The sequence below is a fragment of the Arachis stenosperma genome, chromosome 9 (genome assembly GCF_014773155.1).
Source record: "Arachis stenosperma cultivar V10309 chromosome 9, arast.V10309.gnm1.PFL2, whole genome shotgun sequence".
NCBI classification, from domain to species: domain Eukaryota; kingdom Viridiplantae; phylum Streptophyta; class Magnoliopsida; order Fabales; family Fabaceae; genus Arachis; species Arachis stenosperma.
Window position 1 is genome coordinate 14723111 of NC_080385.1, and position 71923 is coordinate 14795033.

The 71923-nt window shown below is 34.4% G+C and overlaps 5 protein-coding genes across 6 annotated transcripts; 3 read left to right on the plus strand and 2 right to left on the minus strand.

The window, feature by feature from the left end:
* The first annotated feature begins 1488 nt into the window (after positions 1-1488).
* On the plus strand, positions 1489-6708 carry LOC130951046 (mediator of RNA polymerase II transcription subunit 17). 2 transcript variants are annotated; one of them, XM_057879660.1, is made up of 9 exons: positions 1489-1759; positions 3150-3356; positions 3536-3740; positions 4149-4262; positions 4450-4535; positions 4831-5215; positions 5329-5787; positions 5863-6162; positions 6249-6708. In XM_057879660.1, exons 2-9 carry the CDS (start codon positions 3262-3264, stop codon positions 6582-6584), a joined length of 1980 nt encoding a protein of 659 aa, XP_057735643.1. In that variant the 5' UTR covers positions 1489-1759; positions 3150-3261; the 3' UTR covers positions 6585-6708. The 2 variants fall into 2 exon arrangements, with proteins under 2 accessions (XP_057735643.1, XP_057735644.1); XM_057879661.1 differs by having other exon boundaries at positions 3219-3356.
* Positions 6709-9223: 2515 nt separating this feature from the next.
* On the plus strand, positions 9224-16535 carry LOC130950650 (copper-transporting ATPase HMA4-like). Its single transcript, XM_057879206.1, has 9 exons — positions 9224-9458; positions 9966-10189; positions 10470-11215; positions 11389-11860; positions 12168-12335; positions 12790-13044; positions 13656-13778; positions 14644-15129; positions 15895-16535. Exons 2-9 carry the CDS (start codon positions 9974-9976, stop codon positions 16285-16287), a joined length of 2859 nt encoding a protein of 952 aa, XP_057735189.1. The 5' UTR covers positions 9224-9458; positions 9966-9973; the 3' UTR covers positions 16288-16535.
* Positions 16536-17276: 741 nt separating this feature from the next.
* On the plus strand, positions 17277-19536 carry LOC130947756 (probable glucan endo-1,3-beta-glucosidase A6). The gene is made up of 3 exons (XM_057876460.1): positions 17277-17621; positions 17714-19003; positions 19256-19536. Exons 1-3 carry the CDS (start codon positions 17561-17563, stop codon positions 19291-19293), a joined length of 1389 nt encoding a protein of 462 aa, XP_057732443.1. The 5' UTR covers positions 17277-17560; the 3' UTR covers positions 19294-19536.
* A 10001-nt stretch (positions 19537-29537) lies between these two features.
* On the minus strand, positions 29538-41644 carry LOC130948452 (subtilisin-like protease SBT5.4). Its single transcript, XM_057877192.1, has 12 exons — positions 41554-41644; positions 34737-34846; positions 34541-34638; positions 33792-33953; positions 33378-33492; positions 32863-32978; positions 31423-31844; positions 31235-31332; positions 30876-31121; positions 30685-30799; positions 30290-30503; positions 29538-30198 (listed from the first exon to the last, which is right to left on the minus strand). The coding sequence occupies exons 2-12, from the start codon at positions 34829-34831 to the stop codon at positions 29645-29647; spliced, it is 2235 nt and encodes a 744-aa protein (XP_057733175.1). The 5' UTR covers positions 34832-34846; positions 41554-41644; the 3' UTR covers positions 29538-29644.
* On the minus strand, positions 38657-42221 carry LOC130948453 (UV-B-induced protein At3g17800, chloroplastic-like). The gene is made up of 2 exons (XM_057877193.1): positions 41554-42221; positions 38657-39746 (listed from the first exon to the last, which is right to left on the minus strand). The coding sequence occupies exons 1-2, from the start codon at positions 41964-41966 to the stop codon at positions 38951-38953; spliced, it is 1209 nt and encodes a 402-aa protein (XP_057733176.1). The 5' UTR covers positions 41967-42221; the 3' UTR covers positions 38657-38950.
* Between the last annotated feature and the right edge of the window lie 29702 nt (positions 42222-71923).

A 71923-nucleotide genomic window follows, 5' to 3' on the forward strand; every position in this document is an offset into this window, starting at 1 on the left:
ATGAAAAACATTAACACCCACAAACTAAAAAGAGTTTCTTTGCTTAGAAATAATTATATTAGATGAAAAGGTACAAAACATATTAACAGGTAATTTCACTTTATACTATTTCAATTATTCTTATTAAAAATAACTTATTTAATAAAAAAATTCTACACATTTTTGTTCTTTTTATTGTAGATGCCATTGGAAACTGCATGCACATCAAGTAGATTAAGAAGAAATAAAACCATACAAATTCAATACACATCTTCAGAAGAAGAACATACATGCAAAGATGGAACAAACAACACAACAAAAAGTGCATACAACTCAATAATTCATAAAGAACATACCTTTACAAGAATCTACGACAGAAAAAGGACGACTAACGCCATATCATAAGACTAATTTCATCGACCAAAACAAATGCAAAAATTAAACCATCAAATAAAAATATCAATTTGTACAACTCTAATATTCAAATCTTTTGTACTACAAAATACAAATTATTTTAAACAAAATACCTTTTAAATTTAACTTTAGTTTATACATATTTAATTTAATTCTACAAAATATTGCCATTTTTAATATTTATTATATACTATCATTAATTTACCGTCCGTGCCATAGTTGTCAGAACCGAACTGGTGGTCGAACCGGTCAAGCTACTGGGTTACTGAATCATTAGTTGAACCGGTGGGTCACTGGTTGAACCGATTAACCCGGTCCTATGTAAATAAAAAATAAAAAATAGTCAAAAATTTAAAACTAAAATTCAAAATACATATTTTTACTAACATTTTAAAAATATCTAACTATTCTAAAATAATATAAAACAGAAATAATAAGTATTTTGTTAATTTCATTCTATCATAAATATTTTATTTTGATTTTTATATTAAAATAATAATTATTTTCAAATTTTAATAATTTATTAATAAATTTATATCTATTATACTATTATATACTACAAGTATTTATTAAAAAATAATATTAATAGATATTATATAATTATGAAAAGAAAAAATAAGTGAATTTATAATTGTTATTAAATAAAATATAATTAATTTAAAAATAAGTGAGTTTATAACTAAAATTAAAATAAATTAAATGGAAGTAAATATATTTGATAAAAATATCTATATATATAATAATTTGTAAATATATTAATTTGAATTGTGATAGTTTGGTGGTTGTAACTTACACTTTTTTCATTAAGGACATGGTTCGAACCCCACCCCATTCATTTTAAAAAATTTTAATTTTCACCGATTTAGTTGGACCAATTTTTATCGGTTTACTCTGGATTTGACCGATTTACACTAGTTTTTTTTCTTGTTAAGTTTAATTAATGGATCGGTTTAAGATTCGATTCATCGATTTTTCGATCGAACCGACCAGTCCGGTCTGGGTTTGACAACACTGGTCCGCGCGATGCGCAGGTATCATTTTAGTTAAAAATTAACCCGTTTAAACACTAGTAACTTATAATAAGTGCCACGCACAAAACCGGTTTAAACCCATCAGTATCTTTTCGTTTCTCCCGAATTCAAACAAAACAAATCTGAAATCCCTAAACTCCTCTTCTGCCGCCGCTGCCGCCTGCTGCCACCACCTCTGCGTCGCCAGCCCACCATTGGTGACCTCGCAGGTTCACTCTCTTCTCCACCTTCCCCAGCTCACGAAGAAGGGATTAGAGGAAGATGTTGTCGCCGCCTTAGGTGTTCTCTCCGCCGCTCAAGTCCACCGAACCCAACCACCATTCAAAACTTTCTGGGTACGATTCATTTTTACCTTACATTTCTTGTTTTCATTTTTCTGCTTCTAGGCACGATGCAAGTCACCTGCATGTTTCATATTTGTTCTCTACCCTTAAATTCCTTTTCTATAATGCATATAAGGCGTCTTTTCTCCCTGGGATGATATTTTACACGGAAGACGGTTGGAGTTCTAGCACTGTTAATATTTCAAATTAGTAGTTAGTACATGATTACTTGAACTGTTGAACATGTACATTTTGTTCGTTTTAGTACTAATCTTTGATTAGGTTTCATAATTTGACTAGGTGAGCTGGTTATATAGCCTTATATTAAGTTGAAAGTGAAAAAGTTTGTCTAGTTGGTGTAAACAGAACACAGCAAGGTGCATTGTTTTACACTCGTTGAGGCTTTGCTCTGGGTATACAAATCAATTTGTGTTAACTTTTTATGACCAAGTCGTGAGTGGCGGTTGATGATAGTTTAGAAGAAAAAAAATTCTAGATTAGTTTCTTATTCATGTAATATTACTTGCCAAATTGTATTATATATGTTGTTCTATGCATGAAAATTGGTGATCTACTGCCATGGCTTCTTATGAACAGAAAGTTCAATAAAATAAGTAATTGTTGTAATTTAAATTCCATTGAACTTGTGCGATGAACTGAAATGTTTAATTGGTACTAATGCACCCTTATGGTGTGTCTTTTGATTCTTTGTGTCCTTATTTATGGTACAATGATGATAAAGACTAGCATCTTTTTGGTCTAAAACGCATGATCTTTATAGGTGGCTTTTCTTCTCAAGACATGTTGAGAGATTGGAAAACTATGCTTTATAGATATATCTTTTTTGTTTTGTTTTGGTTTTGTATAGGGGTTTTTGTCTATCCAAAAAAGAAAAAATTGTAGAGCTCAGTTTGGATCTTGGATTTGTCCAAAATTGGTCTGATCCAATTTTGTTTTCACCTGTATTTATGTTAGTAGATGTCAAAGTAAAATATGGAAGAAAAAGAACTTTTTAATTAATAGATATACAAAGTTTCTCCTTTTTAGATTTAATGCAAATGTATATCTAGAACTGAATCCAAAATTTTTTGTTAAGCTAGCATAACCCTCTTCCAACTGAAAAAGAAAATTTTAGGTCAATATAACATTTTTTTAACTTTTGGCTACTACTATTTAAAAGATTTAGTTTTTTGAAAATTAATGTGTGGTGATGTATTTTTGTGAATAATAATTCTTTTTGAGTCTTGAAAAGATATTATTCATTTTCCTTTTCTTTTTTTCTGGTTGTTGGGTTATGATTGATATTCTCTTTTTGCATTGGTTGTTTATTTTAGTCAGACAAGGGCACAAGGCTTTGTTATTAGTATGGTGGTTTATTTATTTCCCTTTTTTGGTGATACAGTTTATGTTGAAGGTATTTTCCTTTGGGATTTCACTTGAGACATACTTTCATGCCCCTTCTTGGAGACAGGGTTTTGTAGAATTTTCTGGGAAATTTTTATTTTCCAAGAAAAATGGAGGAGGGAACACAATTGCAAGTCTCCATCGACAAGCTTCCGATCAAGCGCTTGGAATCCATCGAAGAAAATGGAATTGAACGTTTCCCCTCGTATGCATCTTCTTCTTTCTCCTTTTCATACCTTTTCTCCCCCTATTTTGCTTCTGTGTATTAGCTTATTTTGTACTGGCAGCATTTTCGAAAGTAGAGCTAGTAGCAATCTAAACCCTAGTTTGCGCTTGCAATTGTTAACGTGACACCCCTCTTCAATTTTGTGTGGTCTCTTATAGAGATGTGGATTATGATGAGAAGCGGCTCTCGCTCATTAGGCGAATCGATTTTGCTTGGGCAGTTGAGAAGGATGACGAGGAGAAGAACAAGAAGCAGAAGAAGGCCTCAAAGGAGGCCTCAACTCCATGGCAATGGCAGAGCATGGTGGAGAATTTGCAGTTAGCTCATCAGGAGCTCTCTGTCATCATAGATCTCATCAACACCGTGAGTAATGAACATCACTTCTAGGAACTCTTGTGATATGTTTATTTTTTCTCTCTCTAAATATTTGTTTCTAATAATGTAAGATTTACTTGAGGCTATTCGCAGCATGTTTTTGATGAACAAGTTTGTGAGTTGAAGAAGATATTGTGTTAGCATCTAAGAATGAAATGAAGTTTTGAAATAACATTTTCGATAGCAAGTTACAGTGTCAGAGGAACTAACAATCACAAGTTCATTACAAAAAATATTGTTTCATGGAGTGAAATCCTTCATGTATAATATCTACTCTAGATGGTGGCTGCTATTTAAATATTCTCTGTGATATTGTTTTTAGATTGCGGTTGTATATGTTGCAACTTGTGTGTAGGCTAACAATATAGATATTTTTGTTCTAATTATTGTGTTTAGGTGGAAGCAAATGATGCGGTAACTGTGGCTAGCATGACAAGGCCGAAACTATTATCTAATGAAGCTTTGTCCGACCTGGCTGTATCTGCTGCCACCAAGCTGCAATGTTACCGTGTAAATTTTCTATCTTCTTGTTTTATGTTCACACTAGTATGTGATGTTCACTAGTTTTATGAAGTAAGTTGCGGCAACCAAGTCTTGTATAACTTCATTAACTTGTCAATAGCAGCCACAGCTTCTTTAGCTTTTACTTGGAATCTGGGACATGTAATCAAGTTTACAAACTTTCTTCTCTTTGCAGCATGTTGGAAAATATTTCAAGCAATCTGCCAAAGCTTTTGAACGGCAGGTTGCTAGAGAAGCAAGGTTTTATGGTGCTCTTATTAGGTAAATCTCTGGTACTGACGGTGTAATTGAATACACGTTTTTGAGTAAATGCTGACAAGAAATTTAACATGAAGTTTTGGATCTTTAATAACCATGTTAAAATTCTCTTCAAAAGCTGTTAAATAACATAGAAGATCCTTGTATCAATAATTCAGCATTAAATTAAAGAGGAGAATGATTTTTTACTAGCTTCTTTCATTTCTTCTCTTTCCGTGTTTTTTTTTTTTTTTGCAGTAAGATGATTGTTTCCTACCTTGCATGACTTGTTATTCCATATCCTGATATATGCACACAGGTTGCAGCAAAACTGGAAAGTAAAACGGCAACGCCAGGCAGCTATAGCTCCAGGAAGTGAAGGCTTTACCTTTGATCTCTTTGATACCTCGTATGACCAGGGTGCAATATATCGGTCATCTTCTACGTCCACTGTTCGTGTCAATCATAATCCAGCTGGAATGCTGGCAATAAATGTCTCTCCCAATTCATGCCACTCTCTCCAATTCGGTTTTGTTAGTGCACAATCAGAGGAAAGACTGGGGAAATCAGAAGAACACAAATCTGACTTTTCAGATGAGCATCATATGGAAGAAACTGACAAAAAGCCTTTGAATGATGAAGTGTGTGTTAAGAAGACACATTCACTTCTTCGTGAAGTACATAAAGCAATATTCAATGAGCAGGTGGAATTTTACTTTCACAAATTCTTGTTTTTGGATTTTTGTGTCTAGTTTGTCTAATTTACTACTTTGAACATCTCCCTGATGCTTTATTGTGTTGGTACTTTTGCATCAAGGTGTTTGATCTGGTCAACCGTGAAGCATTTAATGCATCTACAGGTGTCACCGTGACTGGAATACGCGAAAATTATTTACAGTTAAGCTTAGGTCAAGGAACATCTGTGTACTTGTCATTAGTACCCTCTGATCAAGATCGTTCTGCAGTTGAAAGTGAATCCAATAATGATGTTGAGAATGCAAATTTACCAGAATCATCTGATGAAATGGAATGTGATGCCAAACATAACACCTGGAAGAAGGAAGAGCAATTTCATCATTCTACCTGCTATGAGATTTACATTCAACAGATTTTTCATGATTATATATTTGGGAGAGGTAGTGAAAAACCAGTTTCTTCCGGAAGTCGTTTGTCCGGTGCACAGGCAAAGGATGGATCAGGTCTTCTTGGTCATTTTTTCATGTCTTTGGCTCATAGGATATTTTCAATCAAAGTTCTCAAGGAGCTGGAAAATGTGGTAATGCTCTTTTGAATTTGACTTTTGGTGCTTATTAATGGACATGATGTTTAGTTAAGTATTTGGTATTTACAGGCATGCAAGGTCCCATATCTCCAGTTAATTTCTAATCCCACATGGAATTCTCGGGCGTCATCTTGGACGCTAAACATGGAGGTTCCCCAGTCCATTATCAGAACATCAGATTTTAATGAAAAAAATGCTTCGAAGCGACAGTTTTGGACCAAGGTCTTGGTAAATGATGACTGCATCAATGTCAAAGCAGAAGGTTCTCCTAATGTATCGGGCCTTTTCAAGGGAAAGGCCGAGGAAACCCACACGATAAACAGATACGACTGCAACATAGCTGATCTCGCCGTGGTTATTTTGCAACAGGTAAAACTAATAGAAAAGGAATCGTTGTCATTGCAAATTCACAATTTTCTTTCTTTCCTTTATATTTATTACGAATGCGATTGCAGGTTGCAAGCCAAATCATTAATTGGCTCTACCATGAAGCTATGATGGTTGGGATAAAAGCGAACAGGGACTTCTTAAGCTTATGTTTTGAGCTGGAGCAGGGCGAAACACTTTGCCTGATTGCGAATGTGGACCCTGAAGACATTGAAGGGTGTATATCATGGTGGTTGGTGATGGCGGACAGTTTTGCAGAGGAACAAAAGCTTCATATGAACATGAACATGAATGATGGTGCATCTGAGTATAGGAAATTCCTAGGTCACTTGTCTCTTGAGTTGTTATATGCGACGCTAATGGACTTGGTTGGCTTGTGTTGCGGCGGCGGTGGTGGCCATTGAAGTTGTATGTAGACTGTGTATACGGTTTTCTTGGACTTTTCAAGTGAAACTCGGCAAACATCAGAATATGATTATGATTTATACCAAAGATTCATCATCTTAAATATCTTAGTAATTATCAATATGCACGTAAGTGTAATAGTCTTTTATTTTACAGTAGTTAGAATTAGAGTCGGTATATAGAAAAGAAATCTTGATTGAAGTACTTAGAATTAGAGTCAGTAGTTAGAGTTAGTAGAATAAATAGAAATATAAATAACTAAATATGGTAGTTGCTAAAAAAAAAAATTCTTGATTGAAGTATATAGATAAGAAATAATTAGGTCGAACTGGGTCTTTAATTATAGCTGAGCATTTTCTTGAAGGGAGCTAGGACTTGACATGTATTTGAAGCTTAAAATGCTCAATGTTCTTGAGTTGTCGAACAACAAATTGTTGTTACTTAACAAAAGAAAGTATGTGGTCGATGTTATAACTTATAACCCTTCCTCCAACTTAGTGGTTAGGATTGGCTTTTTCTAGTGTAACTGGAGAATTCTAACTTGGATGATGAATCTAACCATCATTTTAAATCACTTGAATTTTCAGACAAATAATCTCCAAGGTGAAATCCCAGATTCTATTTCACGTTAGAGAATCTTGCATGTCTTGAATTATTTGGTTTGACATGTTCTCAAGGCTCAAAAAGCTTCCTATACTTGGTTTAAGAGGAGCAATAAATTGTGTTTGATACGAAGCAAGGGATTAAAATTGAAACTGAAATAAAAATGATAGATTGAAATTGAATACCATTCTACTTTTTATTCAATTTCCTGTTGTAACAAAAAAAAAAAAAAGACTCATTCAATCTAACTTGCCAATCCTATAGTTTGGAAATTGAATTGAAGAGGACCTATTTAATCTTTTAGGCGCTATCCCGATGCAACAAGAGAGATCCACTTAATCTCACTTGTCTACATTATAATTTTATCACGAATTCGAAAAAGAGGGATTCTCATACTTCTAATCTCTTTTAGAAAATATTTATAACTTTTTATTGAGTTAAAATAAAGAAATTCTAAGTCTGCTATTGTAAAACTCAATCTAGTAATTAAATAAATAAAATTAAAATTTATGAAATTAAATTTAATATTCTAATGTTTAAAAATATAAACTAATAATTATTAAATAATACTTAAACTATTCATATTACGAAAATTTGGAGTACATATTAGTCTTATTGTAAAATTTTTATACATATAAAGTAGAAATTAGCATTGCTCAAAACATGTGGGACATTTTTTTTCAACTATACAAAATATCAGTCATTAATCACTAATTTATAATATATTAAAATATGAAATTTACATTAAAAAATATATAAAAAAATCTTGAAAATATATAAATACATAATAAATAAATTTGTGACTATTTTTTTATCTATAGAGTATTTTTTTAATCTATTTTACCTTTAACAATAAATGTGGAGGGTGAAAAATATTTTTAGCATAAGTAAATATAATGACTCTTCCAAATTAATTTGGGATGGTAGGGGAAGTGATAAAATTAATTTTTAGTTGAATAATAGTTCAAAATAATATTTCCAAATTTTTATTGTTCTTGACTCTGGCTTTTCTTTTCCTTGAAAATTTCACTTTGTTATACATGCATGATAGTGTAATAGTTTTTCAAAAAATGTTATATGCTATGAGATATTGCGAGTAGATCCTTTCCGGTGGAAAAAAAATTGGATGGTGTCTAGTGTAGGATTTCACTTTTTATTGCTCTCTCTTTTCTATTTAATTTTGGTCTCACTTATAGAATTAAAGGTGAGAGGTCACACTTTATTCTCTCAAGTGTTAAAAAAATGGAAAGGATTCATTTCCATGATATACTCACACGGATATGGGACACGTCAACACATAAATTTTAAAATTTTATAAGATACGAGAACATGCATATATATATAAAATATAAAATATTTTTTTCATAAATTGTAATGATATTTTTTATATTAAAATATAAATTAATTTTTTAATTATTTTTAATGTCTTATAATTATATAAAATATTTAAAATATTTTTTATTTTAATAAATAATAATATATACTATTTCTAAATTTATTTTAAGAATACATATTAAAAATAATGTTGGACAGATTGATACGTGATGATATTTAGTTGTATCCAAACGTATTCGAAAAAGAATTTTTAATTTTTTATTAAGACACATTAGATACGGCAAACACGTGGACAAGTATCAATGAGTGTCGTGTCTGAAATATGTCCGATACACACATACAACAACTCAACGAATTGTCCATACTTTATAAATTATATGCAAATTAAAATTTAAACAGAGTAAATATACGGCAAGTTCAGTGTTAAACAACGTAGGTAACAATAACATCTCCCCTCCTCATCTAAAAATCTTCGGCTCAAGCCTTACTCCTAATTTAAAAAAAAAAATAAAAAATAAAAAACAACAACATAGGTAACATCTACAGATAGAATAATTAAAAGAATTAAAAAATCAAGTGTTGGTGGGAAGCGAAGAGGTCGTTACTCGTTAACAAATTCAAAAATTTAAAAGAAACAGTCTCTCCTCGAAGTACCACACCACTAACATACAAAAAGCGGCAAACCCAAACCACGTCACTATGACACTAAACCGGACAATCTTCCAAAATCTTTCTTTGTTTACCATCTCAACTCAACTTCCTTCAACTCTTTTTGTAACCCTAGAATCTCTCACACCTTTTTTCTTTTCTTTTTTTTTTTATTCTTCTTTAGTCTTATTTCTTACGCGTTCTATATTCATTCATCACACGTTCTTAACGTTGATTCCAAAGACCTCTGCTGTTAGTGCTGTGCTTCTCCACTTACAGTTTTGCATGTACGTTTCTTCAATTGGTGCAATCTTAATTGTTAAAATTGCCAACATAGATTTCTGCTGTATGAATTTGCTTTTTTTTTTTTTCCCTCTTTCTTCTAAACTGTGATTGGTATTAGAATTAAGATTGAATGGTTCTATTCAATCCCTTGTAATACACCTCCTTCGTGCCCAGAAATGATTATCTGAAGCGTGAACATTTGCACGTGGATGGTCCAAAAACATTGGATTAGATAGATTTTGATACTATATTAGAATTGAGTTTGAGTGAGTCTATCGCACTTATAAATCATCTAGAGACCATATTCTTGAGATATGTAAGCCTTGTAATAATTGGAGTAACTGCTAATTTAAAAGAAAAAGAAATATATAGTGGGAAATTATATTTTGGTTCGAGTATTTTTTTTCTTTTGGGTTAATTCTCGGGGTTTAAGTTGTTAGTATTCATTTTGCTATGGCTTTGTTTGGTTTTCACATATTTATTTGAATTTTGAACTCTTTTTTTTGCAGGATTTGAAATGGAAGCTAATAGCGATCTTAAGATTCCTCTGTTGCAGACTTCACCAGAAGATGCCGCAGTAAGGACGGTTATGTTTCAAATAGGTGAAATCAAGTGTGCATCGTGTGTAAATTCTGTTGAATCTGCAATTAAGGACCTCCATGGAGTAAACAGCATCATGGTGTCGCCGCTTGACGGCCGAGCTATAATAAAATATTCTCCAAAATTTATCACTGTAAGTCACCCTTCTGAAATTATGTCACTGTAATCAGCTTTATAATATTTTTCTGATACCAAGAATTCTCATGCAAGGAAAAAAAAAAACACAAGTAACCTCTGTTTATGAAAGTTTTAGAAATAGGATCATTGTGCTGAGTTTTAAACTTTCGTTAAGAAAAACTCTCTGAACTAGTGGATGTAATTATAAATAAATAACAGAAGTAAGGTGGGAAAAAAATTTAGTAGTACCTATTGTCTTGGAATAAATAAACATTTGCGATCTAAATTCATTTTAGGCGAAAAACATAAAAGAAGCAATAGAAGACAGTGGCTTTGGAGTTGATGAGCTACAGGAGCAAGAAATATCGGTATGCCGAGTAAGGATTAAAGGGATGGCCTGCACAAGCTGCTCCGAGTCTGTTGAGAATGCACTTTGGATGATTGATGGAGTGAAAAAGGCAACTGTAGGTCTAGCTTTAGAGGAGGCCAAAGTGTACTTTGATCCTAACCTCGCCGATTCAAACAAGATAATTGAAGCTATAGAAGATGCTGGTTTCGGAGCAGAACTTATTAGCTCTGCTAATGATGTGAACAAAGTGCATTTAAAACTAGAAGGGGTTGATTCTCTTGAAGATGTAAATATTGTGATGTCTTCGCTTGAGTTCGCAGCAGGTGTGAATCATGTTGAATTCAATTTGACAGAACATATAGTAACAGTTAACTATGAACCGGACATTACGGGTCCAAGATCTCTCATTCACTTTATTCAGACAGCTAGCTCTGGCACCAAGATGTACCAGGCATCCTTGCACACTACTTCAGGAAAAAGAGAAAGGGATAAGGTGGATGAAATTCATAGGTATAGGGACCAATTTTTGTTCAGCTGCTTATTTTCGGTTCCTGTGTTTGTATTTGCCATGGTGCTTCCCATGCTTCCTCCCTATGGAAACTGGCTGAACTATAAGATCCACCATATGCTAACTCTTGGGCTGTTTCTGAGATGGATTCTTAGTACGCCTGTGCAGTTCATAGTTGGCAAAAGGTATTAGTAATATATGATTAGTTGTTTAATTCTGTTTCTTGCTTTTGATGCTATTTCTTAGTACGCCTGTGCAGTTCATAGTTCCCATAATAGTTTTTTTCAACTGTTTGGACTAAATGGAGGGTTTTTTTTTTCTTTTTTTACAATCATTTAACTATGGCAGCTCTTGTTAGGTTTTATGTAGGATCATATCATGCACTGAGGCGAAGATCTGCTAACATGGATGTGCTGGTTGCATTAGGAACTAATGCTGCTTATTTTTACTCCGTATACATTTTAATAAAAGCACTGACTTCAGATACTTTTCAAGGACAAGATTTCTTTGAGACCAGTTCCATGTTGATATCCTTTATTCTATTAGGGAAATATTTGGAGAATTTGGCTAAAGGGAAAACCTCAGATGCTTTAGGAAAGCTGACACAACTTGTTCCTGATAAAGCTTATCTGGTGGACATGGATGCTGATGAAAATGTCATCTCAGAGACAGAAATTGACACTCAACTAATACAAAAGAGAGACATACTTAAGATTGTTCCTGGGGCCAAAATTCCTATTGATGGTGTTGTTATAAAAGGGCAAAGCTATGTAAATGAAAGTATGATTACCGGGGAGGCAAAACCTGTTGATAAAAGTCCTGGTGACAAGGTATTATTCATATGGTATGACTCTTTTTCAGTATGATTGCAAAATCTGCCCAATAAATTTGGGGGGAACGACAAAAACATACATGGAGGTTGAATGTTGAAATTGTTTGATTAAAGTTTCAAGAAAGATACTAAACCTGAGTGTATGCACTCTGTGAAGTGTTTACTGATAAGCTTATTTAATACTCATTGGATTCTGGCGGTTAATATCATTCTGTAGAGAAACAAGCATCTTTGATTATTTTAATCAAAATTCCAGTACTTTAAATTAGTGAAACATTTTTAATTTCTTGAAATGTGCTGAGCAGGTTATTGGTGGAACAATCAATGAGAATGGCTGCTTACTGATTAAGGCTACACATGTTGGATCAGATACTGCACTTTCTCAAATTGTTCAGCTTGTAGAAACCGCTCAACTAGCTAAGGCACCAGTTCAAAAACTCGCAGACCACATTTCAAGGGTTTTTGTTCCATTAGTGAGTGTCTTTCCTTAACTAAATCCTTCTAATTTTTCATCATTATTAGAAAAGGTTTTATTCATATGTTGAGGCTTAATGTAATAAATATCCCTTCAGGTTTTGTTCAAAATTTCCCCTCCCATTTTACTTTATTTTACATTTTTTTTATTTAAAAAAAATCTGAAAAGGGGTTCCCTTTCTTTACTTTTTGTTTATCAAGTGTATGAAATAATCATCGCTATGAAATGTAACCTTTGTTTCAAGGATTCTGTCAAATACTGAAGCATAAAGCATTTTGAGACATGCTATCATCCTGTGATTATGTTTCTTACGTTATCTTTTTGTTTAATTGCTGATTCCACTGGACTGCAAAAAAGGGCTGATAAATTCTTATGTAATTGCTTAATTGATGTTAGCATTTAAATGATATTTTATCCATGGGATGCTGCTTGTACTTATGTTGCATCCTTAGGTGGTTGTTGCAGCATTTTTAACTTGGATGGGATGGTTTGTTCCTGGGGAAGTTGGTTTATACCCTAGGCATTGGATACCAAAAGCAATGAATGCATTTGAACTTGCTCTGCAATTTGCTATTTCTGTACTAGTTGTTGCTTGCCCTTGTGCTTTGGGTCTAGCAACACCAACTGCAGTCATGGTTGCTTCAGGCATGGGTGCTTCTCAAGGTGTTCTCATCAAGGGTGGAGATGCATTGGAAAAGGCACACAAGGTAATGAAACTCTTTATTCGTGTTACTCGATACCTGTTTAGTTGTGCTTTAGCAGGTAAACTTTCCTTCCATTTGCATCAAGGGTTCAAAATAAAACCTTGATTCACTGTACATAATTGTAAAACAGATGTGATATTTTGCGATTGCTTGTATCCTTTACAAAATAAAACTTTCCTTCCATCTGTTTTCCTTTGATTGAAATGATCATGATAAATACATTGGAATTGGGATATTTGATGAACTAAGGAAAAACATTTGGTCATTGCTTATATCCTTTACTAGCTGGTTGTTGCTAATGCTAAAGCTATAATATCTTCTTCTCTGGTAATTTATGCAAGGATTCCGCTTCTCTGTTGAGAAATTATAGCATTAAAAATCATCATGGAAGGTGTATTTTTACCTTTTTTTATTTTATTTTTGACCTGCTAATTTTGTAGGCACTATTCATATCAGATATCTTTCATTATATCTCTAGTATTGATGTTTGGCATAATCTAGTTTCTAGCATATCTTATCTCATGTTATTTGACACAAGTATACTACATATCCCGATATCCCTCATTCTTTTGCTGCCGATTCTGATAGGAGCTTGTTTTGTTTCCCTGATGCAGGTAAAAGTTGTTGTGTTTGATAAGACCGGGACACTAACCGTTGGAAAGCCGGTGGTAGTTAGTGCAGTACTGTTTTCTGATTTTACTATGGAAGAATTTTATGACATGACAATAGCAGTGGAGGTAATTATTTTCCTTTTTTTTCTTATATGCTGCATACTATACTAATTTGGAAATCTGAATAATTGATATAAATTTATTCTGTTGAACATTGTTGGATCCTGTAAGCTGAAAAGATGTTGAATACTAATTAATAAAGAAGAATTAACGTAAGGTCAAACTCACAAATTAATTTGCCTAGGATCTTCTAACACACAAGAAACTCTCATAATTTTCTCTCAATGCTAACATAACACAAAAAAAGAGGAAGTGAAACTTTTCCAGTCAACTAATATCTTCATTGTGCTTTACTTGAATTATTCAGCACACACGTGCCTTTATTTATAGGCAAACATGTAGAATAAAATACTACAATATAACATTGCTTAATGCCTAACACAACCTATGACAGTGCAACAAACTGAGCAGAGATTTATGATGACTATTGATTCTTCTAGTCAGTTACCTTGTCCAGTTGTTCCATTCTTATCAAGTTGGAGTTGTAATAAAATTTTATAACTTTCTTTGACTATTCTTATGTTCTTTTTATGCTTCTTGGAACCCCTAGCGTTTAATTTAACTTGAATTCTTCAAGTTGCTCATAGTTTATTGATAAGCTTAGTTTATTTACCAACAATTAAGAATATATTTTCCATCGAAGAAAATTTGGTTTCAATACCATTTATGTTTCATTTAATTGGTTTGAAAATATTGTAAGTTTGTAACTGTCCATGATTTTCAGACTTTGCTGCTGCATTTTTAGTTTTCACACATTTACTGTGACGAAAAAGGAGAACAATTTTTATTTATAGTGGAGTTTTTCTAAGTTAAAGAACTTCAATTTTATTTATCCATAATATCTCAACTAAATCTTTCTACAACTTTTCAGTCAAGTAGTGAGCACCCACTAGCAAAAGCTGTTGTTAAACATGCAAAGAAGCTGCGCAAGAAATTTGGTTCCAACGATGAGGAAGTGCCAGATGTGAAGGACTTTGAGGTGCAAGTGGGAGCTGGTGTGAGTGGAAAAGTTGGTGAAAGAACAGTTCTAGTTGGAAACAAGAGACTTATGCATGCTTGTAATGTTCCACTGAGTTCCGAGGTTGAGAGGTACATGTCTGAGAATGAAATTCTAGCGAGAACTTGTGTTCTGGTTTCGATCGACGGGAAGATTGCTGGAGCATACTCTGTAACTGATCCATTAAAGCCCGAAGCTAAGCGTGTCATATCTTTTCTCCACTCCATGGGCATTGCAAGCATCATAGCAACCGGTGATAACCTTGCTACTGCAACTGCTATTGCAAACGAAGTTGGTATTGATGAGGTCTTCGCCGAGACAGATCCACTAGGGAAAGCTGATAAGGTGAAAGAGTTACAGGTAAGCCTTGTTTTGTCATAACCTCTAATGCTTTAAAAAAAAAGCTTGCTAAAACAGTCTTTTAAAATGGATCCGAAAAACTTATGGTGTAAAAGGCAAATCTGAGTTACAAAATGATATATGGGGGTCTATATCAGAGATTGTAAAAAGAAAAAGTCTAAAGTGACCATTAGATCCTCGAAGATGTTGACGATGGATTAATTTGTCCTTGAAAAAAAAAAGTATCAATTAGGTCCTCCAAGATAGTAAACAGTAGACATGTATGTCCTTCTATCAATAAATAATGCGAAACGAAACTGAATTGTCCATGTATTTTGTTATTTACAGTAATACATGTCTCGTTACTATTACATGAGCAGGAAAACGATGTAGTTTTGGACAGTGAAACATTTATTATCTCTTGAATTTTCATATATCTTTTATCAACTGCTCTCTATCTATCATAAATTCTATTAAAATAAGTGAAACTTCACTCCAAAAATTGTTATCTACACGACTACCTGTCATAAATAGATATGTCAGAGTAATTAATAGTACATATAAGTATCACTGTTAGATTTTAGTTAATGAATCGATAGAAGAATATCATGTGTCTACTGAAATCGATAGAAGATTTTAGTTAATGCTATTCTGGAGGACCAAATTAGTACTTTTTTTTTCTTTAGGGATTAATTTGTCCGAAGCCAAAATCTTCATGATGTAATTGTTACTTTACTCAGAAAATATGTGATGATTGTCTGAGTTTTCATACTGAAATCGATGCAGATGAAAGGGATGACTGTGGCAATGGTGGGTGATGGAATAAATGACTCGCCGGCCTTGGTTGCTGCTGATGTTGGTATGGCAATAGGTGCTGGAACTGATGTAGCTATCGAAGCAGCTGATATAGTGCTTGTGAAAAACAGCTTGGAAGATGTGATCACAGCCATAGATCTTTCCAGAAAGACCATGTCGCGTATCCGCCTCAACTATATCTGGGCTCTCGGCTATAACATTCTAGGCATGCCGGTTGCTGCCGGTGTCTTATATCCCTTTACCGGAATCAGATTGCCCCCATGGCTGGCCGGTGCTTGCATGGCTGCTTCTTCTATTAGCGTGGTTTCTTCATCTCTTCTGCTGCAATTGTATAAAAAACCTTTAAATGTTCAATGCATCTGAATTGATGGCCTATTATGCACAATCCATTTTTTTTTCCAAGAATCATGTGTAAGTTTTTTATTGGAATGTTATTTTTCTTATTATTTCTTTCAAACTGAAAGGTAGAGATGATCGCTTGTTCCATGTAAGCAATGATCTTCCAATGTTGCCTTTCTTAATATTGAGTAGTTTATTAACAAGTACTATATGCAATTTCATTCTTATTTATGAAAAAAGTATAGGAAATTTAAAAAATTAACAGGAGTTCACAATAGTCAATACATATGAATATGAGGAAATGATTGGTATATGGTTGCATTTGGTGTTCTTTAAATTTATGAAACTATAATTTATGAGCTATCCGTTTCACATTCTTTATTGTTTTCAATCATCTAAAATTAATGAATTGTCTAGGTTAATTTTCATTGTTATTGTTGTTTGGAGCCGTTGTTCGTTAAACCAGTTCTTCAATTCATTGTCTCTTACTTTTTGACATTTATTAATAGAGTATGAAACAACATTTGCCTTAAAGTTTCTACTCTGTAAAGGGTTATATTCACGGTCATTTCTCTTTTCTACTGTTATTAATTAATTAAATAACATGGGATACTAAAAATTATTTCCTTTATGAAAAAAAAAAAAAAGGCAAGAATCTCTCGTAACTCGACTTGAACATAGAAAGACATTACTGTACAATGGGTGTTCGTGGTCATGGTCACTCATGGAGCATGTGAATATGCTCACAGTCACACCATGTGCATTGCTTATTTGGCTATTTGCTTAGAAGAAAGAGTCGATTTAAGGTGTTTATCTGAGTGGAAGCATAGTAAGTAAATACTAATTGTACTATGGAGTCAACGTCAATGCCGCATTCGTGCAGCATAGTGAGTCAACCACGTGCCTCTTCTTTCTCTGAGTCATCCATATCGACTCCTAACTCCTAAGATAATTTGATTTCTAGTAACACACCTTACCTTCATTTCATTCTTTTATAATTGGAATATGGAAGCCTGCTTATGCTGTTATGAACCAATTATCAATCTATCATCATCATCATCATTGACTCGATCACAATCAGTAATCAATAGTCAATACTCAATAGACCCTACACCACCTCCCAAAGGAATATTATATTCAAGAGAGCAATTAGCACAAGTCAGTAAACATTCTTCTCCTCTTCCCACAACTCCAGATTTCAATTTCGCCTTCTTCACACCTTCCATCTCAATGTTACACATACAAATACAAAAACAATAATCATACATAAAATATACACATCATCAAGCTGAAACCGATGGCTACTATCATTACAGTTTCTCTATTAATTATCTCCCTTCCATTCTTCTCCATATCCAGTAAGCTACTCTAGTACTCTACTCCCTCTAAGTCCTATTAAATTATTAATCTGAATTATTTTTCTTTTGGATCATTTTAATTTCTTTCACAGGTGCAAAAATCTCAGGTCAACCTGGAATCAACTACGGTCAATTGGGCAACAATCTTCCACCTCCAAAAACCTCAATAAACCTAATCAAATCCCTAAAAGCCAAACGCGTCAAAATCTATGATACGAATCCATTGATCCTAAAATCCCTAGAAAACACCAACCTCCAAGTCTCAATCATGGTGCCAAACGAACTCGTCTCAAAAATCTCAACAAACCAAACACTCTCAGACCAATGGGTCCAATCCAACGTCGCACCTTTCTACCACAAAACCCTAATCCGATACCTCCTCGTCGGAAACGAACTCATCAGCTCCACGTCACCTGACACGTGGCACCACATCGTTCCCACGATGCAGAGGATCAAAACCTCCCTAACAACGTTCCGTTTGCACAAGGTGAAGGTTGGAACGCCCTGTGCCATGGACGTGCTGGAATCGTCGTTTCCACCTTCAAATGGCACATTCAGAAACGACATTGCGTTTCGTGTCATGAAGCCGATGCTGAAATTTTTGTCCAAAACCAAATCGTTTTTCTTCTTGGATGTGTACCCGTTTTTCGCGTGGTCCTCGGACCCTAAAAACATTGACCTTAATTACGCGCTATTTGAGTCCAAGACCATAACGGTAACGGACTCGGGTACGGGTTTGGTTTACCATAATTTGTTTGATCAGATGGTGGACGCGGTTTATTTTGCAATGAACCGGATCGGGTACCCGGATATTCGGATATTTATTGCTGAAACGGGTTGGCCCAACGGAGGAAACTTGGACCAAATTGGAGCGAATATTCACAATGCTGCCACGTATAACCGGAATTTTGTGAAGAAAGTGACGAAAAAGCCGACGGTTGGGACTCCGGCTCGACCGGGTTGGAGTCTTCCATCGTTTATATTTGCGTTGTATAACGAGAATTTAAAACCAGGATTAGGCACAGAACGTCATTTTGGGTTATTGTATCCGAATGGATCTGGAATTTACGAAATTGACCTTTCTGGAAAGACGCCGGAGTCAGAATTTCCAGCGCTGCCGCCAGCGGAGGATTACAAAGGGAAGGCGTGGTGTGTGGTGGCGGAGGGAGCGAACGTGAGCTTAGTAGCGGCGGCGCTATCATACGCTTGCTCCCAAGGGAACGGAACCTGTGATCCGATCCAACGTGGACAATTATGTTTTGAACCGAACAGTGTAGTTGGGCATGCTAACTATGCGTTTAGTTCTTATTGGGCACAGTTCAGGTCTATTGGTGGAACTTGTAATTTCAATGGTTTAGCTGAAGCTACCTCAAAGGATCCAAGTAAGCTTTTCATTTCATTCATTGTTTATTTTCTCCAAATTTTATCTCTTCTTGAAAGGAAATTAATTTGCTAAGATGCACATAGTATTTTATATTACGGATTTACGATGAAGCTTATATTATTTTTGCAAAAACGTGGTACTCTCCCTCCACTTCTAAAAGTTGGAAGTGAGAAATTTGTTCATTAATGTGGCCATTTGGGTTGACTCTTACTTTGTGTGCATTTGTTTGTCTGTTTGGTCATGTTTGAAGGTTATGGATCTTGCAAGTTTCCAAGTGTGATTCTTTGAAGAAGTGACGAGTCAATTAATGCCAATCAAATGAAAAAATGAGAAAAACTCAAAACAGCATCTGACAATTATCTCAAAAGACAACGAGGTCGTTGATAAAAAAATATCTAATCCGACTCCTGAGTTTTATTTTTATGTAATTGATTAGCCATTTGTACCAAAAAAAGTTAATGTTATTTTTTTTCTCACAGAGTTAATCAATCCCAAAAGAAAATATGCAAGATCGAGTTGGGTATTTTTGTATTTTAAGGACCTAATTGTTTTTTCGAAATAATTATTAGGGCGGGAATATTCACTCGTGAAAAATTGGCCATGAGAAAAAGATAAATAAAATAAAATAAAGTAGCAAATGATAGTATATGGAATCATGACCTATTTTCTGCTCCACTTATTGTAGCCTTATCTTTTGATATATCATATATGGATGTTTTTCTAAGCAAATCATATATTTTTCTAATAAAATTATTGTATCAATGGGAGAGTAGTATCAATCTTATATGAGAATGAGATGCCTATCAAATTTACTCGAAACTCCATAAAATCCACACCATAATATCAATTACTTTCTGTTGTTACTATTCTCAAGCTAATTTCATGGAGGAAAAAAAAAGATAAACGAATCACTTCTAAGACATTTCAAAACTTCAATTTTTCTAGCATCATCACTTGAAATTTTAATTCGCAACCCTAACAACAATAAGAAATGGTTTCTTATAAAATATTCAAGGCAACAACAACCTTCATTTATTGGCACCTGAACCTTTTGTTATTCAAGCTTCAATTTTTTGCCACTACTGAGACAGAGGAAGATGACGAAGGCAAAAAGAAGGAAGAGAAAAAATAAAGAAAATTTAGAAGAAATATGGATGCAAAAAAGAATATATATATATATAGCAGCGAGAAGGGAAGGAGACCGTGGCCTCTGTTTTCTTTAAAGTTCAATAGACCTCTTACACATATATTGATCTATATAATCTTCTATGTTGAAATATTATTTTGGTTTCTCAAAAGTTCTTGTAGACTTGTAGTATTTTCGTTGGAAAAATAATCATTTGTACACATGAACTTTACGAAAGATGACAAAAATACTCATTAAAGAAGAAAACTAACGTTGTATTCATCAAAGATGAATTCCGTACGACAAAAATACCCAAATTCTAAATTTATGTTGACTTTTTAATAAAATTCTAGAATTACCCCATCCTTTATCTTCAACCCCTCCTCTCTTCTTTTCCAAATCTCAAACACCTCCATTACCATTACCTTAACCACCTTCTATTCTCTATTACTCTACTAACTACCATTGCCGCCATCTTTCCACGCTGACGATGACAAAGACGACAACAAGGCAATCAGGCAATCCATTCGTTCCCACGCAATGCTAGATGGAAAAGCTCCGGAAGTGAGACTAAACTGAGATCCAGCGCGCAAGGTCCTGTGGTGCGATTCAACTCCTCCTAAGTCTACTTCAACTTCATGGACTTCATGAAAAAAGATCCTATATTTACAACAGTACAAATTACAAATTTATTATATAATTAACGAAATTGAACTTTCTCATTCTCCCAAATCACCACCATCATGTGCAAGATTCCTGTGTTACTCACATGCGACTCCACCAAAGCGATCTTGCCAAAGTTTCAATTTTTAGCATCCAAAGGTGTTTCTCCTTCTGACATTGTATTAAAAGTGATGGAGGAAGGGTGGTGATGGTAATGGCAGTAATAGAGTGTTGATAGGATTTGAGATTGGAGAAGTAATGATGAGAAGTAAAATTAAAAGTTAGAGTGAAGTTGTTGTTTATGACTGTGACGGTGGAGAAGGAGGAAGATGAGGCTGACGGTTGGTGACGGTGGCGGTGATGATGGTGTTGGTGAAGGAGGTGGTAAAATTGATGAAAAGAATAAAGAGAGAGTTGAAATTTGCTGAAAGGGGTATTGAGATTAGAGTTAGGAAAATGGTAATTTGGGATTTTCAGGTATTGAGATTAGGGTTTTTAGGCAATGGAGGTGTTTAAGATTTGGGAAAGAAGAGAAGAGGGGTTGAAGATAATGGTGGGGATAATTCTGGAATTTTATTAAAAAGTCAACATAAATTTAGGATTTTGGTACTTTTGTCGTACAGAATCCATCTTTGATGGATACAACATTAGTTTTCTTTTTTAGTGGGTACTTTTGTCAGTGTTGGTAAAGTTCATGGGTACAAATGGTTGTTTTTCCATTTTCGTTAAATAACATTAGCGTGTGTTTAGACGGGATAATTAAAGGTGGAAAAGTAATTTTAGAGAGTATTTATATCGACAAAATAGTTTGTTTGGATATTTATTAGAAAGAAATTTGTAAAGGATTCCAGTAAAAAAGTTTAAATATTAAAGCTGAATTATTTTTATTTCTCTAAAAGGGAAGGAATTTTAATTTATTTTTTTAACCTCAATTTAAAATGCATTTGTATACATTAATAAATATTTATAATTGATTATGTCATAGTCTCCATCGAACCCATTTATCTGCAGTTTAAGGGTGTGCATAAGTTGGATCACGTAGATTTTTTTTAATCTAAATCAGATTATTCTCAAGATGAATTTGGGCCTATATATAAGGTCCAGACTCTTTTGGATGAAGGATCCGACTTGTTAGTTGGAATAGTGAATCGTCCAACGTCCTCGTCTGGACGATAGTAGAAAATACTTGCAAGAGATTCTGATATTTAAGTTAGCAAATGTTTAAAGTATGCTTAAGTAAATTAGGATTGAGAAATATCTGGATTTAATGGTGTATTTATAGAGGTACGTGATGATTTGGCCATCACTCCTAAGTCTCTCAACTTTCAGACTTCCAGTAGTGACAGTTTTTTTGCCATCATTTGAGAAGTTATCCGACATTGAGGTAGTGGTTCAGCTGTGAATAGTATTTGAAGTAGTGTTCAATAAGGTCTTCCTTGTGATGCAAGTTGGATAGGATATGAGTTATGATGTCCATGCCCTGAGCGGATCGAGCGGATTGACTCATATGACTGACTGGACTAATCTGGTTGGATTTATTGGGCTTCTATGGATCCTTTGCGAAATTGGATTAGTTTATTTGGGTTATGGTATGAATAGGTGTGATGATTTACTTCACTGCGAGGTCTCTAGTTCATGTCCAGATGGCCCAGCTGTGCCAAGGAAAGAAATAGAAAACTGACTCCTTCATGCATGCTCCACTTGACTCGGGAGAATATAGTTCAATTGGTAGAACTCCGCTCTTGTAATTGGGTCATTGTGATTACAGGTTGGATGCTTAATTGTCCAAACGGTAATGATAGTTTCTTGTACCTGAATTAGGCTGTTCCTATTTCGTTCGCCGTTATTATAGAAATCTTTTTTTTTTTCTTTAGCTACTAAGATGTTTCCGTTAACCAGATTATCTCTTGTCTATCTGTAGATTCAGCAACAATTCGAAAAGTTAATCTATTAAAAAAATTTTGGATTTATGTTTATTTTCAACTCTCCAAAATATTTCTTTGCTTACTATGCCATTTCTCATCTCTGGATGTCTAGGTATCCACCATCAACCTTTCCTAACCGATCATAATATTTTATCGTTTCTTTTTTAAAAACACAATTCTTACCTTGATTATTCTGGATTGAACTCGATGGACATTACATATAATTAGTATAAATAATTTTGTGAATTTTATATAACTATGTAAAAAACATACCCATGCTATTACATAGATGAATTGTGAATTTCTATGCGTGAACTGGTGCATAATCATGTCTATTTTTCTACTGTAAGTCTGTAACTGCTATTGCAAATGGAGTTGGTATGATGACACTAGGGAAAGTTGAATAATCCAAAAAAACTCATAGTGTATATGACAAATTTGAAGGTGAGTATCAGATATTGTTAAAAAGGAAAAACATTTGATGAATATAAAAATATGTACTATATGAAATCGGATGCAGAGGAAAGGGATGGCTGTGGCAATTATGTACTATATGAACATTTATAGTTAAAAAAGAGGGGAAAAAACAACAAAGAATTGAATATAAAAAATATATATATATATCAACTAAGTCAAATTATTGGAAAGAGATCTTCAGAGTTCAGACTAGTTAGGAGAGATTTCCTAATGTGCCATATAGAATGATAATAATAATAAAAAAAAAGTAAAAAAACTAGTACTAAACTCAACCATTATTCTCCAGTACTTGTGCCACAGAATCCACATAGTTGTTCCACAATTCTTGTACCACCTTTGCTACAAAATCTGCGAGTTCCTCAATTAGTTCTGGCAAATTCTGCAAACCTTCTTCAATTGAAGTCTTCAATTTCTCTGCAACTTCCCCAATTGCTGACCCAGTAGCACTCATTGAACCTTTGATGCTTTCTTTAATAGCATCAAAGAGTGAAGACAAAAGCAAGCTTATTCCTTCAATTATAAGCTGAAACATAACATCCAAACACGCCCTTAACGCCTCGGCTACTAGTTGAAATCCTCCATGAATGGCCTCACTGGGTACTTTGATGGCTTGAATCAACAACACAATTGCGGAAGTAATGAAGGAGAAGATTAAGTGAGTTAACAAACTGCATAATGTTAATAGAGAAAATATAATTAGCCTTAGAAGAAGAACCAACATTTGAATTATTAAGAAGACTTGGCAAACAAGCAAAAAGGCAAAACTTTATGGCAGCATGAAATTAGAATGTTATATCGAATTTGAATGTTTAAAAGTCAAATTTCTATGAATATTTTATTATGATAAGTAAACTATTAGACTGGATTTGGTTCTGAAAATATGATAAGATAAAATACTGAAAATAAAATACAAAAAAACAAAAGTACAAAAAAATATTTTTATATTTTATTTGGTAATAAAATAAATGATCAAAATCTAATTTATTTTATTTTTTATTTAAAAAATTAAAAAAATTATCATACTAAAAAATATAATTATAAAAATTAATAAAAAATAAAAAAAAATTATGATTTATGTTAACATTTCTTTATCTTTGTCTCATTACTTCGTATCTATAAACAAATATAAACAAATGCAGTCTTAGAAACAATTGTTTTGAGTTACCAGTTACTATACGCCACCTTAGAAAAACTTGTAAGGATTGTTTATTTTTTCATATATGCTTTGATTTGAAGCAACGTTACTCCATATGTCGTGCGGTGTTAACATTTAGTTGCTTCTCAATAATGCTTTTAAACACTCATAATCATAACTGAATTAAAGACCTTTTAATGATTAAAAAAATGGTAGCGTGTACTTTTTCATTTTCAATCTTAATTAATTAAGTTTTATTATTAAAATATCATAAAATAGATCATTTTAAGCATATTAACCTTTTTATTAGTATTGAGTGAAAAATTAATAATAAGCTTTGATATATTAGAAGGATAATTAAATGAATGATGATATATGGACCACTCTTAAAATTGTTTATTATTTATAAATAGTGAAGCGGCACAATGTTAAACTTAAATTAGAAAATCTCTTTTAATTGAGTAAAATTGGTTCCTTCTTTGGCATTATTAATTATAATGACAATATATATGTGTTGTGTAAAAAGGACATCAAATTTAAATATCATTTATTTTTTGTTTGTAAATTTACGTGATAGGTGTGGTGTATTTGGTTAACATATACTACTAGAGCATGAGCCATCCCAAAAATCGTTAAAGAATTCTTCGAAAATTGGATTGGAGTGCCAAGTAAAAGTCTAAGTAAAAGAAATGGTTGATAGGATTCTGTACGGTTATTTGAAATATTTGGTTAGAGCAGAATAGCATAGTATTTCAGAACGTAGAGACAAGTGTTGAAGGAGTAAAGATTAGGTCCTTCTTGAGTTACAGAAAATGGTGTGGAGTTGATCTGTTTAATTGTTGATGGCAATGTTAGAAATAACAACGGATTATATCTTTTTTATTTGTATTTATGACTTATTTTTTTGTCGTATTTTATTCCTTTTTACTCCACTTTATTGTGCTGAGCTACTTTTATCCAAAAAAAAATAGATGGGTGCTTTCTATTTTGTCATTGGAATTGCAGTTTGCGATGGTACCATAAAGGATCATGATGATAAATTTTTGTTTCAGTGCAAATATGGGTACTTATTTTATTACTCAAGCTGCTGAACTATAGGAAGATTTTTTTGGATTGAATTTTGTTATCAACTTTAGTATTTTGAACTTAAGTATTGAGGTAGATTTAAATGTTGTTGTAAATTTTGTCTAAAAAATAATACTGTTAATTTCTGTTTTGTTAAATTCTTGTTGCTGCGATTCATTTTAGATGTCACAAATTTACTGCTTAAAAAATTCATCATGGATTTAGAAAAACAAATGTTTGTGCAAATTGCCTGATGACACATGGTCATAATCTGTAATTAGAATGCCACTCTCTTTTTAGTTTACCTTCTGCTATTTTTTCTTATTTGATAAGAGACGTCATTGATATATACTTCTTTTTCTAGAATTGTGTTTGTATAATTTTTTTGGGTTTTTAGTCCCATTTTTTATAAAAAAAAATTGTTGAACTTAAATTTTTGTCTTTTATTTAATGTATTTTAAATTTAACTATAAAATTCAATTTTTAAAATTTTGAACATTTCGTGAATGGCATTAAAGTATAAATTAATTCAATGCTTTGTCTTAAACGGCATTTACATTTGTATATTTAATAAGAAATTTACATAATTAATAGATTTTAACTAAATAAAGAATTAAATATAAAGCACTAATGAAACAAAATACCAAAATTATATTTATGTTTTCTTATATAATCTATGTGCATTGACATTCAATAAAAGTGCAAACAGTAATTTATTTGGGTGTCAGTCAAAATATATATTTATTATTTTTATTAGAACCAACATAAAGCAAAAAATATTATTGAATGAGTGCACAACTTCGGGTATGTCTAAAACGAACTCAACCATTATGTGCTTATTGAATGAGCCACACTTATATAGGTCATTAGATTTTATTAGATGAAAATCAAAGGCTAATATAAAACAAGAGCATTGATGGACTCTAATAAATATAGAATATCTTAGTATATAAATAAATGCTTTAAATGACAATATTTTAATACACAATACTTTAAACGGCAACAAAATCTTTTATTCTAAAATAATTAAATATAAAATATATGAGTATTTTTTATTTATTAAAATTAATTATTGCAAAAAAATTTTATAATATTAAAAAATTATATTAAAATAATATTTTAAACTATAACTAACATAAAAATATAAAATAATTAAAATTTTATTTTATATTACTTGACAAATAATTAGATTATTATATCTAAAATTTATTAACTAACTAAGTTTATTAAAAATATTATTATATAATATAATTTTTTATAAAAATATAATTTATTTAAAATATTATATATAATACATGAAAATATTAACTTTTTTATTTTTTTCAATTTTTTTAAGAAAAACAGAATAAATAATATAATTTTAAATACATACCTAAATAAAAAGTTAATATTTTCATGTATTTTATATAATTTTTTAAATAAATTTTACTTTTACAAATATTTTGATAAAAAATTATATGATATAATAATATATTTAATAAAATAATTAGTTAATAAATTTTAAATATAATAATATAATTATTTGTTAAGTAATACAAAACAAATTTTAATTATTTTATATTTTTATATTAAAGCTTAAAATATTATTTTAATATTATAAAAAAAATTTGCATAATAATTAATCTTAATGAATAAAAAAATTTATATTTTTTGTATTTATTTAATTTATATTTTTTAGAACAAAAAATTTCTACTTTTATATAGTAAAATATGTGATAATCTTCTTAATATATATTAGGGGTGGCAAAACGGGTTGAGTCCGTCAGGCCGACCCGCCAAACTCGCTAAAAAAGGTGGGTCGGACTAGGATTTGAAACCGATCAAATTAAAAGAATTTGCCAAATTCGCAAAATTTTTATGCAAAATTTTTTTTTTATAATATTAAAAGATTATATTAAAATAATATTTTAAATAGTTATACTGTAATAGATTTAATATGTTTTCTGATTTCAATGTTATTATATGATTATAATTATTTAATATATAAAAAAATTACTAGATAGTATATATATAGGGGTGGCAAACGGGCCTAAATCCGCCGGGTTGGCCCGCGTAACCCATCAAAAAAGGCGGACTGGGCTGGAAAATTGGGACCGCCAAATAGCAAAAATCCGCCTAATCCGCACTGCTTAAACCACGGGATTTGGTGGGACGGGGCGGGTTTTTCCGTCGGGCTTAGTATTTTTTTAGTAAGGGGTATTTTTACAATTTTTTTGCCAAAATCCAACTTTCCCAACCTAACTTACAAGAGAATAAAGATGAAAATTGAGTGTTTTGCATTATATTTATTTTGTTTTAGAGACAATATTTATAATTATGTTTTGGATTATGTTTATTTTGCTTTGGGAACAATATTTATAATTATGTTTTGGATGAAAACTTGGTTTATATTTATATTTATTAGATATTTATAATTACAAAAACTTTAATGTTTGTGAATATAAAAATTATAATTTGTTTATACTTTTAGAAATTATAATAGTTAAAAGTAAAAAATAGGAGAGATTTTTTATGCATATATATATTATTTAATAGTTAAAAGTAAAAAAAAAAAAGAGGATATTTGGCGGGCTATGCCCGCCGCCCGCCAGCCCGCCGTTAGGCGGAGAGGGTTAGGATTTTGGGACCGCCTCACTAGGCGGGGCAGGGTGGGCTTCCCCGCTTGCCACCCCTAATATATATATATATATATATAGGGGTGGTAATGCGGGCCGACTCGCCCCAACCCGCATCACCTAGGCCCGCACCTTAAGCGGGACGGGCCAGCCCGCCCCACCAACTAAAGTGGGTACAAAATGCTAGTCGTTTGACTTTATTTTTTTTTAATAAAATTAATTAAAATTAACTAAAAAATAATAATTAAACAATTAATTACAAATAAAAAATAGTCAAATTATAATATAACTTTTTATTATTTTTTAAAAAATTTTTAATTTCAATAAAATTGTTTAAAATAATATTTGTCAATAGAACCATCTTTATTTTAAAAAATAAGTCACATAATTTGAACATATATACGAAATTGTAAAATAAAATAATAAAGTCACATAATTAGAACATATACATAATTTAGCGAATTTTTTAATTTGACAGATTTCAAATTCTAACCCAACCCACATTTTTTAGCGAGTTCGGCGGTCGGCCCGACGAATTCGACCCGTTTTACCATCCCTAATATATATATATATATATATATATATATATATATATATATATATATATATATATATATATATATATATATATAAAAGAAGATTATCACGTATTTTATTATATAAAGATAAAAAAATTTTGTTTTAAAAAATTTAAAATATAAATACAAAAAATATAAGTTTTTTTATTCATTAAGATTAATTATTATATACAAAATTTTTTTATAATATTAAAATAATATTTTAAACTACAACATAAAAATATAAAATAAATAAAGTTTATTTTATATTACTTAACAAATAATTAGTTTATTATATTTAAAATTTATTAACTAATTATTTTGTTAAATATATTATTATATAATATAATTTTTTATCAAAATATTTGTAAAAGTAAAATTTATTTTAAACGTTATATATAATACATAAAAATATTAATTTTTTTATTTAGGTATGTATTTAAAATTATATTATTTATTCTGTTTTTCTAAAAAAATTAAAAAATAAAAAAAAATATTTTTATGTATTATATATAATATTTTAAATAAATTATTTTTTAAAAATATTTTTATAAAAAATTATATTATATAATAATATTTTTAATAAAAATAGTTAGTTAATAAATTTTGAATATAATAATCTAATTATTTATCCAGTAATGTAAAATAAATTTTAATGATTTTATAGTTTTATGTTACTGGTTAAAATATTATTTTAATATAATTTTTTAATATTATAAAAAAGTTTTTCATAATAATTAATTTTATTAAATAAAAAATACTCATATATTTAATTATTTAAGAATAAAAGATTTTGTTGCCATTTAAAGTATTGTATATTAAAGTATTTCCATTTAAAACATTTATTTATATATTAGGATTTTCTATATTTATTAGAGTCTATCAATGCTTTTATTTTTTATTAGCCTTTGATTTTCATCTAATAAAATCTAACTGCCTTTATAAATGTGGCTCATTCAATAAGCACATAATAGTTGAGTTCATTTTAAACATACCCCTTATAGCAGGAGAATGAAATAATCTAGATTTATTAGTTAACCTTCAATAGCTAATGCAAACATGAATTAAACAAAGGTTCACTTAAGTGGATGCTTAATTACAATGGGACTCCTAACGTGGTTCTTGCTATCGGTCCATTCCAAACTCCCAAAGGTATACTCAGGAATTTTCTCTCTTAGAGGCCTTAAAGTGAATGTAACTGTGAACGTTTTCTTTTCACCTTTCCTCTTGAACCTTAGAATCTTGGGATCAACTGAAATATCAACTTGAGGAGGTGCTTTGACTCTCACTTTGTATGTGCTTGGGGACCCAACATTGGTAACCGTGCGAGTCACATGCCGAGAAGAACTTGCATTTGCAAAGTTAGAAACTGTGATAGATGGGTAGTTGAAATCTGCTGGGTCAAACTCCTTTGGACAAATGTATTTTTTGCCAATAAATTGTCTTATTTGCAAACTGGTGTAACCGTGACCACACAAGAAGTTTACATAATCAATGAAACTTAGGTCGTATATTAGTCCTGGATAAGCTGCACGATTGGGAACAATGTGGCCTGCACCGTAAGCAAAAGGTGTTGCCTTTTTGGTTGCTGAGTCTAGCATTGGCCTTGCGGTGTTATCGGTTATTCTTGCTGTGTATAAAAGATATCAAATGTATCTTTAATAATTAAAATGGTAAACGTTCAAATGTATGATGATTAGTTAAAAAGAGTGGTTTGTTACCGGTGGTCATGATTGCCGACTTAACAGCCGCTGGACTCCAATGAGGATGAAGTGATTTGAGAAGCCCAACAACACCGGCAACGTGAGGACATGACATTGAAGTGCCTGACATGGTAACAAAAGGAGTTCTACGTTTATCAAATTCTTCTTCTGATGGAGGTACACCTTCACTGTAGGCGGCAATGATATCCACTCCCGGAGCAGTAACGTCCGGCTGAGACAAAACAGAACAGAAAGTATTAGATTAAGGTAAAAATTCAGGTGCAGTTAACTTCATGTAAAATTAATAGCTAAAGAGTAGTTAAATAATTTGATAGATTTGAGTAAATTGTCATTTAATAGCTCTCGGTTATTAACTTCAGACGAAGTTGTAACCAATTCTTCTTATAATAGACCTTAAGGATTGAAGGCTCTATGGGACTTGGCCCTCTTGATGAAAATGTAGCCACAAATGGAGCTGGTTTTACGCCCAATTGTGTTCCCACTCTAGAAATGGAAGCCACAGGGTACCTGCATAGTATATACATGATTAACTCTTGCCTTGACAAGTTGGTTAGAGTAAAGAGCGTGTAAGAAAGTTAATTACTTGGTTCGGTTAATGTAAGAAAAGACATATTGGCCGTCATTAAAATGAACATGTGAGGAAGGAAGCAGATGAGGATCAGCTTCAACGTCGTTTACTGTCTTATTCTGATTAGCCAAAATCATTCCAGTAGCTCCTACACGAGCAGCTTCAATCCCTTTCGCAAGTCTGCTATTCCCACCGCGAACACAAAACACTATTTTTCCCTTCGCCTTCTTAGGATCAAGAGTTCCCTCTTGGCATTGACTCCTAAACATTTCACAAAAACGTCAACATTTTCACCACTCTTTGGATTCTATTTCTAATACAAAAATATAAAATAAATGAACCGATTCAATCCTAATCTTGAGTGGTATTCTTACGCATATAGTTCGGATGCACTAGCAAGTTTAGCATCGGCGGCACTGATCAATGGAGAAAACTTAGTATATGGTAAAGCAGACTCGGAAAGGCTTGCTCCCTAAATAGAAATTGGCGAGTTACAACAATTTAGTAAAATTATAAAGACGAAGAAAATAATTAACTTTTTTTTTTAAAGAAAAAGAAATACCTTGCGGATTCTCTTATTACCAAGAATGATATGATTAGTAAAGGCTCTATCAAGAGTGCTTGCAGCAACAGTGAAGATCCAGGGCTCAAAGTTGCTGACAGTAGAAGGAGAAGGTCCATTGTTTCCAGCAGAAGCGATAACAGGTATAGCATGCTGCGCAGCTGCATGAAAAGAGCCTATGGAAATGGCACTTTCATTGAACTCAGAGGGAAAATCAGAGCCCACAGAGAGTGAAATTACATCAACGCCATCACTTATGGCAGCTTCAAAAGCAGCCAAAATGTCCGCATCATAACAACCTCCACTACCTTCCGTTGGTGGCCAACAAACCTTATATGATGCAACACGTGCTTTCGGAGATCCACCACTTGCTGTTCCATTTCCATTTCCGAATACGTTCGCCCCATGAACAAAGTTACCTCCTGTAGTACCAGAAATTTTTTTTTTACCAAGTTGAATAATAAAGTTTGGTGAGCCAGCGAGTGAGTGAGAGTGATCTCAATAATAATAAGATTACTTGCTACTCTGATAATGGATAATGAAAAGAAGGTAATCACATAAACAAGTTTAGAATGTCTTTTTTTTTAAATATTTTTTAGTAATTAAAATTTAATATATATAATTAATTAAATCGCGTTATTTTTGTTAAAATTAGATCAGACAAATTGATTTGACAAAAAAATCAGAAAATTAAACTTTGAATCGATTCAAGATGTAGTTTATTGATTTTTTTTGTCAAATCAATTTTTTTAATTTGATTTTGACAAAATAACATAATTTAATTAATTATATATATTAAATTTTTATTACTATAAAATATCTTTAAAAATTTATTTTAAATAACTTTATGTGAGTGAGAAAGGTGTATATTTAATTTGTTTTTTAACAAGTAAAATTTGATTTATATGGATGATTTAATAAGTAATTTATTTAAGATAATTATTATTTCTATCTATAAAAATTTAGATTATTTATAAATTTATTTATAAATGTATATTATTTATAAATGAATGAAATTAATTTTGTATTCATTAAAAATAAATATTCTACTTTTCAAGATATAGAATACTAATAATAAATCTGTTCATAAAAAATATTAGTGTTTGAATATTTTTACTATATGAAAATTATTTTTTATAAGTATAAATCTATTTATCCTATAAATACTTTTGTTAACATTTTAAAATTTTAAAAATAAAGATAATAGTTTATTTTTTATTAAGAGATTAAATTAAGTCTCATATATTCGGTACAATATCAACAAATCACTAGTTACATATATAAATATTTTAGTTTATTAATTAAATTCATCACTGAATAAAATACATTTAAAATTTAAAGACAAAAATAGCTATCTTGTGAAAAATTAAAAGACAAAATTAGGTATTATCTCAAAATTATTTACTATACAAATTACATTTTTGAGAATAATTTTAGCACCTGCAGTAGATAGCGTGTGTGTTCCATGACCTTCATAGTCACGTGTAGTATTGAAGGGGATTTGGCCAAGAGCTGCGATGTAGCCTTTGTTAAAATATCTTGCTCCAATGAGTTTCCTTTATTTATAGTTTATACAGTGAAAAAATAAAAATCATGAGCAACAAAAATTATGAATTAAAGAAGTTTCTAATTGATAGAAATTATTTGACTCAATTTAAGATATTAGTTTTGTTTATATTTGATATTGATAGAAATTATTTTGGCATATCATAATTTAAACAAACTAAAAAAGCAATAACCCATTTTTTAGTTACTCCAAAAAAACTTTATAATTTTATAATAAATAAAGTTTCTAAAGTTTAAAAAAGTGTGTAAATTATATTTAATGCAAGAATTATTTAAAAATTTTAATTATAAAGCCCAATTGACTAATAAATAATAATTAAAATATTAAATAATTATTAAAGAATGTTTTCAATATTTTGTTTAATCAATATGAGCAAGAAAGAATAAACCTGTTACAGTGAAATTTAAATAAATTCTTCTCATCAACTTGACAAATTCCACGCCATCTTTTTGGAATTGGCCCCATCCCTTCATCACTAAAACTCTTTGATTCAGGCCAAACACCTATCAAATCAAAATACCAACGTATAAAAGAGATTAAAATAGATTTAGAGCGAATTCTCTTAACTATTACAATCTTTTAGCTTATTATTTTTGCCATATTTTTCTTTGCTTTTTTTTTTCCACATCTCACATAAATTTGCACTTGTTTGCCTTTTACCAATCAAGTATCATAATATTAAAAGAAACCCCTTTTTTTTTTTCAAATCACTTAAATTAACAAAACATGTTAAAAAATGATTTGTAAACAATTATAAAAAGCATGTTAAAAACATATATTTCTATGCATCATTTATCATTACCAGTGTCCAAATTTGCAATAATTACATCTTGACCCAAGGACTCCTTCCATATAGATTGTTTTCCAATTGCACCATTTGTCTCTAATCCAAGAAAACTCCATGAATATGTTGTGTGCAGTTGTCTTGGTTTATTCGGAAAAACTGATAATACTCCTGGATGTTCTGTACTCCAAATGAAAAGCGTTAGAAATATTAACTATTTGACATGACTTCTAAAAAGAAAATTATTTGATTTCTTTAGAATCCTTTCGTTAATTTTTAATTATACAGAAATTAATATTATTGAATATTATTTTGTTTTACTGAGTTTCTAAAAAAAATTCATTTTTCGAATTATTTTTTGAAAGATTTTTTAAAAAAATAACAATAATTTTATGTTTGAACATCTCATGTAAAAAAATTATTTTATCTATAAATTATATTTGGATACAATAATGTAAAAAGTTTTTTTTGTTTATTTATTACATAAAAAAATTTTAAAAAACCTTTTTAAAAAAATATAAATTATAACTTTTTATTTTTTTATTTTTTTGATACTTTTATTTTTATTATTAAAAATTTGTCAAATACATTAAAAAAAATTTTCTATAAACTTAATGACACTCAAACGAGCGTACATATAATGATAAAAAAAAGTTATTTTTCATTCATTGATAATATAAAAGAATTTCAAACAGACAATTAATAATATATTACACATTGATAAATAGGAAATCAATTTTAAAATAAACATATACGTAATTATGTACTTGCAATCTTGGCTGCTTCTTCCTCATCAAGTACTGCAGCAAAACCATTGATGTATTTATTATAAGAGTAAAAGATTGCTTCTTTGGCCTTCTCAACGCTGTGTCACAAAATACATTCCATTGTTAATTAGTTCATAATGCATTTTGCACTTGCAAATTTCATGAATTAGTTGGGGTTCAATTAATTTCATCATACCTTCCAACATATAATCCAAGTAAATTATGGTGAGAGTTTGTGACATATTCAGCATCAACTAATGTAGAATTTTGACCAAATGAATGAGATCCCATGTACACAATATAGGACTGTCAAAATGAGACATGAATGGTAATTAGGCCTAGCTATAATTTAAAGTAATATAAAAGTTAAAATTGAGACATGATAATACAATAGTATAATAATAAATAATGTGTCTATTAATTCAAACAATAAAAAAAATAATTTTGTTTTATTTTACATTCTTTTCAATAATATTATTTTGATACTAATATTTTCTTAATAATTAATATGTATTCTTTTTTCTAATTAAAAATAATTTAAATATATAATTAATTAATAATAATTGTATTTTTGTCCAAGTACCAAGAATGTTTGTTGTATAAATATTATATTGCAAAGAAATATTAGGAGAAAAAAATTATTAAAACTTTGTGCTTATAAAATTAAAGATAGTCATAATAACAAGAAGGATAAATAAAATAAAATTATGTCAGTCATCATTAGTTTGGCTAAACAAAATAAAATTATATTACGTGAGTCATTAAGGACTAAAATAGCAAAATGTTGGAACCAAGATAAGAACAAAATTTATAAAGACCAAAATTAACAATGATGAATTTCACATAAAGATTAAAAAAACACATATTTAAAAACATAATAATAAGAAAATTATCAGTGTTATATAAATCCTAAAAAATTGTAATAACTATAGGCGAATTCAAAAACTTGCTTGTTTGATTGCTTGAGTGTTTTGGTGTAGCAGAAAGCAAAGGAGAAGTGAGAGCATCACATGCCACGTTGATGAAGCCATTGTTTTTCTAATGAGTTGTTTCTTTTTTGTTACAAGAATATATTTCAGAGAAGTATTATATAGATGTGTTCTATGACTGATTTACACCCCTTCATACATTTCCATTGTGTTTGGAAAATCAATTTAGACTTGAATTACATTTTTTTCTACTATATATAAAAGAATTTATTGAATTACTGCGTATAGAAAATATGTTTTAGGTAAAACATAATGGCAGAAGATACTGTCAATAATAAGAAAATTAATTTGCTTTGATTCCATTAAACAACCCATATATGGAAGGAAATATCTAATTTGTTTCAAAATACAGAATAAAATCTTTACTATGAATGCTGACAGCTGACATATATACGCGTTTAATATATATATCAGAATTATTCATGTACTCCTTTAAAATTAGAGAGTAAAATATTTTTTATTTTTGATATATTACTTTCTCTATTTTAAAATAAGTGTCGCTTTTACTTTTTCGATTTATTAAAACGTTAATGTATTTAGACAATAAATTTATCTAGATACATTAATTTTTCAACAAATCTAAAAATAAAAGAGACACTTATTTTAAAACAAAAGAGTATAATAAAATAAATTTAATTATTAACCTACAAAAAATAAATATATACATATTTTATTTGAAAATAATTAATATATCTTATTATTTTTAAGATTTAATTAATTTATGTTGTAAGAACATATGTTAAAATTATAAATTAATTTTTATTAAAAATTTAAATTTTTAATATATTATTTTATATTTGTTAAAAAATATTTAAAATTTTATATTAATAATAATCATAAGGGCATATATTAATTAAATTTTTATTTTTATTCTCTTGGTATATTTAATGTATATTCTAAAATTTTTTTATTCACATTTTAGTTACCAGTTACAGCTTCTTAATTTTGGTATTGTCTTTCTAGTAGTGTTTTTTAGTAACGTGAAATTTGATTTTTTTTCACGTGAAAATCGCAAATCTGGTCAGATTTGTAGCTTTTAATTTAAAAAAAAAAACATACAAGTTTGAGAATCAGATTTATTTTTTATATTTTAATATTAAAATTTTTTTTAAATATGTAAATCGAATTCTCTCATTTATTTTACAATAAAAAATTTATTTTAACACAAATCAGACATTTCAATTTATTTATACTATTTTTGAGTTCATATCACTAAAAATATGAGTCTCAAATCTTTATTCAAATATTATCTCATATATTTTAAAATTTTAATTTGACAATTTAAATTAAAAAAATACACCTCTATATTAAATTAACACACATCACTTTTTCCAGAACAAAAAAGAACACAGCACCTTTGTCAATTAGTAAAAAAATCAGCCTTTAGCTACGTGTTACATTGATTGAATATATAGAAAAAATAATTTATCCACTAATTTTCAAGAGAGTATCAGTAATATTCTTTTCCATGATAACTAGAGTACATTTCTAAAATATATGCACGTCTAGCTTAGAGAGGGCAAACCATGATTGATAGCTCCAGTGATGACATGTTAGAATGTTCCAATTGTAATAATTGATTTACTAATTTAATAGTTCAATCAGTTTAATTGTAATTTAATTAAAATTATTAAATTATAATAAAATTATGAATAAACATACAAAATTATAATTATATTTTAATATAAAACTTAAAAATATTATAGTGATCAATATCTTATAATTTCAACTATAAATAATAAAAGAAATATCTAAAATTTTATATATTTTATTTGAATATAAAATTTTATATCTTAACTAAACTCTAAATAAATAATTTATTTTGTTAATTTTTATTCTTCTCTTGATACTATAAAACATCAAAAAAATACTTGTATAACCCTAATGCATTTAATGCGTATTTTAAAATTTTATTTTTATCCAAATTTTAATTATATATTGAATTGGTTAAATATTTAACAACTATACTAACTGTATACAAAAAATCAACACATATATAAATATATATATTTAAATATAAATTAAAAATAAATTAAACAATACATATATTCATATACAAACACACAATGATAGATTTTTAGTATACACAAATATTTAATTATTTCATGAGTTAAAAACTTACAAAATAGATTTATTATGCAATAATATATAAAAAATATAGACACCAAAAATAAATATAAAAAAAACTTTTGTCTAATTCAAAATAATACCAGAATAATTACCTATATGTATACCTTTTATATTCTTTCCCATTATAGCTAGAGTACATTTTATGACTCAACAACAACAAAGCAAATATATATTTGTTTTTACTGGTCTTCAACATTTTGTGATAAATATGAACTTATTAGGAAAAAAAATTCACATGAAAAATATAGTACTAAATGGTTTGTTAACCACTTTTGATAAAAATAAAGAAAAGAAAACAAAATAACAGACCTAGAGAGCAATTGAACAACTATAAATCAAGTATATTTATTTATTATTGGATTTGCCAACCAAGGAAGACACCCAAAAGGCCAGAACTAATAGACAGGACTCCAGTGTAATAAACGGAAGACCCAACTATAAAAGGTAGAGAATATTTATTGAGTTTTTAATTTCAATTTTCAGAACTGAACTAGTCCAAAGGCATCAAAATAACTCACCAACTGTTTCTAGGCAATAGAAAATATTCAATCCAAAACCATGGAAAGCCAGAAACCTAAAGCACATATCAAGGGTAAAATTTCGAATGAATTTTTTCCCCCCAACAAATGTGACACCATTTAAGAGTGAACTTTATTGCATAGATAGAATGAGGATGGGATTTAAATCCTAACAAATCGAATAACAAATAAGCTAACTATTCAACCAATCTAAATTAATTAATTTCAAATAAATTCCATATTTTCAAGATTGGAACTATCTTTTAACTTTGTACCTATTTTTCATAAGTACAATGTTAAATTTGTTTTTTTTTTTTTTATAGCTAATTTTGTTCGCGTTTTGAAAATCCATTCGAGTTGTAACTCCATCCCATGACCACTTGTTGACTCCTTCAGCTAAATTCCTGTTATGTGCAAACAACCCAATAATCTTTTCTATAAAGTCTGTCCGGAAAAAAAAAAAGGGGGAAAAAGCCTTTCTGTAAAGATATCAGGACCAAGGAAAATATTCAACAATAGATGCACATATAGTGTCACAGTGAACAACTTTATCTCTATTCAAAATCTCTATCAACTTACATAAACTTCAAAAGCTAAAGCATCAAAACTATACAACATGTAAAGTAAAAGTGTACTATCTCTATATACAATATATAAACATAAGCATAAAAAACCAAAACACTCAAAAGCTAACAACAAAAATCTCACTGTATACACAAGTAGGATTTGCCCAACAAATGAGGAATTTATTAGCAACCTTTGCATTGCCCTACTTAATCATCCATAAGCTTATATACATTATCGATATAATCTTCCGTCTCCCAAAGGAAAGATCCAAAGGCAACAGCTTCCAATACCAGCCTCTTGAGGCTTGAGAATGAGGTCAAAATAACATCATCACTCTCAACCAAACCAGATTCCTCATTGTTAAAAAGTGCACAACTATAGCTTCCTATCAAATTCACAGCCTCTTTGGATCTAAGTTTCGCACATCGCTGCAATGAACCAGGGTGAAATCCAGTTACGTAGCATTTCAAGTCTTCAATATCCTCTTCCTCCTTAGTTATCCCTTGTCCTATGGATTGCAGGCTACTCAAGCTACCAAAGATGGTGTCTTTAAAACCACTAGGGAACATGTCAATAAACGGGAGGGTATTCCTAAGACCAAGATGAAGATCAGGGTTAGCTAACGATAGATTTCGTTCTAGATGGTACCTCAATGAAACCGACTTCAAAAAGTAACCGTATAATACAGAAGCAACATAAACTCTGGCAAGTAAGAATTTTCTGACTTTGGTAGTGGCCCAACACTCGGTAACACTAGAATTTGCTCTCAAGCCAGTTACGGAAGTTATGTGTTCCTTTATCATATCCAAAACTTCCAAGCTGTGAATAGACTCTAGTTCCCAGTCCTTAGAAGGCAATATCTCTAGCCTGCCATTGTAAAGGCAACTAGAAAGCTTTGGAACCAAAGGGACCCTGATCTCGGAAAACTTGTAAAAGATCAATAAGTACATAATATCTTCTACCGCAATTTGACATTGATTTTCTTTTAGCTGCGCAATCCTCCTGGCATTAAGAAAAGTTTAAAGTCAACAGATTTTCAATGAATGCCTACGACTGCAATATGAAACTAATAAGGAAATTAATATGTAGGGTTAGTTGTTTGGCTCATTTGCTTTGACGGTATCATACTGATGACAGAACATACTCTAATATATTCATCATGCAGAAATTGTTTACCATCTAAAATGTCCACAAAGTTAACCTCCAAGACAACTCATAGTACATACTGGAAAATTCAGATCAAAGTGAGCAAAATATATGCCTATATTGCTTGTATTAGAGAACCTAATGCCCTGCTAATTGGTAAGTGTAATACTGCTGCTAATTGGGGATCTTCCTGATAAGTACTACTTCTATTCCCCATAGAATGGAGACACCACTAAATGCTGATTGTCCAAGCAAAAAAGTTAGAGAGTACAATCACGTAACCATTAATTTAGTAGCTGATAAAGTTTCATATGGCACAAGATAAGGCCACTAATTTTTGGAGCTAAATAGGTTTAGGTTAGGAACTAACAATGACCCAATAAAGAACAGAGAGGTCTTAGCTAGCTTCAAATCACGAATGCTAACCAAGACACGATCCAACTCTCACCTCTAACTTCCATTCAGTAGACTACATCTTACTTCTCCTAAACTGAAAATCCTTTGATTCCAAAGCTTATTTCCATAATCTAGTTTAGAACTTACTCCTCTTGCTACTTCATCATACAGATATGCAATTGGCAAAAGAAACACATCAACGCACTGGCTCTTGGATGTGTCAAGTAAGAATGTCTAATACCAAGTTGAAGTCGTGTGGACCCAACGTCAACCCTTGGTGCCAACCTACATATTCTTCTAGACAATTACTTCGAGGTTCTTGACAGGTACTAGCTGAGCCCATTTATCTTCGAACAGTTGCGAGTTGTAAAAGTTCACTCAATAAAGGTTTTGGCAAGAGCTAAAATCTTTAATCCATGTACACTTTATGAATGACCTTTAAGATTGGAAGTGAAATGCTAAGCATCATGACAGGTGTGTCTCAACACCTCAAAAATTGCTATGGGATTCAGTTGTCAGTTCAAGAATTCCTTGATGCCTTGCTTCAAAGGATTCTAAAACATGCTGAACTCTTGATTCTTTGCTGACCCTCCTTTTCTCTAAGCTCAGCGGTATCTCATGTTTAACAAACACTTCTGTTTTTAACCTCTAATATGTTTTCTTTTCCTATGAAAAACAGGATTCATATCCACAAAACTATACGAATCAAACCTTCAAACGAACACAACAAGGTTTTTCTTCTCCTACGTAACGTGCTAGACCTTACATGGAACAAATTGACCCAATTTTAAACACAATCACCCACACAAAAAAATTCTGAAAAAACCAGAAAATAAATAAATAAATATAAATCAGAGAAACAAAGATACTTCAGCACTTATCTACACATACCAATGAAGAGAAGCCACGTTAAATATATAGGACCAATAAATTTCCTTATTGAAGTCATTTGTCTCACGAAGAAACAGATTACATCACAAACATACACATGCAGTTTCAAATATACCGAATTAGAATGCCAATCTGGTTGCACATAACCGTCATAGCGCATGAGTTTAGCCCCAAAATCCTGACTAATAAAGCATACCAAAACAAAGTGTTTGAGAGTTTCAAAACAGATGAAAGAGAAGGGACTCTTCAAATCAAATCCCTTCCCTCCTCTATCTCTTCGAAAAAACGAAGCCAAAACTCGCAAACCAGCGCTCAGAAAAAAAAATTAAACAAAAAAATCCAACAAGAACGGAATCACAGTAATCTAGAGCCGAACCTGTGAAGCAAGGCCTCATCGGAACCGGAACCGATGACCATGCGAGCCAGCGCAGCATCACGGTCATCGGCCAAGAGCTTGAGCTCTTCTCCAACCGCCACATGGAACAGCTGCCGGTGGTTCTGCAGGACGCCACTCAAGAACTTCCCAACCGTGGACCGCGGCTCCAGCGGCGAGTTCAAGCTGCTGTACTCGCAAGGAGTGGCCCCGGCACTCGCCTTCACCACCAATCTCCGCCGCCTCAACGACAAAGGACCACCGCCACCGCCACCGCCGAGAGAAACTCCAACAAGAGGCCTTGTTGCTGCTGTGTTGGCGAAGAATCTCACCGATGATGACGATGACGACGACGAGAGTGGTGTTGGAAGAGTGAGAATTGTACGGTGAAGGTGGTTATAGACGCAATTTTCCATAGAAAGTGTGTAACAGCAAAAACGTGAAGATTGAAAAACAGAAAAGGAGTGGTTGGTGTGTGTGAGAGTATAGTAGTAAAAGGTTCTTCAATTTCAAGAGATTCTTTTTGTTTATATTTATTTATTTTGCTTAGTTTGGTTTGGTTGAGAGAAGATAAGTTGAGTGGAGAGAGAAAGAGAAATATCTATAATTTTGGGCGTAACGGATAGGGTTTTGAGACTTTTGAGGGAAGGAAAGGCCGGAATTGTGGGGCTTTGCTTTTCTTTTCTGTGTGCTGAACTGCTGATTGATAAGTGATAAGTGCGTATTATAGTGGGACAGTTGTTATGCTACCAGACAAACTACCTATCATACCTTATTAAATATTATTTTATTATTTGGATAATATATTCAATCTCGAAACCTGGAATTACTACAGTCTTCTACTCCTTCTTGGTTTACTTTGACATTCTTCTAGATGTATCCATCCTTCAGGAAAAAATAAAAATAAAAAAGAAAAAATACAATTTATCTAACATGTGATAAAAAAAATTTATTAAAATAAAAAGATATAGGTCTAACTATGGGCTTCATACATTATCAATATTTATGGGATACCCATCAAATTTCTCATATCTTAACATAACCTCAAATGCACATACAACTAAAAAAAACAAAAATAAAAAATAAAATAGAAAAAAATAAAAAATTTTCATTGTTTGGTTGAGAAAAAAAATTAAAAAAAATAGATGAAAAATAATTGATGAAATCCACTAATTTTTTTTTTCTTTAACATTGAAAAAAAAATAAAAAAAATATAATTCTCTCTCTATTTCTAATATTATCTCTTATTTTTTAATATATTTTATAATATAAAAATAAATTATCTTTTTATAACATTTTTTCTTCTTGTTTTCCTTCTATCTAAACACATCTAAAAAAATAAAAATCTATTTAATTTCTTTTTTTTTATTTTTTTTCTCTATTTTTTTTTTCCAACCAAATATAGTCTTATCTTTTTCTTCTTCCAAAATCTTTTTCTAGCTTTTATCCTTCCTCAACAATTTGCACAGAGAATTCCATCTTACCTTTAAAAATATGAACATTTCTAGTTTTTCATATGTGCCATAAAAGGTAGGTTGCTTGCAAAATCTTGTTTTTTATGTTTCTAAAGTTTGCAATTTTTAATTATGACTAACTATCATTTTCAGAGTATGTGTGTCTTGATTCAAGTTGGAAATTGTAAGTCCAGAATGCTATTAAATTACTGAGGACAATTGATCAAGTAATGTAACATATTTTCATCATTTTAAGAGCATATATTGTATATGGGTGAGACCAAAGAGATTTTTTAGTTCAATCTTTGTCTAACTGAAATTCCTTTGTGCATCATCTTTTATAGAAATTTTTTTACTTTAGCTTGACACTTCAATTTTCAAATTGAAGACCATAATTTCTTCTGCACATCTGGAAGAGATTGAGTACTGGCAATGTTTCTCCTTCCTCCAAATAGGTGTGTCTTTATTCCCATCTATCTATGTCTGCATGATTATTTGATATTATTCTAATATGAAATTATATAAAAGTAGTTGTTGATTTCACTGTCCATTAGCTGTAATCAATTGAGATACCCAAAATAAATTTAGGTTAGGATTGGGGTTGCTGAAAGTAATTGGTGGGTAGCGATCTTTAATCCAGTTATCTTCTGTGATTCTAACTCGATATCTTCTGTCAATATTCTAAAATATCACTTTCTCTAATATCTTTTGTCCTTCCAACAAACTTTTCCAACTTCAGGAGGGGTTTTTGCCTGTATCTGCATTGAAGAAATTTGAGTACTTGAAATACTTGCTCTTGTAAATTTTGTAAATAAGAGAATTAGGTTTAGTTAGCAGTCATCATCCTTGTTTTTCCAGTATAGCTAAATTGAAAACTTTCAAGTCTTTAAATTTTAGGCCTCCTTGATTTTTCGGTCTGCAAATAATGCTTTAACTTACCCAATGCACTCTTCTCTCCGCATTCTTTTATCCTCACTAGAATTGCATAATCATCATCTAGATTTCTTTCACAACTTAGAGTGTAGATAGGAATTATCATAACTACAGTCTTAATAAGCACTTCTCTTCTACTAACCGAAAGTAGAGATCTCTTCCAATGCTATAACTTTTTTGCCACTTTGTCTTTGATAAAATTAAAAGTTAATTTCTTTGATCTATGAATAACTGCTGGAAGACCCAGGTACTTGTCTTGGTTTCTAACATAGGAAACTTGCAGAATGCCAGATAGATATTCTCTAGTAATCATTGGGGTGTTATGCCTAAAGAAAATTGAAGATTTATCCAAATGCACTACTTGTCCACATAGTTGACAATAATTATTCAGCACATTAAGTAGATTAACACAGTCTTTTTGTGAAGCCTTGTTAAATAAAATAGAATCATCAGCAAAAAATAAATACTAATGTAAGATATCGTATTTTTAAAAATCTAGATATGAATAAGTTGATACTATTTTGTTTTATTTTGAATTCATTTAGGCCGCTTTTTCGGTTTTTATGAATGCTTTCATGGCCTTTTGGTGGGCTATGTTAGATTCTTGTTTATTTCGTGGATATCCGTGTTTTTGGCTTCAGGGGTGATCGGTCTCCGGGACTAGCCGCATTTAGTTTGTGTCGTCGATTGGGACAATGCTTTGGAGAACAAATATTAAAATGAATTTTTATTTAAAGTTTGGGCCTCGTTAAACCTCTCGACGTGGATAGAAAAGAGTGTCTGATAAAAAAAATATGCAATAAAAGAGTAGCAACTTAAATAATGAAGGAAAATAAAAAGGTAATTTAAACGACCTCAATCTTGTCGCTTGGGAGGGTGTTCCTATGTGTAGTAGCGCCGCAAGTTGGTGGCATTCCAGGATCTCGGGAGCTTGGTTCCGTCTAATTGTTTGAGCTTGTAAGCTTATATCCCTATTATTGTCTTGATCTGGTACGGGACCTCCAAGTTAGGCGTGAGCTTTCCTTCTCCCAACGTGGGGAGACCGATGTCGTTTCATCGTAAGACAAGGTCTCCCGCCCCAAAGTCTTGTCACACCATGCTGCGATTGTATCTTATGCTTATTCTCTGTTTTTGGGTTAACTTCTGTAGGTGTGCTATGCCACTGACCTCGTTTGTGAGGTTCCACTCTGCTTCCTCGTCGTGCCCTCCCACAATTCTTCGTGGGTTGGGGTCCCCAACTTCTACTGGGATAATGGCTTCTAGGACGTATGTTAGCCGAAAAAGGTCTCTCCGGTCGAGGTTTGAGAGGGGATCTGGTATGACCAGAGGACGGATCCAAGTTCATCAGCCCATAATCCCTTGGCCTCATCCAGCTGCTTCTTGAGGCCTTTCACTATTATTTTGTTGGCTGCTTCTACTTGTCCATTTGTTTGTGGATGCTCTATCGAACTAAACCATTGGGAGATACCTAGTCCTTTAAGGAATTCCCTGAACAGTTTGTTTGGGAATTGGTCCCATTGTCTGAAATTACAATCTCAGAGATTCTAAATTGGGTTATGACTTGTCTCCAAAAGAATTGTTGATACTAGGGGGATGTGATGGAGGTCAAGGACTCGGCTTCGATCCACTTAGTGTAGTAGTCGATGGCGATGATGAGGTATCGGAGCTGTCCGAGAGTCGTAGGAAAGGGACCAACGAGATTGATTTCCTAGGTTTCTAAAGGTCAATATGCCATTATTATGCTGAGTTAGTGAGGGGCAGCCTGGTGGAAGTCGATATGGATTTGGCATTTGTCACAGTTTTTTACCAGTTGGAGGGAGTCTTTAATGATAGAGAACCAAAAATACCCTGCTTGGATAACCTTTTGAGCTAGGGTCCCCCCCACATGGTGGTCGCAACATCCTTGTGAATTTCGCAAAGTATGTAGTCTGTGTCGCCGGGTTCTATGCATTTGAGGAGGGGCTGTGATAGACTGCGCTTGTACAGTTGCCCCGCTATTGTGGTGTACTTTGCTGCTTCCCATTTGATGCATTTTGCTTCCTTAAGATCTTCAAGTAAGCTTCTATTGGTAAGGTATTGGAGAATGGGAAAGGTCTAGTAGTTTTGGCTTGTGATGGGGACGTCAACCAAGTTTGTGACTGAGACGAACGATGTCTTGATGACCTCTTGAATCAATGATCGGTTTTCTAGAACTGATTTGGTGCTTGCCAGTTTCGAGAGTACGTCGGCCATTGCGCTTCGTTCCCTGGGTATGTGCTAGCTGGTTATTCTGTAAAATTCGGCTGCTAGTTCTTTCACCTTGGCTAGGTATTGTTGTATCAAAGAGTCTCGTGTTTGATAGCCTCTGTTAATTTGAGAGCTGACTACCTGGGAGTCACTGCAGATCTCTAATACTTTGGCACCGACTTCTCTGGCTAGTGTTAGTCTGGCTAGGAGGGTGTAACACCCTAAATTAAATCCTATCCATGAAGGTCTTTAAATAAGGTTCCACACTTGATAGAGATAGAAAATGAACTTAATCGTTATGCAAGGGAGGAGGAAGTACGCGTGAAGGGGAAAACGAGTAGCACTAAAACGATGGAAGTGAATTTAATAAATATGAAATAATAACTTATCCATGAGTATGGTTCAAAATAAAATGCTTAGAGGTAATTATAACAAAGAAACTAATACGTCCTAACTAATTTCGTCGAAGAGGCTCCCATACTTGTGTCCCTTCCTATCCTTAATCGGGACTCTTCAGTTATTCACGAATCGGGGTACCAGTGGTCTTCCTCCAACACCTTTCCGCACAGTGAAGAACCGGTTTTGTTATGTGGGATGAACTAAGACTCGACGGGGTGCCGAGGTGGGTGAATAGGGTACGTATTCCACCTTTGGACTTTCGCATGGATTCAACTCCTCCTCTGGATCCTCCTCTATGGTGTCTTCCTCGTGGTCAGGGTTGTCGGATTCTTCTTCCTCCATCTCGGAATCTGATTCGAGATGCACCACTTCGGATGACCGTTTCTTGAATGCTGAAGCGTTCTTATCTAGGAAGGTTATGACGGGCAGCTGGGATTTTTTCTCCACAAACTCTCGACCTAAGTAGACAGTTTGGAGCACGGTAGTAGTGGTCATAACTACCCACGTGTGCTTCGAGGGGTCATACTCAGAAGTTACCTTTGGGGGGCACTGCATCGTCTCTATCCACCGTTCCTCGTCAGTCTTCGCGCTTCCCTCTTCTCGCTTCTCGACGCGGTCCTTCCTCTTCCAACCTTCCTCATCGCGCTTCCCTCACCTTGGTTGGGCTCTATCTCTTCCTCACTTCCTTGTCGTCCTCCATGCCCAGCAGTCGCATCTCCTCACCGCATCTCCTCCAAGCACCAGGAGCTGCGTCGTCCTCCACGAACATCATTCTTCGTTTCTTCCAGTACTTGAGAGGAGTCACCAACATTTGATTCCATTCAATTCACCCTTCAGAAACCCTAATTTTCTACAAGGTAAGTTCCACCTAGTTTTCTTTTTTTTTCCCCTTTCAGCATGCTCTTCTAATATCGAACCCTGGGGTTTATCACACAGAATTTGACGATTTGATTCATGCTGCGTTGAAGAAATCATGTAATTTGGCTTTTAGTATTTTTTCTGTTAAAATAATTATTTGATTGGTTGTTTATTATATATCTAGCTAATTATGAGTGGCATTATGCCATGTTTGATCATTGTATTTTGTGTAGATTGTATAACAAAGAAAATTTTATGGCTTCGATGGTTATGCACTCATGCCTGTGATTTTGGTAATTTGACCTGAAGCATTAGTTCAAATAATTTAGTTGAAATAAAAGGCAGAAATTTACCTTTGTTACTTTTGAAGCAAAAATTTGCTGGAAGTTCCGTGTAATTTGTGAATCTGTGAGTAGTATAATTGTGTGTTTATGATTCTGGTTTTAGCTATGTTTGTCTTTGTTTGTGTCTCTCTACTTGTGAAATTGTGATGTTATGACATGCCTTGTTTTATTTGGCTAATTTTTCTTTTTTTACCTTTTAAATAGTATTAGCTTCCTGATTTGATTAGTTTTGTTTATTCTAGTTTTAGTTTTATATGAGCTTGCTTGAATTTAATATTTTTTGTATTGAGCACTAAAATCCTTTTCTGATTGAATGTGCTAACTAAATTTGAAGGTGCATTTGAAAGGAGATATTATTAGTTTAAATTTATTTTGCATTCTATTTCATCTGCATTATCACTATTATAAATAATTCTATTTCATTTATTTGTTGATTTTTTTAAATTGTTAATAATTTTATTTTGTTTGAATTTTTGCTTCTGTTTGAATCGTTTTTGTTCTATGTTTAGTGTATTTTTAAAATTGCTGGTTGTTGTTGATTGTGGTATTTGTTTATGCAGTTTGTTCACAGCTTCGCCATCGTCTCCGCCTCTGGCCTGCCTCTGTTCCGCCGTTGTCACAGATTTTAATATATGTTTTGATTTTTGATTGATGAAATTGTTATGGTTTGAATTCTGTTAATGTGAAATTAAGATTAGGTTTAGGGTTTGAATTCTGTAATTGATAAATTTGGATTGAGTTATATTCTTGCTCTGAAATTGAGGTTAGGATTTGTGAAATTGAGACATTTTAGGGTTTGGTCTTTGTTAATGTAAATTATTTTTTTTCATTTTTTGTTTATTTAAATCTTTTTGAATAATTAAAAAACCGAACAAACCGAACCAAACAAACCGATTTTAATTGGTTTGGTTTGGTTCGGATGGTCTTGACAAAAAAACCGAACCAAACCAAACCGCAGTCTTAATAAACGATCGGATCAGATGGTTTTTTCCTAAATAACCGAACCAAACCGCACCGCAAACACCCCTAGTGCCATGTTCCTCTGGAGACAGTATGGGAAAAGAAAAGGGATGAGAACCTAAGGTCTCAGTAGGAGTGCTATGCAACACCTTCATGCCTATCTCCAGCCCACGTGCGAGATTTTAAAAAATGTCGTACGATATGGCATGTAATATGATTCTTTCTTGTAAAGTAAATAGGTAAAAAGAAAAGCACATAGGAAAAATAGAAGAATAGTAACATATGAAACGTCGACATGTTCATAAATAAATTTTTAGAAAAAAACATCATCATGATCAAACTTTGCCTTATACTTTCTCTTTTTCTTAACTTATAACTTTTATAAAAGGTATTGAGCTCAAACCGGTATAAGTGAGAGTCCCCTTCCCTTACCGAAGGTTCTTATCTCGAATGTCTTGGCGATCACCTTCCCTTACCGAAGGATCATCTCGATCGATCACCCTCCCTTACCGAGGGATCATCTCGATATCTTGTCTTTGGGGGTCACCTTCCCTTACCGAATGATCATTCCCTCAGTTCAATTTACAATTAAGGTTATTTAGACATACACAAGAAAAGACTTATATCAACAAAGATATCTTATTATATAAAATTGATGGGAGTCCCCTTTCCTTACCGAAGGTTTCCAAAAGTTTGTCGATCACCTTCTCTTACCGAAGGATCATCTCGATTCGATCACCTTCCCTTACCGAAGGATCATCTCGATTATCTTGTCTTTGGGGGTCACCTTCCCTTACCGAAGGATCATTTCCTCAGTTTAATTTACAATTAGGGTTGTTTAGGCATACACAAGAAAAGATTCATACGAGAATAGATCATGCAAAAATAGATCATGCAAGAGGTGGGACATATACCATAATAAAATGAGTATGTTGAATAATGATATTATAAGAAAGTAGGTACTCTCGGCTCAGAGGGATATTAATAATATAGTGTATAAAATATCACATAAGTGTTTATTTATAAAAAAAATAGGATATTTTAAATAGTTGAATAGTTATAAGGGGGCATGTACTCTTAATTGAAAGAAATATTATTAATCCAATGGTTTAAAAGTTTATATAATTCTATGTAATAAAATAGGGGATATTAATTAGTTGAATAAGACAATTATAAGAAAATATGTACTCTTGACCCTTAGAAGATATTAGTAATATAATGTATAAAATATAATCTAAGTGTACATAGTAAGAATGGGGTATGTTAAATACTTGAATAAAATATTATAAGAAAGCATATACCTTTTACTTTAAATTTTAAGGAGTAATAATAACATAATGATATAAGAGGTCATTTAGTTGCACATAATAGAATAAGGTACACTAAACAAGACATAGAAAAATATGTACTCTTAATATTAAAAGGATAATAATAATATAATGGAATAAAAGGTCATGTAAATGCACATAGTAAAAATTAGGGTGATTAAATAAAATATTATAAAGGGGTATGTACTCTCAACATTAAAGGAATAATAGTATTATGGAATAAAAGGTCATGTAAATGCACATAGTAAAAATTAGGGTAATTAAATAAAATATTATAAAGGGGTATGTACTCTCAACATTAAAGGAATAATAGTATGATAGTATAAAAGGTCATGTAAATGCACATAAAAAATATGGGATATAAATCAAGAGGGCATGAGTGATATAATAGATAATCATGATTAATGTGGATGAAAGATTATCAATGTCATAAGACACATGAAAGATGGTAGCCATGCATGGATGGAAAGAAAATAAATTAGAGCATACTACATGCCAACATAAAAGTAAGAAGAGCATAATTCCCTACTCTTTTTCTAACGCCTCTTTTATTGCCTATGAGCTTGCCTCTTGTGTTTGCACATGGAATATTTGCGTAGAGGGAGAAGGAGAAGGATTAGTGTTTGAGAGGAGTGATCTTCTACCTATGGGTGTAACTCTATTTATATACTTTCAGTGGTAAGGTGGTTGGGATAATTTTAAATTCAAAAGAAGGGCGGTTATTAGATTCCTATCCATAATTCAAAATTCTAAACCCATCTTCTAACTGACTTTCAAAATTCGAATTTGATTTTGTTTCTGGAAGGGGTGAAGGGAGGTTGTTACAGAGGGCTTCATATTCATCTTTATTATTGGAGATAGAAAACTTGTATCGAATGGATTGTTTGATGACGATTCTGTTCTCGTTTTCCAGTATTATTCCTACTCCTCCTGAGCTGGTGTTCAACGATCTATCAACGTGGAGCTTCCAGGTTTTTGCGGGCTCGTTTCCTGTGGTCATTTCGACTATAAAGTCTGCCATGGTTGGGGCCTTAATCGCATTCCTGGCCTCGAATCCGATTTGCTATTGTGATAATTCGACGGATCATGTGAGCATCTGCCCTGTGAGGCCCAATTTCTGCAACACTTGTCTAATCACCTGGTCCATTCGGATCGTAATGGGGTGGGTCTGGAAGTATTTTCAGAGGCGTCGGGAGGCCGTGAGCAGTGCAAAGACTTTTGAGTGGGGAGTAACGTGTTTCTTCACTCTGGAAGACCTTGCTTATGAAGTATACGGGACTTTGTAATTTTTGCTTGTCTTCTCAGACGAGCGTCGCGGCTGTGCCTCCTCTGTTATAGATAAGTAGAGGTAAAGTGTCTCCCCGGTTCTAGGTTTGGAGAGTATGCGGGGTTCTGCCAATACTTTTTTAAAGTGTTGGAAGGCTTCTTCGCCTCGAGTTCCCATTTAAAACTCATACCATTTTTCATGAGTTTGAAGAAAGGGATGGCTTTTTGGGCCGAGGCTCTGAGGAAGTGAGAAAGGGCGGCTAATTGTCCGGTCAGCCTTTAGACGTCCTTAAAACTTGCCAGGCTGCTCATCTCAAGAATGGCCTTGCATTTTTTCGGATTTGCCTCTACCCCCGTTAGGTGATCATGAAGCCTAGGAACTTCTCGACTTCTATCCCGAAAATGTATTTCGTCGGGTTAAGGCGCATTTGGTGCTGCCTTAAGGTGTCCAATATCAGTTCGAGGTTGTTGATGAGCTTCTCGCCGATTTAGGTTTTGGCAAACATGTCATCGATGTAGACCTCCAGCTTGGTTCCGGAGAGGTCTCTAAAGATTTTGATGACGAGCCTCTGGTAGGTGGTCCGGGCATTTTTTTAACCCAAATGGCATAACCGTGTAGCAATACGTACCGTCGGGGGAGAGGGAAGGGGGTTACAAACGTGGTTTTCTCCTCATCAGGCCGGTACATGGGTATTTGATTATACTCAGAGTAGGTGTCCATAAAGTTGAGGTATTGATGTCCCGAGGCAGCGTCTACTAGTCTGTCAATGTTTGGTAGGGGAAAGGCATCTTTAGGACAGGCTTTGTTCAAACCCATGTAATCGATGCACACTCACCATTTGCCGTTTGTCTTTCTAACTGGTACAACATTTACCAGCCAGGTCGTGTAAGGGAGTTCTCAGATGAAGCCTGCTTCGAGCAGGGCTTTAACTTGTTTTCTGACTTCGGATGCTCGGTCGAGGGACATTTTCTTTCTCCTCTGAGCCATTGGTTTGACTTTTGGATATACGGCCAAACGATGTGACATTAGATTAGGGTCTACGCCCGACATGTCGGCCGGGGTGAATGCAAGTAAGTCTTTGTTTTGCTTGAAGAGCTTGACCAGGTCATCCTTTAGGTCGTAGGGTAGGTTCTTGTTGATGAATGTGAATTCATCCTTGGTCTGCCTTATTTGCAGTTTTTTCATGTCTCTTTTTGGTTCAGGTCGGGGTTGGCCATTTTGTTGTGCATCGAGGTCGGCGAGGAGGATCCCGACTGGGTCTCAAGACCTCTTGCGGAGGGCCAAACTGGTGTTGTCGCACTCTATCGCCACTTCTCAGTCCCTGTGTATCGTTCTAATAGTGCCATTTTTGGCTTGGAATTTCGTAATTAGGAACTTGGTGAAGATGATGGTAGATAGATCGTTGATTGTTTCTCTTCTGAGGATGATGTTATAAGTGGTGGAATCTTTGAGGATCACGAACTCGGAGAGTCTAGTTTTCCTCTGGCATCCGATTCCAATGGTTGACGGTAACACTATGGAACCGTCCGATTTGAGAATGTTGTCTTCGACTCCGGTTACCCCATTGCGATGGCTTTTCAGATTTTTGTTTTGGAGACCTAGCTTAATGAAGGCTCCTCAGAAGAGGATATTGGAGTTAGCTCCAGTATCGTTCAGTATTTGTTTCACCAGACCAGTCCCAACCCTTGCCGAGATGACGAAAGGGGTGTTTTTCGCCGACGTGCTGTGTTGGCAGTCATCGAGGGAGAACGTGATCGCTGCTAGAACAAAAGAGGTTGGTACTTGATTTTTTACGGCTAGGACTTTGTGGTCATTTTTTTAATGCTGATTTCAACTTTTTCGGTGCATCCTTTCTCGTGATCACATTTACTATTATGGTGGGATCGGTCTCCAGACTCTCTTGGGGTGCCTATTGTATCATCATGGGGTTGCGTCCTTCGCGTTCTGGTGATCTTTCTCTTTCAGCTTTTCTGGGTTCTCGGATGATCTTAGCGAACTCATGGAGTTTTCCATATCGGATGGCTTGTTCGAGAGCGTCTTTTAGATCGAAGCAATATTGGACTTTATGTCTGTATCCTTGGTGGTAATTACAGTATAGACTCTTGTTGTTGCTTGTTCGTTCCTTCAATTGTCGCGCCTTCGGGAGGATGTCTTGTTCCACTATTTGGTGGTAGATCTCTGTGATAGGGGAGGGTAGGGGGTGTAATTCATGAACTTCCCTACCCTGGGCGGTCGGTTCGGGGCAGCGGATTTGAAGTGTTCTTTCAAGGTATCTTTTGGTGGTGAGGTGCGTCCAGAAATCTTCGTTCATGAGGCCATTTGTAAATCCCGGATAGTTAATAAATAATTAGTCAATAAATTAATTATTATTTAAAGAAATTAGAAAATTAAATTCTATAATTTTGAAAGGTAAAAATATTAAAAATACGAATTTTGACACTAATTTCAAAGGTGTTGGCCCAAAGTTGGACCAACGAGCCGAATCAATTGAACCAGATCCAAGTCGGCCCAAGCCCACCCACTTAACCCCATGTATATAGGCTTTATATCAAGATTTCTTCTTCATTCATGCTTCTGTCCGCGGAGAAGAAAGGGAATGGAAACAAACACAAAACCCTTGCCACTCAAAAATTCAATTTTCCTTAACTTTCAATCCGCAGCTCTAATTAACAAGCCATCAGCGGCCACGCGTTCGTCTTGGAATTCTCTACAAAATTCACTGAACAATTTGGTAAGAAAATCTCAATTTCACACCCAGATCTTTCTTCTCCAATTTTGAAAACTTTGAGTAAATGTGTTGAGATTTTGCTAAATTTTGGTGTTTGGAATCAAATTAGCTTTATGAACTTGCTGGGTCTTGTCCCAAACATCCGTTGGTAAGATGAGGATCCTTTAACCCTTATAAAATTATTGGTATAGAAAACTATATGTTGATTTAGTAATATTCGTATGGTATTAGATTAAATTATGTGTTGTTGAGGCAAATAAATGGAATTGAAAGCTTGGGAGTGAACATTGGAAGCTTGAGTTTGATTCTTTGTGGCTGGATTTTCTATTTGGTGTACATTTGGAGCTTTGGACTTTTGTGTAACGGTGTAATTTGTGGCGTTCCAAGCTTAGGGAGGAATCAGCCAATGTATGGTTTTGGTTTCTCATAGCTAATGTTTAATGTCACGTGAAAACTTAGGCTAATTGACCATAGGATAAGTTTGGTTTGAGTTTGATTGTTAATATGATTAGCAAATAAATGTGTGTATGTGTACATTTGATTTGAGATTGGATGATATGTGAATTTGATGAAATTATGAGTTAAGATGATTGAGGAGGGTTTGAAATACATGTGAATATAGTTAGTGTTGAATTGAGTGAGTGGTGTTGATTTGAATGTGATTAATTGGTTGGAATGGATGAAATTTTATGTTGATATGTTTGGGAGTGATTGAAAGAAGTGTGAATATGTTTAGGAATAGTTGGTTTTATTTAGGTAGTGAAACATTTGGTTTTTGGATTGAGGATTTTGAAAAACTAGAGGTTTTGTAAACTTTGGTAAAAATCTTATTTTTGACCAACTTTGGCGGGCTATAACTTGGCTTCCAGATCTCAAAATTTTATGAAAATTGGGTTCGTGAAGTTTATGTCATTCGAAAAATGGATGAAGAATCATTTAAAACAAAAAGTTATGCACGTTCAAAGCTGGGTGTGTAAAACTAGTTTTCTGGAAACTTAGCAGCTTTTTACCAATTCTACAATGGGTGTGTACGCGAAAACACTCCTGCGTACGTGAGGATTCCTCTCTGTCCACTAAACTCGCGTACGCGACTTTGGCATTTTACGCCCATGTGTACACGAGTATGAGCATACATACGCAGAACCCTATTTTGGCTGAAAATTGTGTTTTGAATTTTAAACCTTACCTCTAACTTTTCAAACCTCTTTTACATTTGTTTAAGGTCTGTTAATGAGTTTTTTAAGCCTTAGAACGGGGATAAGTCTGTTAAATAAGTTAAGGAGATACTTGAGAAGGTTTTACGAAGTGTTATCTGAATTAATAAGGTGTTGAAAATGTTGAATAAGAAGTAAATAATGAAGATAATGATAATAGTAATGAAATGTGGCTGAGTTGAGAGATGTTTGATGATGAGGTTGGATATGAGAAAGAAGAATAAGGATAATTGAGTTAATTATGAACTTTGAATGAAATATGATGAGATTGATTGAGATATATGAGACCGGATAAGATGCAGTGACATTGTCCACTAGCTTCGGATAAGAGATGAGGAAGAAGAATGAGAAGAATGATTGAAAGTGATTATGAGTATTATGATTATGATTGTGAATTATGACTGTATGTTATGTTCCATTCTTGTTGCATCACTTTCTCTCTGTTTGTAAAGTGTGTTGGGCACTATATCCTATGAGTGTGTCAGACACTATATCCCAAGAGCGTGGCGGACACTATATCCCAAGAGTGTGAGAGCATTTTACCATGGGAAGTGTGTCAGGCACTATATCCCATGAGTGTGTTGGGTACTAAATCCCATGAGTGTGGGAGCATTTTATCCCATAAAATGTGGCGGGCACTATATCTCAAGAGTGTGGCGGGTACTATATTCCAAAAGTGTGATGGGCAGTATATCCCAAGAGTGTGGATCATGTCAAAGAGACAATATCCGGGTTAGCTGCCGGATGTGTCGCTGGCAAAGTAACCGACACGTGAGCTCACAGCCAGTAGGACAAGCATACATCATGTGCATTGATATATTTTGCTTGAGTGTGCATTGTTTTGGTTTTTCTTTACTGCGTATCCCTGCTTATCTGCTACTTGTTCTACTTGTTGTAACTGCTATATATGTATATATACTTGTGCTTTCCTTATCTGTTTTGTATGTGTTTGCAACTGAGAGATCCCTTATTTGGTGGAGGAGTGATGAGGGTTGTTCCACTGGTGTTTCAGAGGGTTGAAAGAGAGAGAGAGAGAGAGAGAGAGAGAGAGAGAGAGAGAGAGAAAGTGAATTGTAGGCTTCGAGTTTAATGAGACAGAAAGTGAATTGTAGAATTAGAGTTAGATTGGGACTTGGATACCCTAGAGAGTTTACCAAATTTATAATTTAGTTGAATTTTAAGTTTAAATCTGAGTGTCGGAGTTCTAGGAATGCCTCTGGCTTTCCTAGGGCCTTTTATATTAACTATGCGGGTACCTTTACCATGCTAAGAACCTCCGATTCTCATTCCATACGTATTCTATTATTTTCAGATGCAAGACGTGAGATGCCACATTGAGCTTGCTGAAGACTCTTTGGGAGCGAAGAACTTACTTTTGGAACTTGGTATTTGTGTTTCTAGTTTGTATATAGATGTATATTCTCCATTGTTATATTTGTATTTGTATTTTGTCTTTCTTAGAGATTGACTATAGAGAACTGGGATTTGTATTTTTATCTTTTGGTTCACTGTTGGGTTGTATATATATATATATATATATATATATATATATATATATATATATATATATATATTTATTTATTTATTTATTTATTTATTTATTTATTTATTTATTCTAGCTGGCCTTTGCTTCACAGGTCGAGTTTAGAGCTTGCTTATGTATCTATCTTTTAAAACTCCATTTATATACTTGTCTCTTTGGTTTTTTGTTTAAGCTTTCTATCCTACCGCTTTTCAAGTGTGACGTGTTTTCAGTCTTGTTTTGATCATCTTTTCTTACAAGGCTCCTAGTTAAACTATTTTTCATATAAATCAATTTACGTATTCTTGTTTTAGAGGTCGTAGCTCCCCATCACCTTTAATTTACGTACTAGGCGTAAAACTCTGTGTGGTAGCGTGTTACACCATTGGTCAGACAAAAATTGGCTACCGAGTATGTGAGTCCGTCGACTATTTGGCATTCACCATTGAACATGTCGAGGTATTTTCTCGTTGATTCATCTTGTCTTTGAGTGATCCTGAGTAGGTTGATCGAATGTTTTTCTTTGGTGATCTTGGTGGTGAATTGTGCCATAAACTTTCTGGAGGTGTTGTCGAAACTGGCTATGGAGCCGTTAGGGAGGGCATTGAACCATTTGATCATAGGGCTGGCTAGGGTTACCAGAAAGGTCCTGCATCAGACCCCATCGGTGGCTCCCTCTATGTTCATCCTAGCCTCAAAGGCAGTGAGGTGCTCCTGTGGGCCCTTTATCCCATCGTATTTCATATCAGTGGACTTGTTGAAACCCTTTGGGAGTTTGGCTTTCAGGATTTTCTCCGTGAATGGGGTGGCTCCCACTATCACTTGCTGGTGCACGAAATTGTAATCATCAATAATGGCTCCAATGACTTGGTAGCGCTCTCAAACGTGAATCACACTTTGTCACAACTCCGCACAACTAACCAGCAAGTGCACTGGGTCGTCCAAGTAATATACCTTACGTGAGTAAGGGTCGATCCCACGGAGATTGTTGGTATGAAGCAAGCTATGGTCATCTTGTAAATTTCAGTTAGGCGGATTTAATTGGTTTATAATGGTTTTCGAAAATAATAATAAATAAAGCATAAAATAAGATAGAGATACTTATGTAAATCATTGATGGGAATTTCAGATAAATGTATGGAGATGCTTTGTCCCTGTTGAATCTCTACAACATACTTCTTTCTTACTTTCAATCATTCATACTCCTTTCCATGGCAAGCTGTATATAGGGCATCACCGTTGTCAATGGCTACATTCCATCCTCTCAGTGAAAATGGTCCAAATGCTCTGTCACAGCACGGCTAATCATCTGTCGGTTCTCGATCATGTTGGAATAGAATCCATTGATTCTTTTGCGTTTGTCATCACGCCCAACAATCGCGAGTTTAAAGCTCGTCACAACCATTCAATCCCCGAATCCTACTCAGAATACCACAGACAAGGTTTAGATTTTCTGGATCCTCAAGAGTGGCCGCCAATAATTCTAGCTTATACTACGAAGATTCTGATCAAGGAATCCAAGAGATATGCGCTCGTTCTAAGGTAGAACGGAAGTGGTTGTCAATCACGCGTTCATAAGGATGGATGATGATGAGTGTCACGGATCATCACACCCATCAGGTTGAAGTGCAACGAATATCTTAGAATAAGAATAAGCTAAATTGAATAGAAAATAGTAGTAATTGCATTGAAACTTGAGGTACAGCAGAGCTCCACACCCTTAATCTATGGTGTGTAGAAACTCCACCGTTGAAAATACATAAGTGATGGTTCAGGCATGGCCGAATGGTCAGTCCCCATAAACGTGATCAAAGGATCATAAGGTAATCCAAAAATAATCCAAAGATGTCTAATACAATAGTAAAATGTCCTATTTATACTAGACTAGTTACCAGGGTTTACAGAAATAAGTCTAAATGCAGAAATCCACTTCTGGGGCCCACTTTGGTGCGTGCTTTGGCTGAGCTTGAGCTTTACACGCGCAGAGGCTTCTTTTGGAGTTAAACACCAAGTTGTAACGTCTGTTTGGCGTTTAACTCTGGTTTGTGACGTGTTTCTGGCGTTTTACTCTAGAATGCAGCATGGAACTGGCGTTGAATGCCAGTTTGCGTTGTCTTGATTCAAATAAAGTATAAACTATTATATATTTCTGGAAATCTCTGGATGTCTACTTTCCAAAGCCGTTAATAGCGCGCCATTTGGAGTTCTGTAGCTCTAGAAAATCCATTTCGAGTGCAAGGAGGTCAGAATCCAACAGCATCAGTAGTCTTTTGTCAGCCTTCTATCAAAGTTTTGCTCAGGTCCCTCAATTTCAGCCAGAAAATACCTAAAATTATAGAAAAACACACAAACTCATAGTAAAGTCCAGAAATGTGAATTTTGCATAAAAACTAATAAAAACATCCCTAAAAGTAGCTAGATCCTACTAGAAACTACCTAAAAACAATGTCAAAAAGCGTATAAATTATCTGCTCATCACAACACCAAACTTAAATTGTTGCTTGTCCCCAAGCAACTGAAAATCAATTAGGATAAAAAGAAGAGAATATACTATAAATCTCAAAATATCAATGAAGATTAGTTCTAATCAGATGAGCGGGACTTGTAGCTTTTTGCTTCTGAACAGTTTTGGCATCTCACTTTTTCCTTTGAAGTTTAGAATGATTGGCATCCATAGGAACTTAGAATTTCAGATAGTGTTATTGATTCTCCTAGTTAAGTATGTTGATTCTTGAACACAGCTACTTTTATGAGTCTTGGCCGTGGCCCTAAGCACTTTGTTTTTCAATATTACCACCGGATACATAAATACCACAGACACATGACTGGGTGAACCTTTTCAGATTGTGACTCAGCTTTGCTAAAGTCCCTAGTTAGAGGTGTCCAGAGCTCTTAAGCACACTCTTTTTGCTTTGGATCACAACTTTAACCACTTAGTCTCAAGCTTTTCACTTGGACCTGCATGCCACAAGCACATGGTTAGGGACAGCTTGATTTAGCCGCTTAGGCCTGGATTTATTTTCTTGGGCCCTCCTATCCATTGATGCTCAAAGCCTTGGATCCTTTTTACCCTTGCCTTTTGGTTTTAAGGGCTATTGGCTTTTTCTGCTTGCTTTTTCTTTTTCTTTCTATTTTTCTTTTTTTTTCGGCACTTTCTCTTTTTTTTGCAAGCTTTTGTTCTTCACTGCTTTTTCTTGCTTCAAGAATCAATTTTATGATTTTTTAGATCATTAATAACATTTCTCTTTTTCATCATTCTTTCAAGAGCCAACAATTTTAACATTCATAAACAACAAGATCAAAAATATACACTGTTCAAGCATTCATTCAGAAAACAAAAAGTATTGTCACCACATCAATATAATTAATACTAATTTCAAGGATAAATTCGAGACTCATGTACTTCTTGTTCTTTTGAATTAGAAACATTTTTTATTTAAGAGGGGTGAAGGATTTATGGAATTATTCATAGCCTTAAGACATAGTTACTAGACACTAATGATCATGTATTAAAGACACAAACATAGATAAACATGAAGTTTAAAAACCAAAAAACAGAGAAATAAGAACAAGGAATGAGTCCACCTTAGTGATGGTGGCGCTTTCTTCTTGAAGAACCAATGATGTCCTTGAGCTCTTCTATATCTCTTCCTTGCTTTTGTTGCTCCTCCTTCATTGCTCTTTGATCTTCTCTAATCTCATGGAGAATGATGGAGTGCTCTTGATGTTCCACCCTTAATTGATCCATGTTGTAACTCAAGTCTTCTAGAGAAGTGTTGAGTTGTTCCCAATAGTTGTTGGGAGGAAAGTGCATCCCTTGAGGCATCTCCGGGATTCCTTAGTGATGAGCTTCCTCATGCGTCTCTTGGGATTCATGAATGGGCTCTCTTGTTTGCTTCATCCTCTTCTTAGTGATGGGCTTGTCCTCTTCAATGAGGATGTCTCCATCTATAACAACTCCAGTCGAGTAGCATAGATGACAAATGAGATGAGGAAAAGCTAGCCTTGCCAAGGTAGAGGGCTTTTCGGCTATTTTGTAGAATTCAAGGGAGATGACTTCATGAACTTCTACTTCCTCTGCAATCATGATGCTATGGATCATGATGGCCCGATCCACAGTAACTTCGGATCGGTTGCTAGTGGAAATGATGGAGCGTTGGATGAACTCCAACCATCTTCTAGCCACAGGCTTTAGGTCTAGTCTTCTTAATTGAACCGGCTTGCCTTTTGAGTCTCTTTTCCATTGAGCTCCTTTCACACATATGTCCATAAGGACTTGGTCTAACCTTTGATCAAAGTTGACCCTTCTAGTGTAGGGGCGTGCATTTTTTTGCATCATAGGCAAGTTGAACGCCAACCTTACATTTTTCGGACTGAAATCTAAGTATTTCCCCCGAACCATTGTAAGATAATTCTTTGGATTCGGGTTCATACTTTGATCATGGTTCCTAGTGATCCATGCATTGGCATAGAACTCTTGAACCATTAGGATTCCGACTTGTTGAATGGGATTGGTCAGAACTTCCCAACCTCTTCTTTGGATCTCATGTCGGATCTCCGGATACTCATTTTTCTTGAGCTTGAAAGGGACCTCAGGGATCACCTTCTTTTTGGCCACAACTTCATAGAAGTGGTCTTGATGGACCTTTGAGATGAATCTCTCCATCTTCCATGACTCGAAGGTGGAAGCTTTTGTCTTCCCTTTCCCTTTTCTAGAGGTTTCTCTGGCCTTAGGTGCCATAAGTGGTTATGGAAAAACAAAAAGCTATGCTTTTGCCACACCATACTTAGAATATTGCTCGTCCTCGAGCAAAAGAAGAAAGAATAGAAGAAGTAGAAGAAAATATAGAGGAGACAAAGAGAGATGTGTATTCGGCCAAGGGGGAGAAGAGAGGGTTGTGTTGTGTGAAAATGAAGAAGGATGGATGGATTTATAGTGAAGGGAGAGGGAGTTGGTTCGGCCATTTAGGGTGGGTTTGGGTGGGAAAGAAATTTTGAATTTGAAGGTAGGTGGGGTTTATGGGAAAGAGAAGATGGTTGTGAGTGGTGAAGAGGTGATGGGGAAGAGAGATTGAGGTGATTGGTAAAGGGTTTTGGGGAAGAGTGTTTATTGGATTGTGTGAAAAAGAGAGAGAGGGTGAGTTGAGGTAGGTAGGGATCCTGTGGGATTCACAGATCCTGAGATGATCCTGTGGGGTCCACAGATCTTGAGGTGTCAAGGATTTACATCCCTACACTAATGAGGCGTGTAAAACGCCCTCTGTATGCAATCCTGGCGTTTAACGCCAGATTGATGCTTGTTTCTGGCATTAAACGCCAGCTCTATGCTTGTTTTGGGCGTTCAACGCCCATCTGCAACATGTTTCTGGCGTTGAACGCCAGTTCCATGCTTGTTTCTGGCATTCAATACCAGCTCTCTTTAGGGTGTATTCCTGGCGTTTAAACGCCAGACTGTTGCTTGTTTCTGACGTTCAACGCCAGATTCATGCTCTGTTCTGGCGTTGAACGCCAGCCAGATGCTCCTTACTGGCGTTTAAATGCCAGTAAGCCCTTCCTCCAGGGTGTGCTATTTCTTCTGTTGTTTTTTATTCTATTTTTAGTTTTAGTATTTATTTTGTGACTCCACATGATGATGATCCTAATAAAACACAAAAGAACAGCAAAATAAAAATAAAAATTAGAAAAATAAAAATTGGGTTGCCTCCCAATAAGCGCTTCTTTAATGTCAATAGCTTGATAGTGGGCTCTCATGGAGCCTCACAGGTGATCAGGTCAATGTTGTAGACTCCCAACACCAAACTTAGAGTTTGGATGTAGGGCTTCAACACCAAACTTAGAGTTTGGCTGTGGCCTCCCAACACCAAATTTAGAGTTTGATTGTGGGGGCTTTGTTTGACTCTGTACTGAGAGAAGCTTTTCATGCTTCCTCTCTATGTATCCAGAAGAATAATCTTGAGCCTTAAACACAAGGTAGTCCCCATTCAATTGAAGGACTAATTCTCCTCTGTCAACATCAATTACAGCTCCTGCTGTGGCTAGGAAGGGTCTTCCAAGAAGGATGCATTCATCCTCCTCCTTCCTAGTGTCTAAGATTATGAAATCAGCAGGGATGTAAAGGCCTTCAACCTTCACTAACATGTTCTCTACCAATCCATAAGCTTGTCTTACTGACTTGTCTGCCATCTGTAATGAGAATGTGGCAGGCTGTACCCCAATGATCCCTAGCTTCTCCATTACAAAGAGTGGCATAAGATTTATGCCTGACTGGTGCACGAATTTGCAATCCGTACAACTAACCAGCAAGTGCACTGGGTCGTCCAAGTAATACCTTACGTGAGTAAGAGTCGATCCCACGGAGATTATTGGATTGAAGCAAGCTATGTTTATTTTATTAATCTTAATCAGGATACCAATAGAGTTCTTTAGCCTCGTATAAAGTAAAAAGGGCATAAAATAAATAGTTGTTACTTGTTGCGCAGTAATGGGGAATATGTTAGAGTTTTGGAGATGCTTTTGTCCTTTGAACTTCAACTCTTCCTTGAAATCCTTCAACACACGCAAGGCTCCTTCCATGGCAAGCTCTATGTAGGGTGTCACCGTTGTCAATGGCTACTTCCCATCCTCTCAGTGAAAACGTTCCTATGCTCTGTCACAGCACGGCTAATCATCTGTCGGTTCTCAATCAGGTTGGAGTAGAATCCATTGATTCTTTTGCGTCTGTCACTAACGCCCAGCCTTCAGGAGTTTGAAGCTCGTCACAGTCATTCAATCCCAGAATTCTACTCGGAATACCACAAACAAGGTTTAGACTTTCCGGATTCTCATGAATGCCGCCATCAATCCGGCTTATACCACGAAGATTCTGATTAAGGAATCTAAGAGATACTCATTCAATCTGATGTAGAACGGAGGTGGTTGTCAGGCACACGTTCATGGATTGAGGAAGGTGATGAGTGTCACGGATCATCACCTTCTCCATAATTAAGCGCGAATGAACATCTTAGATAAGAACAAGCGTGTTTGAATGGAAAACAAAGTAATTGTATTAATTCATCGAGACGCTGCAGAGCTCCTCACCCCCAACAATGGAGTTTAGAGACTCATGCCGTCAAAAAGTATGTAATTCAGATCTGAAAATTTCATGAGGTCCAAAATAATTCTCTAAAAGTTGTTTAAATAGTAAACTAGTAACCTAGGTTTACAGAATATGAGTAAACTAAGATAATTGGTGCAGAAATCCACTTCTGGGGCCCACTTGGTGTGTGCCGGGACTGAGACTAAAGCTATCCACGAGTAGAGGCTTTTCTTGGAGTTAAACTCCAAGTTATGACGTGTTTTGGGCGTTCAACTCCGGATCATGACGTTTTTCTGGCGTTTAACTCCAGACAGCAGCATGTACTTGGCGTTCAACGCCAAGTTACGTCGTCTATCTTCGCGCAAAGTATGGACTATTATATATTGCTGGAAAGCCCTGGATGTTTACTTTCCAACGCCGTTGAGAGCGCGCCAATTGGACTACTGTAGCTCCAGAAAATCCATTTCGAGTGCAGGGAGGTCAGGATCCAACAGCATCAGCAGTCATTTTTCAGCCTAAGTCAGATTTTTGCTCAGCTTCCTCAATTTCAGACAGAAAATACCTGAAATCACAGAAAAATACACACACTCATAGTAAAGTCCAGAAATATGATTTTTGCTTAAAAACTAATAAAATTCTATTAAAAACTAATTAAAACATACTAAAATCTACATGAAATTACCCCCAAAAAGCGTATAAAATATCCGCTCATCACAACACCAAACTTAAACTGTTGCTTGTCCTCAAGCAACTAGATAAATAAAATAGGATGAGAATACTTATGAAGTAATAATATCTAAGAGTTTTAAATGGAGCTCAGATTCTTTTTAGATGAGCGGGGCTTGTAGCTTTTTGTTTCTAAACAGTTTTGGCATCTCCCTTTATCCTTTGAATTTCAGAATGATTGGCATCCATAGGAATTCAGAATTCAGATAGTATTATTGATTCTCCCAGTGTAGTATGTTGATTCTTGAACACAGTCATTTTATGAGTCTTGGCTGTGGCCCTAAGTACTTTGTTTTCCAGTATTACCACCAGATACATAAATGCCACAGACACATGACTAGGTGAACCTTTTTCAGATTGTGACTTAGCTTTGCTAGAGTCCCCAGTCAGAGGTGTCCAGAGCTCTTGAGCACACTCTGTTTGCCTTGGATCACGACTTTAACCACTCAGTCTCAAGTTTGTAACTTGGACCTGCATGCCACAAGCACATGGTTAGGGACAGCTTGGTTTAGCCGCTTAGGCCTGGAATTATTTCCTTAGACCCTCCTATCCACTGATGCTCAAAGCCTTGGATCCTTTTCACCCTTGCCTTTTGGTTTTAAGGGCTATTGGCTTTTTCTACTGCTCCTTCTTTTTTTTTTGATTGCTTTTTCTTGCTTCAATAATCAATTTCATGATTTTTCAGATCATCAATAATATTTTTCGTGTTCCTCATTCTTTCAGGAGCCAATATTCATCAAATTCAAAGTACAAGTTATGCACTGTTCAAGCATTCATTCAGAGAACAAAAAGTATTGCCACCACACATAGTTAATTATAATTTTTATTTATTAAGAACTCGAAAAATATAGATTACTTCTTTATTCTAAAAAAAAATCTACTACTTTATTCATGCTTGATGATGATGAGAAAAATAAATTATAGCTTAATTGGAAATAAAATCAAAATAGATATACTAATTACTACTACTATATATCTCCTAAGGTAAATTTCTATAATAACACTATCACTAAGTTAAAGCAGAAAAATTGGAACTCAGCAACCTGTTGTTTTGAGGAGTAGATGTTCCTCTAATCTGTGGGGTGCTTTTCAAGGATTAATTTTTGGCGCTTCAGCTCCCTTAGATCACGCCCTTGCTCTTCCTGTTCCTTAAGCAGTTTGCAAAGCATGCTACTTTGATTGTTCTGTTCTTCCTTTATTTGGTCCATAGCTTCTTGCAATTTGGAAATAGAAGCCTCAAGGTGTCCCCAATATTCGAATTGAGGCAGTTCTGGGAGGGCTTCCTGTGCTCTCCTCTTGGCTGAATCATCTTGTTGCTGTTGTCTGACCATTGATATTCCAGTGATTGGCCTCTCAACTGGAATATACTCTGTTATTCCCATCTTCACTCCGGCATCTTTGCAGAGCATAGAAATTAAGCTTGGATAGGCCAATTTGGCGTCCTTGAAATTCCTGTTTGCTATTTTGTATAGCTCAAATGAGATCAGTTGATGGACTTCTACTTCTTTTCCCAACATGATGCAGTGAATCATTACTGCTCTTTTAATGGTAACTTCAGAACGGTTGCTGGTGGGCAATATGGAACGCCCAATGAAATTTAGCCAGCCTCTGGCTACTGGTTTTAGATCTTCTCTTTTGAGTTGAATTGGGGTGCCAGTGGTGCTGGTGGTCCACCTGACTTCAGGGATGCATATATCCTCTAGAATCTTGTCTAGACCTTTATTTACCCGCATCATTCTCCTATTAAAGGAGTCTGGGTCATCTTTCAGTTGAGGAATCTTAAATATCTCCCTGATCTTGTCAGGATGGGTATGAACAATCTTTCCTCTGACTAAGGTCCGATGGTCATAGAGAGCAGCTCCAATTATTCTTTGCCTATCTGTCTGTCATAGATTAGCATAGAACTCCTGAACCATGTTCCTTCCCACTTTCGTTTCAGGATTGGCCAGAATTTCCCAATTCCTGTTTCGAATTTGCTCTTGGATCTCAGGATATTCATCTTCTTTCAGATCAAATTTGACTTCCAGGATCACTGATTTGTGACTCATTATTTTGTAGTAATGGTCTGAATGTTCTTTAGTTAAGAACTTCCCTTGATTCCAAAGTGGCTTTGGAGTACTCTCTTTCTTGCCTCTTGGGGTGGGTTGTTTTCCTTTAGGACCCATGATCTTAATGAGTATGTTTTTGTGATCACAGATAACCACACCAAACTTAGAGCTTTGCTTGTCCTCAAGCAAAAGAGAAGAAAAGAGAGGGATAGGAGGAGAGCAAGTGTTGCAAGGTGATGATGAGTGGGGCGCCGAACTCAATATATAGGGAGGGGGTGGGAAATTTCGAAAATAAGAAAAGAATAAGATAGAAGATATGATTTAGAAAAGATAGATATGATAAGAAAAAGATATAGTTTAAAAAGAGAAAGATATGAATAATAATTAAAAAGATAGATTTGAATTTTTAATTTCGCAAAAGATTTTAAAAAGATAATTGAGTTTTGAAAACAAACTTTAAAAGAGTTGGATTGGATTGAAAAATAATTTGTCTTTATGGATTAAGATATATTTGAAATTTTTGAAAAAGGGATTTTAGAAATTAGGGTTCTTAGAAAACCAATTTGATTTGAAGAATGACATTTTGAAACATGTTGATGCAAGAAATTATGAATTGAAACATAAAAATTTAGAAAATTTGTAAAAAATGAATTTTACCTCCTCCCCACCATCCTGGCGTTAAACGCCCAAATGCTGCATGTTTTGGGCGTTTAACGCCCAAATGTTGCTTCTCCTGGGCGTTCAACGCCCAGCTGATGCATCTTTCTGGCGTTGAACGCCAGGAAGTCCTTTGTTACTGGGCATTTTTTTGAACACCCAGGATGCTATCAATCTGGCGTTAAACGCCCAGAAGGTGCTTCTTTCTGGCGTTTAACGCCCAGAAGATGCTCCTTTCTGGCGTTTAACGCCCAGATGGCTACCCTTACTGGCGTTGAACGCCCAGTGGGTGCTTCTTTTGGGCGTTTAACGCCCAAAATGTTTCTTACTGGCCTTTTTTCGCCAGTGAACTTCCAAATTCCCCTTTAACTCTGTGAATCCAATCAATTGCTTTTTTACCTTGAGGATATTTTGACCTATACCTGTAAAAATCAACAGAAACAAATAAAATTAAATTTTGTGATTGGCTAGGTTGCCTCCCAGCAAGCGCTTCTTTAATGTCATTAGCTGGACTATTACTGAGTTTTAATTAAGTCTCAGTTTTGAGCATTCTTGCTCGAAATTGCCTTCAAGATAATGTTTAACTCTTTGTCCATTAACAATGAACTTTTTGTTAGAGTCATTATCCTGAAGCTCTATGTATCCATATGGTGATACGTTTGTTATTACATATGGACCTCTCCACCGGGATTTTAATTTCCCGGGGAATAATTTGAGCCTAGAATTAAATAGCAGAACTTTCTGCCCCGGCTCAAAGACTCTGGATGACAATTTCTTATCATGCCATCTTTTCGCTTTCTCTTTGTAAATCTTTGCATTCTCGAAAGCATTGAGTCTAAATTCCTCTAGCTCATTTAACTGGAGCAATCGTTTTTCTCCAGCTGTCTTGGCATCAAGGTTTAGGAATCTGGTTGCCCAATAGGCCTTGTGTTCCAGTTCTACTGGCAAGTGACATGCCTTTCCATACACAAGCTGGTATGGAGAGGTCCCTATAGGGGTCTTGAATGCTGTTCTGTATGCCCACAGAGCATCATCCAAGCTTTTTGCCCAATCCCTTCTACGGTTAATTACAGTCCGTTCCAAGATTCTTTTGAGTTCTCTATTTGAGACTTCAGCTTGCACATTAGTTTGTGGGTGATATGGAGTAGCTACCCTGTGGCTAACTCCATAGCGAACCAGAGCAGAGTAAAGCTGTTTATTGCAGAAATGAGTGCCCCCATCACTGATTAATACTCTAGGGATACCAAATCTGCTGAAGATGTGTTTCTGGAGGAATTTTAACACTGTTTTAGTGTCATTGGTGGGTGTTGCAATAGCCTCCACCCATTTGGATACATAATCCACTGCCACCAGAATATAAGTGTTTGAGTATGATGGTGGGAAAGGTCCCATGAAGTCAATGCCCCATACATCAAACAACTCAATCTCCAAGATCCCTTGTTGAGGCATGGCATAACTGTGAGGTAGATTGCCAGATCTTTGGCAACTGTCACAATTAAGTACAAACACTCGGGAGTCTTTATAGAGGGTAGGCCAGTAGAAGCCACATTGGAGGACTCTTGTGGCTGTTCGCTCACTTCCAAAATGTCCTCCATACTGTGATCCATGGCAGTGCCATAGGATCTTCTGTGCTTCTTCCTTAGGCACAGATCTACGGATTACTCCGTCTGCACATCTCTTAAAGAGATACGGTTCATCCCAAAGTTAATACTTTGCATCTGTGATCATCTTCTTTGTTTGCTGTCTACTGTAATCTTTGGGTATGAATCTCACTGCCTTGTAGTTTGCAATGTCTGCAAACCATGGCACTTCCTGGACGGCAAAGAGTTGCTCATCCGGAAAGGTTTTAGAGATCTCAGTGAGAGGGAGGGACGCCCCTTCTACTGGTTCTATTCGGGACAGGTGATCTGCTACTTGATTCTCTGTTCCTTTTCTGTCTCTTATTTCTATATCAAACTCTTGCAGAAGCAGCACCCATCTTATAAGTCTGGGCTTTGAATCCTGCTTTGTGAGTAGATATTTAAGAGCAGCATGATCTGTATACACAATCACTTTTGATCCTACTAAATAGGGTCTGAATTTGTCAATGGCGTAAACCACTGCAAGTAGCTCTTTTTCTGTGGTTGTGTAATTCTTCTGTGTGTCATTTAAAACACGGCTGGCATAGTAAATGACGTGCAGAAGCTTGTCATGCCTTTGTCCCAACACTGCACCAATGGCATGGTCACTGGCATCACACATTAATTCAAATGGTAATGTCCAGTATGGTGCAGAGATGATTGGTGCTGTAACCAATCTAGCTTTCAAAGTCTCAAATGCTTGCAGACACTCATTATCAAAGATAAATGGCGTGTCAGTAGCTAGCAGGTTGCTCAGAGGTTTGGCGATTTTTGAAAAAGCCTTTATAAACCTCCTGTAGAATCATGCATGCCCCAGAAAGCTTCTGATTGCCTTAACATTGGCAGGTGGTGGTAATTTTTCAATTACTTCAACTTTAGCTTGATCCACCTCTATCCCCTTGTTCGAGATTTTGTGCCCAAGGACAATTCCTTCAGTCACCATAAAGTGACACTTCTCCACCAGGTTAGTCTCTTGGCATCTCACAAGTGCATAAGGCAGAATGAGACACTGAAAAGTCATCCTTCCAGTACCATATCAGAGAAAATTGAGAGCATGCATCTGAAAGGTTGCAGGTGCATTACACAGGCCAAATGGCATCCTTCTGTATGCGAATACTCCAGATGGGCATGTGAATGCTGTTTTCTCCTGATCCTGGGGATCTACTGCAATTTGATTATAACCTGAATATCCATCCAGGAAGCAGTAGTATTCATGACCTGCTAGTCTTTCTAGCATCTGGTCTATGAATGGTAAAGGAAAATGATCATTTCTGGTAGCTGTATTGAGTCTTCTGTAATCAATACACATACGCCACCCAGTAACTGTTCTTGTAGGAACCAGTTCATTTTTTTCATTATGAACCACTGTCATGCCACCTTTCTTAGGGACGACTTGGACAGGGCTCACCCAGGGGCTGTCAGAAATAGGATAAATAATCCCAGCTTCTAGTAATTTAGTGACCTCTTTCTGCACTACTTCCTTCATGGCTGGGTTCAGCCGCCTTTGTGGTTGAACCACTGGCTTGGCGTCACCTTCCAGTAAGATCTTGTGCATGCATCTAGCTGGGCTAATGCCCTTAAGATCACTGATGGACCATCCAAGAGCTGTCTTGTGTGTCCTTAGCACTTGAATTAGTGCTTCCTCTTCCTGTGGCTCTAAGGTAGAGCTTATGATTACAGAAAATGTATCACCTTCTCCCAAGAATGCATATTTTAGGGAGGGTGGTAATGGTTTGAGCTCGGGTTTAGGAGGTTTGTCCTCTTCCTGAGGGATTTTCAAAAGTTCTACTATTCTCTCTAACTCCTCCAGATCAGGCTGAACATTTTTAAAGATGTCCTCTAGCTCTGATTCGGGACTCTCAACCATATTGACCTCTCTTACCAGAGAGTCAATAATATCAACACTCATGCAGTCATTTGGGGTGTCTGGATGTTGCATGGCTTTGACAACATTCAACTTGAACTCCTCCTCATTGACTCTCAAGGTTACTTCCCCTTTTTGGACGTCAATGAGGGTTCGGCCAGTTGCTAGGAAAGGTCTTCCTAGAATGAGAGTTGCACTCTTGTGCTCCTCCATTTCCAGCACCACAAAGTCAGTAGGAAAGGCAAATGGCCCAACCTTGACAATCATGTCCTCAATCACGCCTGATGGGTATTTAATGGAGCCATCAGCAAGTTGAAGACATATTCTGGTTGGTTTGAATTCTTCAGTTAAACCAAGCTTTCTGATAGTAGATGCAGGTATTAGGTTGATACTTGCCCCAAGATCACATAAAGCTTGCTTGGTGCAAGTGCCCTTGGTGCACGAAATTGCAATCACACTTTTGCAATTCCGCACAACTAACCAGCAAGTGCACTGGGTCGTCCAAGTAATACCTTACGTGAGTAAGGGTCGATCCCACAGAGATTGTCGGCTTGAAGCAAGCTATGGTTATCTTGTAAATCTTAGTCAGGATATCAGAAATTATCAGGATTGATTGTGAAAAGCAAAAGAACATGAAATAAGTACTTGTTTTGCAGTAATGGAGAATAGGTTGAGGCTTTGGAGATGCTCGGCCTTCTGAATCTCTGCTTTTCTACTGTCTTCTTCCTCAAACACGCAAGGCTCCTTCCATGGCAAGCTGTATGTAGGGTTTCACCGTTGTCAATGGCTACCTCCCATCCTCTCAGTGGAAATGTTCAACGCACCCTGTCACGGCACGGCTATCCAGCTGTCGGTTCTCGATCATGTCGGAATAGAATCCAGTGATTCTTTTGCGTCTGTCACTAACGCCCCACAATCGCGAGTTTGAAGCTCGTCACAGTCATTCAATCATTGAATCCTACTCAGAATACCACAGACAAGGTTTAGACCTTCCGGATTCTCTTGAATGCCGCCATCAATTCTAGCTTATACCACGAAGATTCTGATTAAGGAATCCAAGAGATATCTACTCAATCTAAGGTAGAACGGAGGTGGTTGTCAGTCACACGTTCATAGTTGAGAATATGATGAGTGTCACGGATCATCACATT

Coding starts and splice junctions, on each gene's coding strand:
- LOC130951046 (XM_057879660.1), top strand. CDS start 3,262: ATGGAGGAGGGAACACAATTGCAAGTCTCCATCGACAAGCTTCCGATC. Junction 3,357..3,535: donor GGAATTGAACGTTTCCCCTC/GTATGCATCTTC, acceptor GGTCTCTTATAG/AGATGTGGATTATGATGAGA. Junction 4,536..4,830: donor TTTTATGGTGCTCTTATTAG/GTAAATCTCTGG, acceptor ATATGCACACAG/GTTGCAGCAAAACTGGAAAG.
- LOC130950650 (XM_057879206.1), top strand. CDS start 9,974: ATGGAAGCTAATAGCGATCTTAAGATTCCTCTGTTGCAGACTTCACCA. Junction 12,336..12,789: donor CAAGGGTTTTTGTTCCATTA/GTGAGTGTCTTT, acceptor TTGCATCCTTAG/GTGGTTGTTGCAGCATTTTT. Junction 13,779..14,643: donor ACATGACAATAGCAGTGGAG/GTAATTATTTTC, acceptor ACAACTTTTCAG/TCAAGTAGTGAGCACCCACT.
- LOC130947756 (XM_057876460.1), top strand. CDS start 17,561: ATGGCTACTATCATTACAGTTTCTCTATTAATTATCTCCCTTCCATTC. Junction 17,622..17,713: donor TCCATTCTTCTCCATATCCA/GTAAGCTACTCT, acceptor TTTCTTTCACAG/GTGCAAAAATCTCAGGTCAA. Junction 19,004..19,255: donor AGCTACCTCAAAGGATCCAA/GTAAGCTTTTCA, acceptor TCATGTTTGAAG/GTTATGGATCTTGCAAGTTT.
- LOC130948452 (XM_057877192.1), bottom strand. CDS start 34,831: ATGGGATCTCATTCATTTGGTCAAAATTCTACATTAGTTGATGCTGAA. Junction 30,504..30,684: donor TAGAGCCTTCAATCCTTAAG/GTCTATTATAAG, acceptor GTTTTGTCTCAG/CCGGACGTTACTGCTCCGGG. Junction 30,199..30,289: donor GTCGGCAATCATGACCACCG/GTAACAAACCAC, acceptor TTTTATACACAG/CAAGAATAACCGATAACACC.
- LOC130948453 (XM_057877193.1), bottom strand. CDS start 41,966: ATGGAAAATTGCGTCTATAACCACCTTCACCGTACAATTCTCACTCTT. Junction 39,747..41,553: donor GATGAGGCCTTGCTTCACAG/GTTCGGCTCTAG, acceptor TCTTAATGCCAG/GAGGATTGCGCAGCTAAAAG.